Here is a 70,176-nt window from a genome sequence, read left to right as displayed (position 1 = left end):
TGACGCCATCTTTGTTATGGCTCGGCCCGACGGTTGAACCCAGCCTCCTCCCAGACTCAGGGAGGACGCTCTATAACCACTATGGCCACTGAGCTGGTTCCGCTGGGTAAAATATAAAAATAAATGACTCTACTTTGACTGTGTCTTGCTGCGTCACTGTGGGCACACGCATGTCACCATTGGCACAAAGGCTAGGGTTGGTATTGTCGTCAGTGCAAGGCAAAACAGACTACTGGGTATAATTCATATGGTTTATTTCCATAACGAGGGAGAATCATTCATGATTGAAATCTGACTCATCTCAATATCTCAATATATAGTCCATAAAGCCTTGAGGCCCAACAACCACATGATCCACATCTCATTTGTCTCTATAGTCTACACTATACAGTATACCCTCCTGTGAGGCTTGCTTAGCTAAATTGCCTCACCTCTTTTATTCATTTCATATAAGAAGGCATAAATAACACGGGTCATTTATATTTCATTACAGTTTTTTGTATTAATATTTAATGCTGGGTTTATCCTCGGTTGCATGTGGTGTCTCGCACCAGGTTTTTGCCTTGTGAGCTTGTATTGTATAGGAAAGGAAAGGAAAGGAAAGGTACTATGTTTACCCAGGGTAACTGGACTAAGCTCAAGAACTTGTTTACAGCCAGGCCCTGCTCATAGAACATTTCATGGTAGGGGTTCAATGCCTTGTCCAAGGGCACTTCAGCGGTGGTAAACGTGCTGGTCCGGGGATACGAACTAGCGACCTTCCGATATCAAGACCGCTCCACTAACCGTTCGGCCACCGCTGCCGACTAAACCGTGGCCCTAAACCATAATGACTGTCAGTTCTGGAACAATGTACTCAATTGTTTTACTTAAGTAAAAGTACCAATACTGCAATTTAGAACTACTTTGTTACAAGTAAAAGTACGGAATTGTACAAAAGTATCTGCATCAAAAAGTACTAAAAGTAAAAGTACTCATTGTGCAGAATGTGCCATTTCACAAGTTAAAAATGTATACAAAATCTATTGAAAATAGCAGTAATGTAAGTAATGAAATGTATAGGGTTGAAGTGGTTAATGTATTTTGTCTAATCAAAATTAAAATATCCAAAGTAACTACCGGTAGTAACTAAAGCTTTCAAATAATTGTAGTGAAGTAAAAGTACAAAATTTGGCTCCGAGATGTAGTGGAGTAGAAGTAAAAGTATTGGGAATTAGAAATACTCAAGTACAGTACAAATACCTCAAAATTGTACTTAAATACAGTACTTAAGTAACAGTACTTAGTTACTTTCCACCACTGGTTGACTGTTCTGTGGTTGAGCAACCGTGACATATCCTCTACAGCAGCTCAAACCCCAGCAGCCAACTGACAAGGGGAGCGACTAGCGAGCGGTTGGTGGAAACTTGTTTGCAGATGAAAAAGAGCCCCCTCTCACACAGAAGGGCTCCCCAGTCGAACATTTTCCAGGGTCAGTGTCGCATCATATCCGCCCGTCTCTTGCTTGTTAGAGTTTGCTGAAGGAAGAGGCTTGAAATGCACATCACAGAGAGAGTTGTTCCTTTGAGATCTCCCTCTGCGCTGTCTCGTGTGGCGCGCAGGGGTTGGAAGAAAACCTCAAACCTATAGCTGCTCTTTTAGTCACACGGGGATGAAGTATACTCAAAACGCTGCATGGCGGGCGGACATTGTCTTTATGTATCATGTGACAGGCATGAGGGCACCGGTGTGAATTTCAATGGCGACGTGTAAAATTAATCGGGGACATGCAGGGGGGCTCCTGAGGATTCACACAAAAGTGAATAAGATCACATGCAACATCACATCGCTTCATGATCTGGGTTAGACAATAAGATCGGCTGCTGCAGTGTGTGTGTGCGTGCGTGAATACGTATTCTCTTTAATTGGAAGGTGTACACCTTTTGAATAATTTTGGACACCGTAGTCGTCAGTGTTGATTATAACCTAGAAACCTACCAATAATCTTTTCAATCGAACATAGAATTGAATTCAGTGACGTATAGGCCACTAATGCAACCTTTTTTTAAATTCAATTTCTCTATTAGCCTGTATGCCCAACCCCGCCACCGCCAGCCCCATATGCCTTTTCATAATGGAAGGCAATGCCAATACAATTATTATCATCATTTTGGATATACAACTAATTGCATATTGCTTCTGGACAGCATGCACCCAAGAGAGAAAAAGACAAATAGCAGTGTTAGCTCTGGTCCATAGCTCTAATGCCTTCAATATAGCTATGCTTGTCTTCCTGCGCATGAAATGCAGACCAGCCTCTCGACTGTAGCGAAAATAACGTTTTTGCTACTGACCAATACAAAGGCGGCATGTGTTATTAGAAAGCCTACTGTCCTTGATGGATGCACTCTGAGCCCCCCACCCACACGTATAAAATGCACTTTTTGGCCAAAAAGAGATTTTATTTCACTGGAAGCAAAATCTTCATGTCTATGGCTATCGGTAGAGGGCGCAGTGGAGTAGGCTGGTCTGCATTTAATCTAATGAATGCATTAGGACCAGAGCTAGAGTAGTGTGTGTGTGCGCGAGAATGGAGACAATTACAGTGTATGGAGCAGATCATGATAGATAAGATCACAGACATATTGGTTATAGCACTATAGCAAGGTTTGTATATGATTTCATCAGTTTGGATGAACTCGCACAGAGCATGATGTGCCGTCAAATTAAAAGCCTTCCAGTGTTTCATACATGCCATATACTAGGTTCTAACCTTGCCTTGATTAATAATGGACTGTATAACTCTCATGCAGTGCACAGTTTGACATAGTTGTAAACATTGCGTGTGTGTGTGTGTGTGTGTGTGTGTGTGTGTGTGTGTGTGTGTGTGTGTGGGGGACTGTCCATTCATCATGTCAGTGAGCAGTGCACGTGCACACTATTGTCACTGTCGATTTACGGAGCCATCTGGTTACATCTGTACACTCGGAGTGAGTGAAAATGACACTGAGGGCTTGGTTCTTGATTCTGGAGATGCTGTTCCTGCCACCCAATGGCTATGCAGTGTCTCCAGTCTGAGCTATGACTCATCATGACTTCTCTCAGTGAGCCGGGGGGGGGGGGGAGAAAAGGAACAACTGCATAAACATGGGCTTTGCAATGTGCCGCCAGGTCACAACTATCGCTCCATAATGAGAAAAAAAACGAAACACACCTTTGCTTAGATGAAAAGACAAAAGAGCAATGTGTTCGGACGGACGGACGGACGGACGGACGGACATCCTGTAGGACGAAAGCTTGGCATCCACAGCTAGCTCCCATGCAGTGTCTCACAGCTATTTGACCATTATAATCTTCGAGAGGAAATAAATACGCAGGCAAAATGCCAAGTAGCCTATTGGCCATTCTGTAACATCTCTCTACTGAAAATATTAGCCGCCAGGATTAGATAGAAAGCGGCGTCTGCTAACAATGTGCACAGAGCAGCTATTATTCACATGTCAACCTTTTCACTCTCATTTATATGAAGGAAGAGCAAAATGGCCGCCGTCGGCGCCATGTGAAAATGGTCAATACGGGGCCATACGCGTGGTAGCCTAGTGTTCAGAGATATGTTCCAATTAAATCATGGTGGATAATGTCCATGGAGACATTGGAGAATAATTGAGGCAGTTTCCTGTGCAACGCAGAACACAGTACTGTATATGACAGTAGGCTATATGCCAATCGAGCAATCACCAGGCAGCTGTGAATGCACGTCAACTATGTTAGTGTACAGCAGGGCATCGCTGTAAAACAACATTCACACCTCAATGAAAATGTTCTTGAAAATGGTGTTAAATAATACCTACTGCCGTCCCTAAATGCATGTGTCTGCAGACAGACGGACGAGCAGGCAGACTTGATCGTTAGCAGCAGCACATGCACAGCAGTGTTATCACTGTGAACGCTTGTTACGTAAACAAGCCCCAATCCTGCTTCCAATTTTAGTTCCAATTACACAGCTTTTGGAGGGCATGCGGAGAAACACAGATCTCTGGCTAGATTAGGGATCACTCCAGCGAGCCCAGCATGCACTCTCTCAATGGAAGCTAAATGGTGCTATTCCACTGTGACCTCGCACCGGGCAAAGCTAGGAGACATATGGAGGCACTGAGTGAAAGGTTGAGGGGACAGAGGGGGGGTTCAGGAGAGAGAGAGGGCGGAAAAAGAACAATGGGTTGTGTGGTTCTAGGATAATGTAATGCCCATGGGTCTCAGTCTGAAGTTGAACCGAAGTGAACATAGAGTTTGCTTAGTGCAGCAGGTCAAATGGCTGTAGCGTTTAGTGGGGCCAGACAGAACAGTTTGCACAGTTCAAATGGCCAAACTTTGAGAGGAAACTATTTTTTCCTCTCAAATTTGTCTTTATTACACAGTGGAAAGGAGAGACACCCGCACACCGCCACTTGCTTGGTTCAGAGCATTTATTTAAGAATAAGAAGCAACGTTTCGGTCTTGCAACCTTCCTCAGGCTGGATTTTACACAGTAAAACACAGTAAAATCCAGATGAGTCTTTTACGACACTCTCAGAGTCCGATTTTACTGTGCAGGCTGCAGAAAATAATTGTTTACTTAATTATAAAAAAGAAATAACGTTTATCCAACTCTTATAAGGTACCTTTATTGTTCCCCTGTGGGAATTTCAGGCGCCTAGTTACATGTACAGAGTAAGGCAAGTACTGTGGTGTATATACAGCAATACAAAGACAAGAAGAACAATAAGAAGCACCATCGATACAGAACAACAGTATACAATAAATTGTTTATACTTGTACAAACAACACAATGTTGGAGTGTCCTCACCGTATCCTGCCCCACAATAAAATAATGTCCATTACAGTACAATCAGTGCAATCAATGCCAATCAAATAAAGTGTCCATTTCAATCCGTGCAGTGCAAAAGAAAACTCTTTGCAGTCAAAAGTTGTGAAAAGAAAATGTGATGGTCGTAACGAGCATGAACAGAATCTACCCACATTTTAAATATTTGAGTGTTATTCAATTTCACTTTGCGTTGAAATAAATGTAGACTAACCGACCGCACAGTCTGTGATGCCAGAAATATAACGAAGCACTCCAATTTAAGGCTGCAATCCAGAACTCTCTTTCTTTTTAGAGGCACTAGCCCCTTCTATTCAGTATTTAAGTCTGACGTCGTTTTTTAACTCAAATCTTTGCTTCTGGAGGGGTCCCTGGAACTACATATTTTCAGATGGGGGTCGGCGGCCAATTACATATAATTCTTGGGGTCTTTGACATGAAAAAGGTTGAGCACCACTGACATAGAAACATATGCTTGCACCTCTTGGTTCTCCAACATCTCATATGTCACTCATATGGGGGGGGGGGGGTGAATTATTGTAGACTATTTTCGTCAGTGCTAAACCCCTTATCCCTAAACGCCTTTTTTTTACTATTTTGAAGAACATTTTTGAATATGCCTGTAGTTCAAATAGCCGATCTACAAGCTCACAACGTGTTGATGTAGATCGGCTAGTTGAACAATTTTAATATGCTTTTCAAAATAGTATAAAAAAGGCAAAGAAGTTTAGGCACTGACGGAAATATGTCCCCAAGTCTGTTTCTGTTTTCATTTCTGTCTAATAAAGTAGTGTGTTTCACCGACCATGCATGCACCCGGTGTTAAAGGACCACTTCACCACTTTTCAACCTACCTTCATATAATAGGTCCTCACTAATAATCATGATAAAATGGCACGATGTTTTTCTACTCAGTCTGTGTCTCATAGGAGGGCCGTGGGCAGCTTCCATTTTCGCATTGCAACTTTTCAGGACTAGTAAGCCTGCAGTTTCTATTAGCTTGTATTCCCCATCGATGATGTCACTGCCCACAGCCCTCCTATGAGACACAGACTGAGTAGAAAGGATTGCAGATTGAAGATAGGTTGAAAAGTGGTGAAGTGGTCCTTTAAAGGCAATCAGTTGAGCAGATATGTGATCCATATATACTGATTTTTATATTGATTTATGTTGATTAAAATTGGATAAAGAATCCCCCCCTGCCTGACATCATTGCTAACCCCAAATGGGGCTGATGTACTCCCAGCCCATTTGACCCGTGTGGTCTGGTGGTCCAGGACCCTCACAGTATATCAACGCACTCCTCTTTGCTTCATGTTTATACAAAAGCTTTCTGTGGTTAACCCCGACCACAGGCTCTGGACGCATCAATAAAACACTGATGAATTTCTTGCATTTGCTCACAATTTCCTTGAGAGCAAAAAAAAACACACTTCAGTACCATGCTTTGGTTTGACTGATTATCTAAACAATGAATATACTCAACAACTCTTTGAGAGGATGCTGGCTAAGGCTATGGGTCTATAATTATCTAACCTTTCCCGCTTTGTCCTTTGTAACTGGGACAAGCAAGTATGTAGTATGCCATGGATCATAAAACAACTGATACATTACTGATTAAATAATAATCACTCCATCGGCCAATCAGGTACCAGCATTATGTGACGTCAACAGCCAATATGGGACCAACATTCTTGGTGACGTAACTAAGGTACGTTTCAAGGTTGGTATAAAGTCAATGCCAGTGGTGCGCACCTCATGGCGCGCTCTGCTTGTGCACAAGCAGGCCATACATGGCCTCTACTTGTGCGTAAGGCGCAAGTTGTCGTCTCGACAGAGTGCATTCCTAGTTTGTAGTTGGGCCTGCCAACTTCAACCAAAGCAGGCACTATGTCATCATACAAGGAACAGAGGGCATCCTGCTCCACACTCCTCAGTTGACCAGTCCAGTTTACCAGAAGAGAACTAGCATTGCTGTCATTTCTAACTATTGAACCTCAACATTTATCAAGAGGTATATGAGCAGACGCTGCAGTTGCTGCACCTGCCCTAATACAGTGGTCAAGCCAGTTAGTATGCCAGGTGTATGGAGGAGCCCTTTGGTTGACAGAATACAATTATCTTCATATCTTTGGTGTTTACCAAACATTGAGTTACTTCAGTAATATCAGCATTCAAAACATAATACAGTATGTTGCAAGATAATTATCTTGAATAAAAGCATTAATACAGGCAAGTCTTACATCTTCATTATCACGAGACTCATGGTGCATGTAGCCTATTACGAATAATGAAGTCATGAGTACAGAAAATGCCATTGAAAAGTGGGACACAAATGAAGTTAGTGCAGCCTGACAACGCTTTATTCTCACTTGATTTAAGCACAGTGTCATTACTACTTCCCTGGGAAAGCAAACAAGAGTCAATTGTGACAATGATTTACACATGTTAAACCAGATACTGTAGTAGACTGTCAAATTAGTATATGTAGTTGTATTTCCTACAGCTTTAAATGTGAACTAACTACACTGCCAATAGCCTGAGCTAATGTGTAAGGTTTCTGGTCTAGACAGGGGCGGGTCGCGGCAGAGATTTGCGCACACCCTGATTGGATCTCACCGATCTGTGACTCTCCCCCCCCCCCATTGGTTGAACAAAGTACATATTGAGGATAAAAAGTGCAGGGCAGAAAAGTGAGGATGCCAAGTGTTATTGGGCCGGAATGACATTTGTGATGATTTGATTGGCTGAGCACGCAATGTGTTGTATATGAGCATGTATGATGATAAGAGTGTGATTTTCTAGTGTACAAAGAAGTGTCAAAAGTGCAATGACAACCTCTCGCCGGCTAAGAAGTCTGTCTCCTAGCCTTGGAGAGAGATTTAACTGAAACTCTGGACTACGATTAGGCTAATATATTGTGCAAGCCCCGTCGTCTCATGTTTTGAGACATCACTACATGCTTGAACATTAATGTTGCTGCTGTAACCGCAATGACTCATTCACATGACACATTTTTGCCTCCCTAAAATGTCATTAAATGACATTTTACGGAGGCAAAAGGCAAAAATGTGTCAACAACAACAACACTACATTGATTGATTGATTGGAATATTCTTTAACAGTTTGCAGAATTTCAGTACATTTCAAGCACAAACTCAATACAAAGACTGTTAACTGTGAGTGGACGACCCAATAAGCGTTACACTTGTTTACAAGAGGGTCCACCTTGTTTAATGTGTATGGCGGTGGTGCTGAGAGATGAAGTAGCGCCAAAAGAGGTTTCCCTATATGATGACGAGCAAAATAATGACTTTTAGTGCTATTCGGCACCATTTTTGAGTGAGAGGCATGTGGTTAAGACTTCTGGAGGTGTTATATGGGTAGGGTTATACCCCTAATGACACAGCTGCTCTCAATCCCTTGTTTTCTCTATAGAGCACCTGATTTACCAGAGTACCAGAGTTTAGATAAAATAGTTTAGATATTGTAATTTTTTACATCAGGTGCTCATCCGAAATAGCACTGGATCCTGCATATTCATCACTGGTGATATATCATACTGAAACATACCATGTATTAGGCTACTGTAAGATGTTTGGATTGGACAACTTTTGTCTGTGTGTACAGTATGTGTGATAAAGGAATGACCTTTGGTATACAGGCCGCCTTCCACGCACGCACGCACGCACACACACACACACACACACACACACACACACACACACACACACACACACACACACACACACACACACACACACACACACACAGTGTTTAAGTTTCAGAAACATAAGCGGCTTAAATCATTAAAGAGGATTGTCAATACATTCTGATAATGGCTGGTATTCTTTTTTCTTTGTATGAATGAACATGACATCTCTGTGCTTTTCTGTGCAAGGAGCAGCAGCTCTTTGGACTGCATGCAGTGCTAATGGAAAGTATAATCTTGATTCCATACTGCCATCTAGTGGTTGGCTTGGGGTTGCAGTTTAGTTTGAGTGGATGCTCTGCTGTGTCAGCAGGAGAACATGTGTTATCGTATTATAAGATTAAACGGTTTGCTGATTTGGATTTGCAGTGTGACTGCTTACGGAATTAGCTTGCAATGGACATGTCACACCTTTTTAACCTCCAAGATTCAAAGCGGCTGTGTGGAACTTGTCATCTTGAGTTTTTTTGCCTTGTGTTAACGGTGTTTTGCATGGGTGTTTGTAGACCAGGCCCATTGCAAGTTGTCGTACTCTGTCGTCTACCTTAAGGCCAAGCAGTAGCCTAATGAGGCAACTGGACAATATTATGGTATAGGCCTCCGGATAAAAGACACAAATGGACATTATGGACCATGCGGACGTCTCGTAATAATTTAGGGACACAAATATTTTAGGTGCAGTAAAAAAGGTTACATTCACAAACTCATGGATATGCATGTCCTCATGATACAACACGCATCACTCAGCACTCCATGTAACCGCCGTTACTTGTGCCCATGGAGTGCTGAGTGATGTGTGTGTGTGTGTGATGCCGCCATATGGCAGCAGAGACACACACACACACACACACACACACACACACACACACACACACACGTACACTCAAATCAATTCATCATAAGCTTTGGGAATGTTTTACAATACATCAATTCTGAGTCAATAGTCACAATGGCTTAACACGTTTATCCGCTTGGACAGATTGTAATTACTCCTTGCCTCTACCACCTGGGTATTGTCCCTTTGATTAGGCCTATATTGATATGCCCTGGAATGAGAGAAAAGATAACTGCGCACATCATTTCACATCCCGGTTAAAATGTGGTGCATTGTTCTCATGGGTCTATCTGTCTGTCTGTGTTGCTTTGATGGTGTCATGATGGGTCTAATGGCTGATCTACATGTACATAAAATAGAAGATCTACAAGCTTACAATGTGTCATTTGCGACGAAGGACCGAAGGTTTACAATGAAATCCTGCATCTCGCCTCCGTCCGTCACAACTCCATATATGGTTGCGTCAAATCAGTCACAACTCCATATATGGTTGCATCCATCCGTCACAACATATGGATCTGACCTCGTGACATCACGTGACATCATGGAGACCCTTAACGCCTCCATATATGGTCACGCCTCGTGACACGTCACGCCACCTTATATGGCCATATCCATATATGAAGATCACGACACTGACCTCATCTAACCCTGGATAACCATACATGCAGAAGACTGGATCATCACCTAGATCTGCATATATGGAGCCAGCCAGCAACTCTTGTTGATCTGACCTCATTAAACCCTGTACACTCAAGACACACTCCATATATGGCCAGTACAGAATTAATTCCATATATTGATCTGACCCCCCTTGCCAAAGTGCCAGCACTCGCCTAGCAGTCTGCTGTCACCCAGGCGGATGCACGCTTCTCGCCCTCAGGGCGCCTTACTGGTGAATCAGACTTGACGTGAGTTGTCACTGATAGTTCATCACCATGGTTAATTTAACCTTTGTAAACAATGAGAAAGATACACTTCTGTGAACACAAGATATGTACAGTGTAGTGTATTGGATGCATCAGACAAAGGCAATGAGAGTTGAAACTATTTAAGTTATATCCCGACAGAAAGGCATGCCATTGGGGCTTTAAAGCAGTCCATGTTGTGATTTCCTTGCATTATGTTGCTAATGCAATTTTACTTGGAAAGTGATAGTGACAGTTTGGGCCTGGAAGTTGGGCTGAGGAATTAGATTTGTTTTGTTTGCATGTATTGTATTGTATTGTATTGTATGTTTAATCACAGTATCTAGAAGTCACATGTTCCAGACTAAAGCATGGTCAAATGAATACATTAATCCATTAAATAGTGTTGATATGAAACCCTCACCAGTGGTTCCCATGAGAAGTGTCCAGGAGAATAACTGTAATGATAAAAGTTAAAATATAATTGTTATGACCTGGCTCTTGGGCCATAACAAAGGAGGAAGACACACGGCTGTTTAAAAGTGCACAAACTAATATTTATTTACAATATAAACAAACATAATAAGAATCAAACAAACAAACAATACTACAGTTCTAAGGTGGAGTGTGTTATTCAGTAGATCAGTAGTGTAGGTGAGTGGATGTGTGGTGGATGTAGTGTGGGGTGTTGAATGGTGCAAAGATGCTGCTGCTCTCATGGAAGGAGAGAGAGAGACTGAGCGTGGCCAACGCCCAGCCATTTATAGTGCACCTTGGGAACACTGGCCAGGTGCTCCCAATGCACCTGATCAGCAACTCAGAACCTGTGGGAAGCCAAATGCATAGGTCTACAGTCTACACAGGAATACACACAGGCCCTAGTAGCCCAACTACAGGGGGCTGTGACACCCTCCCCCTACAAAACGAGGACCCTTAAGGGACCGAGACACCATCAGCTAATAATCAAAAGAAAATTCCATGTACTAAACATGTGTGACGTTTAGCAACTAATAACCGAAAATGTAAACAAAGTCTGTTTGGCTGATGTTTCCCACACCAAACCGAAGCATTTGCGCAGACTTACCCCCCCAATTTAGATGCAAACAGCAAACCAATACAAATACAAAATAGAGCACAAAATGTGTTTGCTGAAGTTTAAAATACTTTTAACCGTGGCAGCTATCTGGCTGAGGGGCAGGTAACCCTGTCAGCTCTAGCCCTAATGCACAACAGCACCAGCTTGTTTGGAGCTCCACCTCTCAGAGGCGGAAGGCCAGCTGAGACTATCGTCCCCCCCCAGCATATAAAACTACCACACTGTGGCATGACGTTTCACCATCTAAAGCTGCCAGCTTTGACACACCAGTGACCAGTTTACCACAAGGCAAACAAAGACATACATATTTTAACAATCAGCAATAACACAAAAGTGCTATATAGTCAATTCATAATTAATTATTTTTAAGGATGGGAATCTGCGCAAACCATACACCTGCCAAACCAACTTAACCAAACCAATATAACCAACGTACCAGACATAGTTTACCTAAGATAACTATAAACCAACATTAAGACAATTACTCAAAATGAATTTCAGCCCAACCAATTCAATCTGCACCCAGCACACCAGGCCTTCTATCAGCAACTAAGATTACCGGTATTCTTGAAGCATTTAAGAATAGAGGAACAGGGACATAAGGTAGATACAAGACAGGAACAGGCCAGATTTGAAAATGACAAAACACAGTTCACGTTGTCCAACATAATACTCTCCCTCACGACATTTTCTGATCCAACATACAAAATCCAGTCATTCAGTACCCTTTAATAAGGCCAACCGGAATAAAACAGAGGGTGGAGGCTCCTCCCAGTTCACCGGGAGTGTGCGCACAAAGCCCCACACCTATCCATCCAGCATTGCCCTAGACCAAACCCCCCTCCCCAACCGACCCATATGTCAGAAGGGCAGGGGAAACGAACACTGCCTCCCAGCCATTTCGGCCTGACGAGACAAATCGCATACTACAGGATAAAACCAAAATCTACACCTCCAACCATCTACAGCCTGACAGATACAACACTGTCTCCCAGCTGCACCAGCCTGGTGAAGACTACTCCTGCCGTTTCCAATTTTAAACAGCTCCCACACGGAGCTCTTTACAAGATACATACGTACTGACAACAAAATGATGGACCAACCATTTCAGACAGAAAACTATGAGGACAAAACTATGATGACAAGTGAATTACAATTCACAATTACAATTGACAATTAATTCACAATTAATCAACACACAAAAACTAAAAAAAAAAATGCTCTCTCACAACACTGTAAAGCCAGGACAGATATGACAGGTGTGCCTACAGGTGCGGTGATCCCCCTACCTCAGCTGCCTAACCAAAAACTAAACTGACTCACTTGCCCTGGTCTTCAGTGGCCCTCCTGAGTCCCCCATACCGACAAGGCATCCCAGTGGTACCACCCTGTCCCATCTTGTGTGGAACAGAATCTACAAAGACAAATCAACAAATTAAAAAAATACAGCGAGTCCCACAGTGGGAAACACCATTAATCCTACACAGGGACCACCAAGCCTCAGACAAAACACACTTGTCACACCCATCCTAACTTCTAACACTATAGCAAATACACATGACATGACCAGCACCAAACCAAATCTTATAACCAAACTGAACCAACAAATACTACCACCAAAACACTTTAACTACCGTGCACCTCCTCCTAATGCCAAAATACCATGACTAATTTAGTAATCTACAAGTTCAAACAAAACAGGAAGTTAGTTACTTTACCTGTTAACGTCACAACCAATCCGAGTTCAAATCACGAGCCCCCATGTTATGACCTGGCTCTTGGGCCATAACAAAGGAGGAAGACACACGGCTGTTTAAAAGTGCACAAACTAATATTTATTTACAATATAAACAAACATAATAAGAATCAAACAAACAAACAATACTACAGTTCTAAGGTGGAGTGTGTTATTCAGTAGATCAGTAGTGTAGGTGAGTGGATGTGTGGTGGATGTAGTGTGGGGTGTTGAATGGTGCAAAGATGCTGCTGCTCTCATGGAAGGAGAGAGAGAGACTGAGCGTGGCCAACGCCCAGCCATTTATAGTGCACCTTGGGAACACTGGCCAGGTGCTCCCAATGCACCTGATCAGCAACTCAGAACCTGTGGGAAGCCAAATGCATAGGTCTACAGTCTACACAGGAATACACACAGGCCCTAGTAGCCCAACTACAGGGGGCTGTGACATATATATAATACTATATATACTATATATATAATAATATAATATATAGCACACTGCTATCTTAGTGTATGACAAACAAATAGGCTATTGTATTTTTGTTCAGAGGGGGTTGAGCCTGTATCAGTCACTCACAGAGATACAGCAATTACAAGAGCGAGTGAAATCCTAGCACATCGCCAGGGTCCAGAGAAGATGAGAATATCCTGGCATGTGCGTGAGAGCATGCGTGTCCTCAAGAAGGAATTCCACTGGAGGAACAGATGGACGTGGAAGAAGAAATCACTCTCCAGAGGAATCACTGATGAATGAATAGGAGACGTCCTTTTGAAGGGTGACAACAAGGTCAACCAATGAGAAGCATTGGAAACGGAAATGGCGACTGCGGCTGCTGGAAGCATCTATACGTGACAATAAGACCAAGAATGTAAAAAAGTGTTGTTCCGTGTGCCCTGGTGGCCGGCGTTGACCACAGTAACTATAGAGGAAAGGCCAAGCGGGTATATGAAGATATATGGATATATGAAGCATAACAGTAACCAGTAGTTACTACAGACGGACCAACTGACGGCTCCGAGCCAGCCAAACACACCATCATTGAAGCCTCGCTAGGCTACTAGTGGGGCAGCACGCATGCACGAGGAACTGTGCATGAGCCAATTGTATTGCTGCACCAATCGCTCTGCCCATGATGTCACCATGGCCTTTTACATTGTATTAGCCAGAACCAAAAAAAGGTTTAAGAAGTGCCATCTTTCTATCCAACTTTAGTGGCATTTATCAAGAAAGTGCATACATTTAAATAGTTCTCAGTGCTTTTGATAACGTGCATTCAAAGTCTGGCAATTTATCATACCGGCTGTCTTCTGCGAAGCATGCTGCCAGGAAAGCTGGGAACAAACGAACCTACAGTTTCTGATCTTAACACTACAAATATGAATTTCTAAACATAAAATATACATCAAAATGCACATACTGTACTGTAGAGAGGAAATGCTTGAGTGCCGCAGATACAGTAAAATACTGGGTTCAAGGAGACCTCAAACTTCTTTCTCCCTGGGGCAATCCTGCTGTGATCAAAGACTCAACTTGAAGTATGAGCCACGAATCATGGGATAACCAGTAAAGGTCAAAGTCAGATGTGTCAGATTATTCCTATACAGTATGATGAGATATCAGGGCCCTGGAGAGTTGAGGACTGGGCTTCGTGAGGATTATGCCTCATGGCTCGGCTTTTCTGTTTCTATGGTTTAAACAAAACCGTGATAAGGCAACGACAGTGGTTGTGGATTATTTATGAGTGAGCTTCACATTCTGGGCTTTCCTTTATTCAGACAGGTGGCACTTCACAAGGTTAATTACAATTTAGGCATTTAGCAGACACTATTAATCCAGAGTGATTTACATTAAGCAAGAACAACACATGGTAAATTACCATGTGTTATTACCATTGGTAATACATCAAATGCTATGTCTCTACATAATATACGATCTAAATTGCATTACATGCAAAGTTTGGCCTTTGCATACGTACCTGCAAGGTCATCAAGTCTAGGATAAGTGCTGCGCGACTAAGGTGGAGTCTGAAGAGGTGAGTTTTCAGACTACGGCAGAACATTGTTCTACAGTTGAGTCTACAGTTCTGATTTCAATTGGGAAGTGCATAACCAGCCAGAAGAGAGAAGAGTCTGTGACGTGTGAATTCTGTCAGCCTTCCTGTGTTGGCTGATCTGAGCGCGCGGGAGGGTTTGTAGGGTTGGATCAGACTTTGAAGATATGGGGGTGACATTGGTGGTTGCTTTCTAGGCCAACATCAGTGTTTTGTACTCTGTGTGGGCAGTATAACCGGGAGCCAGTGGAGGGTGCAGAGAATTGGGGAGACATATGTGATCCGGCTTGTACTGTTTGTTGTGTAATTACTTGCCATTTCTATAGCTTATTCTTTAACAACTTAAACCCTTTTAAATAGGGATGCACGGTTAATCTGTAGCATAATCGGAACTGGCCATATCGGCCATAATGCCATATCGGAATGGTCTCAAAATAATACAGATTATTATTAGATTTATTATTATTAATAAATCTACATTTAATTTGTGTACTCTCATCTCATTCAGTAGTCATTCAGTTGTGAAAACAGACAATTGGAAATGTATTATGCTATTTATTTATTGATTGATTGAATACTTTATTAACAGGCTTTGGGCCAAGCCCCTATAGGGCCTAGGCTTGTTTCCATTGTGGTCCTCTGTATGATATCGGAATCGGTCATAATCGGTATCGGCAGATATGACCCTGCAAATAATCGGAGATCGGATATCTGTCATAATTTCAGGAGTCCCACAAGCCTCGTCCTGTTTTCGTTCTACACCAAATATCTTTGCTGAATATAGCAGCTATTTTTTTTTGTAAAAAAAATATATATTATTATTATTATATCGTTGTTGTTCTCTGTAATGCACCAACCTCAGAGAAAGATTCATCATAGCATAAGCATAGCCAGAAAATAAAATAATTCAGTTTCTGGAAAAAATGAGATGAATTATCTTTATCTCTCTGTATGGCTGGTCCAGACTGAGACGCCATGTTCTCTATAGCCTCACTAGGACACACACACTGTACGCATACAGATATAATATACACACATGCACACAAGCATTCACAGAAATGTATGCACATATTTTATCCTGTCTTATATATATTCAGGTTCCATCTTTGCATATGTTTTTATTTTGAAGCACATTAATTGTCTATTCCTGTCATTTACTTTTTATTTGTATCCTTTATTTACCCAGGGTAGATGTGAGAACTTGACCTGACATTCGCCCACATGCTAGTTTTATGCATCAGTAAAACCAACATTGAGCAAGTGATACACTGTACAGTTACACAATACCTTTAAAGAATGGTGACAATTAATGCATACAGTTCATTTATTTTTATTACTACAGTCCATACTCTTTACACCAAACAAACATGCATAGTGCCAACAGTTTATTTACAACAGTTTAAGCAAACAAAATGCGTAAATATATTCACATCATACATTTGAAATACATTTCACTGGATAGAAGTCCCACGAGCTGCAATGTTGGCAACCAACATCACTGTGAGGCCGCGTTTCTTGACAATGTCCCAGAACAGGGGGAACAAAATAGCCAACGGTTGCTATTTTCTTCATTAGCTGCCCAAAGTCGTTGGCTTACAAACACTTCTTGGCATGGTTGCCTCTCATCGACCATTTTGTTCCTTTACGGTTTGTAACGTCAACATTAAAAGGTTACCACACACACAAAAGGGGTGTCCATTCGGTGTTTCTCAATCAGCATCACTGATGTTTTAGTCATGACTGACGAGTCATTGAGCCATGTATGTTTGGGTAGGAGTTTTAAGACAGGGCCTTGTTTTGTGGAACAGATTATTATTGGACTTTTTTATTTGTAATATTCACACTGTCTCTGATAGGAAGATGTTTGATCTTGTGGCTCCATTTTGACACGCATTTCCTGTACTATTCAATGAATAGACAACTACTGTCTGTGGCAAACAGTACTGCAGTGTATACAACCTGACATTAACCTGATCTTTGACGTACTGCAGTGTATACAACCTGACATTAACCTGATCTTTGACGCACAGGTCTAAGAAATAAATGGTATTGAATGTGACCTCACCTGGCATTTTGGAATCAGATGTGTTCCCAAATTGAATATTGTGTCATTGACAATCATATACCAAATCAATTAGCTTAATAAGCTTCAGTTTGGCATTTCCACCACTATTCCACTCTACCTTGCAAAACCAGACGATCAAAGCAGAGGAAAAATAAAATTACATTTTATAACCATGCAAGAGAAATAAACTGTAAAGCAAATCATTTTCTTTATTTTTTTGTATATACTATCAGCATTTTCAAATTTTCAGGCATATTTAGCAATTTGATGGTGTTCAAATAATAATAAAAAATCGAATCAATAGACAAGAAAACAAAAGCATTAGAGATTAAATATGATTTAGAAAGGAAGCATTCGGATGTAGTGGAAATGTAGTCCTTTGTGTGCACTGTACATAATGATGGCATAGTGATAAAATGTTTCATGGATTGATGGGAATTCATTGTAGTATTTCAATTAGAGCTAAACTATGTAACTTTTTAGTGAATACATTTGTATTGTAGAGTATGTTAATGCAATACAACTAACTGCAGCGGTTGTATTTGGTCTCCCTGCTCTTCTATTGAGAAATCGTGTGGTAGCATAATGAGCACTACTGGTTGACAAGTGCCGTGAAGAAAGTGTTAAAATTATGTTTTTATGTGGCCACACCCACCAGTTCGTTAAATATACCCGTTTTCACCTTAGCACCACCCACCTGAACTTAAGCCTCGCCCACAGCTGTGTGTTGTATGATAATGAGGGAGGGGTTAGGGGAGGGGTTAGGGTTTTGATGTCACTAAAATTGTGTTATTTCGATTGGGCCTTTTGACTCAAAGGCTTTCAGCTTTCATGAAGAAACCAAAAATACACAGGGAAGACATATTTGAATAGTATAACCACACCTGGGGGTCTTTTAGAGTAATGTTAACTCCATAGACACATGCAAAACAGAAAAAGTACAAAAATTATGACACTCCACCTTTAAAAGTTGAAATGTCTCCCCAGAGCAAGAAAATTGGGGTCATCACAGCTTCAAATGTTAAAGTTTAGATGGAAGTTAAAGGGAAACAGAAGGATAGTCAAATCAAATTTAAAATCTTTGGCTCTCTGGTTCTCAGTACCGGCAGTGAAACCATTACCTGAAGTGAATACACCCCACGCACGCCTCGTCTTGCTATATGGTACACCTCGCACAACCGAGGATGATAGTGTAAGGAATAGAAGGAAATATGCACATATTATTACTTCAAGCATTTTTCCGACTGATATTGACATCCTGACGAAAGCCGTTTCCAAGTCCACTCCGCAAACCACTCCAAAACACAACTAACACACAAAGGTTGTTTCGACTAGTACAAGTCAGTACTGTATATGGACTACAAAAAGCACGGTGAAAAATACTACCAGCAGCACTTACTGTAAGAGACATTACTGCATAATATAGGATGATAGGCTACCTGTGTCTGCACAGGTGGTGTTTGATCCATGCCATTATTTGTCCTGTTACTGTAGGGCAGACAGCAGCCACCCCACTTATAAAAACATAGTGAGACGGTGTACAGTATGTGATGATGAGTGACAATGTCCATTTTACCTCCATTATAGCAGTGAAGGGATCAAAAGGCCACTAGATTTATGAGAAAGATGGCGAGAAAGAAGGTGAGTGAGAAGGGGGTATAGGGATAGATTATATTTCTGTCTGCCTTTCCTACTCTAAATATTCTACCTGCAGGCCGAGATGGAAACTGTACATACTGTAAACTACTGTATCAGTGAGTCTATCCATTTCAAAGAATCAAGCTGGTACAATGTCCATTTTCTCATTCCGAACAATAGTAGAAAAAAGCATGGCATTCAATTACAGCGCTCAGCATTTGCTATATCAGGCAGTAACAGAAAAAACCTACTTTTTAAAAAATGTAGCCTCCATTTTTCCTTAGTAAGAGGGTGAGAAGTGTGCACAGAATGGTCAGCCAAACGAACAAATCAATCAGTGGAAGCTTTTTCCTAACGGAAAATATGGCAGCTGAAAAATCGGCATATGCCAATGTCACGGCACGGCTACCATTGCAGTTCCTTGAGTAATGCTAATCTATTTATTCCATTAAAGAGTTCTTCAAATGTTTATATGTCTTTGTGAAAAAGAACATATAGGTATGTGATAGACAGATTAGTGCTTAGCATTTTGTTGCCCATGGTTGGATGACCACATGCAACAACAAATTAAGGTGATAATCCATTCTACAATATACTGTAACCAATTGATATTGATATGCCTTCTCACTGTGAGCAAAGACTTTATTTTTTCTAGATGAATGATGCATCAAATGTTACATTTCTTGTCATTCTCTTGACAGTTTGTAGTAAAAAGAGCTGTAATAGAAAGTATTTGTCCACTACCAGCATGGTCCTGAACACATCCATATTATATGTGGTGAAATGTCCTTCTTCGACCCAAATGTACAAAATGGCCACAATCGTTCAGAACACACAAGAGCATACTGCACGTAATGCACACGGACAAACAAACATACAGGTCACACACATGGTAAAACCCACTTCCCTCCATCACTCTTACCTCACTCACACTCTCAGCAACACACAGCGTGCACGCTCTGCCGTGCACTAGAAGTACAAGTAGTATATCCAGTATAGCAGATTGACCATGACAAAGGACAGAGGGAAGGTGACTCTGGAGTAGTTGTCTATGTAGTGGGGGTTCTCCACATGGCAGCAGTTCATGGCGCGGTGGAGGACCTTGCGGACCAGGGCCAGGGCCGTGAGGCAGCGGTTGGGGGCCTTCTCGGGGGGTCCCTCTGGCTTGGGCTCGCTGCCCGTGGGACTGGCGGGTCGGACTGTTAGTTCTGTGGCCCCGGCCGTGCCGCCGGGACCACCCGTTTGTGGCGCTGCTGCTGCGGCGGCGGCGGCGGCCTTCTTGCTGCGCCGCTTGGCCCTTTCGGAGTCGCTGGAGATGGTGGTGACGATGCCGTTCATCTCGTCCTCGAATTCCTGCATCCGCTGGCGGTACTGTGACGGTGTCACAACGCAGTGAGAGAGAAAGAAAGAAAGAAAGAAAGAAAGAAAGACAGAAGGAAAGAAAGAGAGAGAGAAAGAAAGACTTGAGCAGTGACAGGAGGACCAATATGCTTATGACTCATTATTGTCTGAGACCAAAAACTAGGTACAAGGAAGTTGGACTTACCAAGATAGGATGGAGATGAAATTGAAGACTAGGTGATGATGATGATCAATCATAATGATGCTAATGGTGATGATGAATAGTAGGAGATGGAGGATGACAATGAAGACGACAAGGATGATTAAAATAACTGAAGTGACCGTGTCCCCGAAACCATACCTCTAAACACCTTTCTTTGATGTTTGTCTTTTTTGCTCATTCAAAATCTCCCATATATTGTGCCCAGGTCTCGTGACATCACTATGACATCATCAGGGATGATAGTAAATCAGGGATCATAGTAAATGCGACCTGCTGTTGCAATTAAGCCCATATATGGAGATCCCTGATGTCATCAATATTAGTATATGGATATATGTCAGAACCTGTTCTGACATTCCATATGTTGATCCTTCCCCATCCATCCATCCATCCTCTTCGATGTCTCCCGTTTGACTGATACCTGTCCATTTAAACTCTAGAGTTATTTGTGCAGCTGTGCCCGGCAGCCGGCGGAAACTAGAGTTCTCAACAGGCCCGAAAATTAAGTCCCGGCCCTACATGGGCCTTCATCAAACCCTGTACACTCAAGACACTGGCCGTGCTGCCACCCGTAGATCTCCATATTTGACCTGTTCTGACATTCCATATGCGACCTCACCCTTTTGGGGCGAGGTCGATTCTCGCCCTCAGGCGTCTGACTGGTCTAATTTATTTGTTTTGTTTATGTTGGTTATAGCTTGTTAGTGTCACTTTGGCTTATAAGTCTTATGTGTGAATAAATGTAACTGTGCCTGATTATTATTAATATTATAGTGTCATTGAATGATAATAAAAGGACTCACCATGAGCATATTGGTGTCGGGGTGGTTGAGTGTGCAAAAGTGGGCCACGGCGTACTCGATTAGCGCTCCGAAGATGAAGCTGAAGCAGATACCCAGGTAGACATCGATGGCCTTGATGAAACAGTTGGCATTGGGCAGCGAAGTCCTTGCTCCCATCATCAGAGTGGTCATGGTGAGCACCGTGGTTACTCCTGGTACAGAAAATGACACACAAGAAGTCACCATCATTGCACACCCAGTGTGCATATCTTCTGGTTAAAGGTATATTCAGTGATTTCACTTAATTCTAATATCACTTATTTTTTTGTTTTGTTGTGATAATCCTCCCTACTATAGAGTGTGCTGGCCATATAAGGAGTTCCTCCCTGTCCCCAGTTAACCCCTGGGGGTCAAAAAACCTTAGGTTTCGTTTTTGACTCTCTATCCTGATTGGACGAAAGGCTGGGTCCCACAGCCAAAAACGAAACCTAAGGTTTTTTGAGTGAAATCACTGAATATACCTTTAACTGGTACTGTTTGTTTATTTTTCACGCCCACCAATGTCCTCAGACATGGCCCTCCTGGAGACCCCGACAGCTCAGCTTGTCACTGGAAGGAACATTATTCCATTTATTCCAAGCAGTTCCTTTCCCCTCCGTCAGGTAGCCAGGGGGACGCAAAGATATTCTTTCTAAGGCGGCTTAGGAGACTCGGGGTGAGGTTGTAATGGAAAGTGTGCTCACCCTTTCAATAACTGTATTGTATGTCAATTTTACAGCCCATGAGAAGAAAACTGCTAGTACAGACACGGCTTCAAAAATAATTGGTTGTGAACTAAAGAATTAACTAGGTATTATACCACATTTGCATCTAGTGGAGAAGTTTTAACATTTTAAAAGAAGTACATCCACCCCCTATTAAATTATCTCCCTCCCGGTAAAATACTACTCCGTAATAAGACCACAACATCTCACTTCCACAGTAGCACTTACCCTGAAGCAAATCCACATCCTAATTGCTGGTTGTATAAACTACATGCATTTTAATTTGCCACTTTAAGGAGATGGGCCATGTGGTATGGCTGCATTAATAGAAACATATTGTAATAATAATTGTTTTTGTCTAGTTTATTTTATGTATTGTGTGGTTACCGTATGTTTACTGTTATCTCTGAGCATAGGGGAACAATTATAAATAAACTGTTAAGTGTATATGGCAATACATTATTCAATCTTGAATCTGTACTAAATGTTAATTTGAGCTCTACAGGAAGCGTCTTCAACGAAAAAGCAGATGGATTTAAAACTGCACCTTTTTCCTGAGACCGCTCATTAAACCATCTTTAGCATCTTTATCAATATTTGGTAACGACAAGACAACATGTGCAGTTTGAGCTGTTATACAGTAATACAGACCGCATTGGAATTGTGTCAGCTGAGAAGGATATGCCCCTTTGAAACAAGGCTATGTAAAGAATGAATGGATGGATGCAGTATGTCATTTGGAAGGGAGGCAACCTGGAGCCAAAAGTTGATACATTTCTCAAATACCCTGTTTCAGGAAAATATAGGAATATATAGTGTCCTTTTTTTCACAGCCCCTTCCTCGCATTGACAAACTGGCAGCTTGTGGGCATGTTGACTAGAGTGGTGATAGTCTGTTTCCTTTGGCCAAATGGAATCAATAGAGAAAACAATCATGCATAATGTAGCACTGCCCCTTTTAAGTGTATATTGCATAAAAGGAAGGAGTGCAGTTTGAGGCATATGTTTGGCCAGAAGCCTGATTTGAGTGTTTGTTGGGGACCTCGAGGCATGAGGTGTACAACAGACTCGAGTTCGGCAGGTGTGATGTTTTGTGAGGGGGAGCGGGGCCATGCCGGAGTCTGTATAGTGGAATGGGTTTTAAGAGGGTTTTTGACATGGGGTCAATGTTAATCAACTGTTAGCCTAATTGTCTCCACCAGGCCGAAGGCATGGGGAGAGAGTATGTTTTGCACTCCGTCCGTCTGTGTGTGTGTGTGTGTGTGTGTGTGTGTGTGTGTGTGTGTGTCCGTCCGTCCGTCTGTCTGTCCGTTACCAGCTAATCTCCGGCACCTTTAACCTGGTCGATGCCAAACTTTGCACACACATGCCAAAGATGAATTTTCCAGAACGGCCTGTTATAGCGCCACCAGGAGGCTGACTTTTGTAAAACACATTTTTTATATTACTCCAGATTTTGTCCAAAAATCCCGCAAATCGTTACACAGCATCTCTATAGTCATGTGCTCAAGACGGATCTGTACGATATTTCATATTCCATCTTAGTTGGCTAAAATTTGCAGGATTGGCCCATACTTTCCTACTAGGCTGAGGAATATATTCCACCCTTTTCACATTGGCCTGTTATAGCATTATAGGTGGATTTTGAACAAAATGCCTCAAATCATCCAATTTCCATCAAAGGCGCAAGAACAAATGGCACAACCTGACCTGGCCTAGTGGAGACTTTTTCTAGTTTATCCTCTGTATTGCCAGAGCCTCCACGTCCTTTCCTGGGTTAACCACATCCACAGCCACTTCTGTGGTTGTTGCTATTCAGTGGGAGCCTTGAGTATATTGACTGGGCATGTTTTGGTACTTTGTTCCATTTTAGTCCGTTTGCGATATTTTGTTTAATTGAATGAATTTGTATTGAGGTAAAGTATTATGTGATCTATTGTAGGAGGACAACATAACCCACAACCTTTTCCCTGTTTTACCCACTGTGCCATATTGAATTTGAGACCTGGGTTTTACCAGATTGTTTGTTTGGGCCATGTGCAATAAAGAGAGACCTAGACCTTGTTCTAGACGAAATAGTGCAAACAATGTATTTTTGCGAATGTATTTTTTGATACAACTGTATCAAAACCTGTCAACCAGTCCCGTCACGCCTCGTGACACTCCCTTTAGGGCGATGTCGCTTCTCGCCCTCAGGGCGTCTTACTGGTATTAAGTAGCAATTATAAACAATACACAACAATGGTGGACAGTGCACCATTGATGATGTAATGTCACATGTATTGTTCTATAGGGCATGAAAAATTCAAAATATTGCCAAAATGGACTGCTTGCTTTCTCACTCAGTTTACTTAGAGAGATACAGTAGGCCTACAACTTGATGTTCAAATTCAGAATGTCGCATGACACAATGCACAAACCGTGTCAAGCCACATTCCGTTTCTTGTCACACAAAGCATTAATTGGACTATTTTAATGGGGGGGAATATTAAAATTATGTAATTATTTAATCTACTGACAATTGCCCAAAGGGCTGTGCAAAATATTTTTTACATTGGTGGCCTACCTATACAGACGCGTGCAGGGACAGAGGACTGAGAGATCCAGAAGGACACCCAGGACAGGACCACCAACAGGCTGGAGGGCACGTACGTCTCCAAGATGAAGTACAAGATGCTTCTCTTCAGCTCAAAGTGGAAAACAAGTTTGGGGTACTGACCTGGGAGACAAACAAGAACAACATTTATGTACTTGACCTGGGAGACAAACAAGAACAACATTTATGTACTTGACCTGGGAGTCAAACAAGAACACTATCTGTATTCTGTACTTGACCTGGGAGACACCAGCATGTCTGTACTTGCTAACACAAAACAAAGACGCAAAAAGTGACTGGAGCTAGTGCACCGGGTGACGTTAGTGAAAATATGGATCATAAGCTATGTCCTATTAACCCATTCAGGACGGGCAGGGGCGGCCTTAGGAATCTGGAGGCCCGTTTCAAGACCAAATATGAGGCCTCCATATATACCTATGATATCATTATTTTGTTGATACAGCCGTATATTGATACGAATAGTTTGACTGTTCAATATCACACGTAGCCATTACTCTCGACAATTAGCAACAACACCTTTCCTCATCCTGTCGTCCCTTCACAATTAAAGTGTCTCCCCTTTACCCCCCAATGCTGCACATTTTACCATGTTATTTACATGAAATAGGTGTAACTTTACTAACATTAACTTTGTGGGAGAGAGCAAGGCAGTGAGTGAGCGAGCGAGAGAGAGAGAGAGAGAGAGAGGGCCAAGAGTGGCGGGGGTTGACTGAGGGGACTTCAGTACACTGTACACTCTTGCTTCGTGTCCCAGGTTGGCTTTGTACTGGAATCTGCGGACATATGCTCAAAAGACAAATCATAATAATGAATAATGAGACAACACAAGAATTCGGAGTTATAGAGTATAGAGATTTACTCGAGTAAGGAGACGAGACTTACATGAACCTCCTCATGTATTGGAAACCCAGTCTAGCTCCCAGAATGACAACCAACGACAGCTTTTATAGCTCTTCTCTTCTCCCACACGACAACCCCCAACAATAGCCACAAGGCATTCACCACATGGGCAGTGACGTCATAAAACACTTGGAGTATTCTTACAATGTTTATCTCTAAACTTCCACGACATTACCCCACTTTTAAACATTTAAAAACTCATAAACACCATTTTATCAGTACATTGCAGATGCAGGCAAAAACCTGGAACACAAAATAAACACTCACTCATATCGTACGGGCAGGCGAAAAACCCCTTTTCATACAACATTATCTCGTAACGTTCTGGGAAAATTCCTACACCGGCCTATCTCATAAGAGAAAACGACCACCACATGGCTTACGACATGATAAAAACATAAAATCAACAACATAGTATATACAACAAAACACATCAGAATACACAGGTATTCAGGCACAAACATAAATCAATATACAGTGACACAATGGTTTTATAACAACAAACAAATAAGGCAACGCCAAAATTAAACATACAATAACCGTTGCCGACATTGGACCCAAGGAAACATCTCAGCACCATAGTGTGTCCATTCAGAATTGTCCATCAGCCCACTTTGAGGAGCAAGCCAAGTCTTTTTAGTTCTTTCACAATGTGCAGGGCCCAGACATGTTGCGAATTTGCAGATTGGCCATTTTCAACAGAACAGCACACGTCCCGGCTTCCCGAAAGACCAGAAATTGTCACCCCACAGGTGACATTCCTGGGGCACATGACCGCACATGATCGCCGGATTCAGAGTTCAGAGTGCTAACAGCACTCTCATTTAGGACCCTCAGTGTCATAGTAGCAGACATGATCGCACATCATCATCATCATCATCCTTCATCATCATCATCATTCATGTTGTCGTCTTCATAGGATCATATGGAGCTGGAAAAAACATACTACAAACCAATTTTTTTAAAAGCCCTACTCTATCTAGTCTACCTAGAGTGTTGACGGTGGACTCAACACTTTGTAATATGACGGGAATATGATAATACTTTTAACATGGACACATATATATATACCAGTCAGCTGTTACTTTATAGACTGTTGATACAGCTGTCTACCATCTGACATTCTGACCATCTCCTAAAATACATTATCCCGTCTCCTTAGTACACACAGCATTTGTTATGTCTATGTACTGCTTTAGTTTCTTTGTATAGGCCTATCATTTAATACACACATATTGTTCACCTTTCCGCTCCTAATTTTTTCATAACAAGAGCCAGCCATGACAATATAACTACAATATAACATACAGCAGTATCAAGGAAATCTCTTCAGAACATCAAAATGTTGCATTTAATACTCACAGATCCGATTTCCACAATCCAATGATACTTTTCCCTGTAATTACAGCGATATATACACTTTCGACGCGCATGCACAATTAGGTTAGTCATTCCATTAGTAACCATGCTACACACATGTGAGGGATCAATAAATCAATCTCATGACACAACACGCATCTGCTCGCCTCCTCCTTCTTGGACCTAATCATAAACTGAATCAAAACATAACATTTGTACAGGAAACACACATGTATTTCCATACTTTGTCTTTATTTCCGGGGCGTCCCCCACACATCAGAATCTTACTCACAGGCCTCATCACGGACTCAATTTTACTGCCTTCCTATTAGAGCATCACGACCGTGATCCACTATTATTCCCTGTTTTTATTATTTTCCCGGATATTTCCCTATGATGACACAAAACAGCTTACAGAGCATCAACCATTATTTTAAAAATGTTCACACCGGCCATATGTAGTCAGATCAACAGAGGTCCATGTACTGCTAAAACCCTTCCCTAACTTAGTTCTATCTAATCTGTGGTATACAGCCCCTTATCGGACTTTTTGAATAATCGAACAATGTATAACTCATAAATATAAGCCTAGCCTATTTTTAATAAGCCTAGCTTATTCCGGCTTGATCATATTCTGACCATGTAAACAGGTTATCCTAGTACAGTATGTTTTACATTTAACTCACACAATAGTAGTCATAATCACTATTATTTTCTTGTCCTGATGTCAGTGTCTTTCCCTTATTTATTTTACTTATTTAAATTGCATCGCTCTTACTAATGAGCATTTGCCTGTCATAGACATGCACAGAGCAAGTTCAGTCAGGGAACCTCAGTCAGCGCGCTGGCCGTTAATTGGACCACTGCAGCATCAGGCTCTCATCCACATGATTCACTCAGCCAATCACAGCTCACCCAATCTCTCATACCGGCTATTTTAACCAAAGGTTTTGCATTCATCCTCCTTCTTGCTCGCTTACTGTTGTTGTATCAGCGTGCTGCTGTCACACAACCTGCACTCAATTCTGCTTTCGTTTTGGATCTACTGTTTAGGTACGGGGGTTTCAGAGTCCCTATGGTCGGGACTGATGCGCTTGACCTGAGTACCTAAAAAAACAGATCCAATACATCGCCAAACCATAACAGATATATTGCATTGATTATCTTACATCAATAAATATATATATTACATCCTCCTTGAGTTGTCTGACTGAACTGTATTGAAGTTCCGCTTCTGTGACACACATTACACTAATACTATTCAAATCACTTGTTATTTAACAAAACTATGCCTCAATATACTGTACTTATCCTAATTACTTCTCTAACCGATCCAATACTATGTAGAGTTTGACTGATTTTATTCTGTTCCATTGTTGATGACATAACAGGGACGGATCACTATACAACCCCATTTTGTGATTATGTGACGGATTTTGATCCAACATTTCCGCAAAATGGTACACCGCCGCTTTCCCAGCGGAATCAAGAAACATCTGCAGCGCCCCTGTCTTAGACTCAGCTGCCTTTTTTCCATAGAGTCTGCAAACCAATTTCCCTCTGATACTGTATGGATAGTGACTGATTATTTTACCTCGACGTGACCTATATGACTGCAGTAGAATTCTAACTGTTCAACTTCTTATTTGAGTGCACACGCATACCTATTTCTCATGTAATACTGTACTATTGAACTGCACTAATTTATATTAGTATTGTAATATCTAAACTCTGACCAATTCAGTTCAGTGGCCTTGTGGTTAGAGTGTCCGCCCTGAGACTGGGAGGTATTCAAAGTCTCATTTCCATTGATTGTTGGCTGTGTTTAGCATGTATATGGCTGTGGAGTTTTGGTACAAAATCAAAACAACTTGTCTAATATTTTGGCATGTTTAAACATCCAGGAAAATCCGTGTTGAGGTTCTTGATCCACTGTTTTTCATTAAAACGTCTTTGTCCTACTGTCCAGTTGGGATTGTGTTGAAGTCCAGATACTTTTAGAGCTTCAATGCCATGTGCCATGTAATGTTGAACTATCCTTTTAGTTGTCTTTTTTCCATTGTTAATATTGTATTTGTGTTGTCTCAGCCTTGCAGCTATTGTTTTACTCGTTTCTCCGACATATTGTAAGCCACATTTCTCACATGTGATTAAATAAACACAGTTGCTGGTGCTGGCTGTTATCTGTTGTTTAATCTCCAACATGCGTTTTGTAGTTCTATTTTTAACTATTTGTTTGGGTTTGAAGTATTCTAGTCTCTGGCGTGCTGGTGTGTTTATTCCTTTTAGCTTGCTGTGTACCAGATAGTCTTTAAGAATATTCTTTTCTGTAGGCAGAGTTTCGCAATTATTATTTTTTTGGCAAAAGGAGAAGGAAAAAAAACCTAACAATAACAATAAAGGACCAAGTCCTTTCAGGACTGCTTGGTCCTTTAAATAAAAAAAGATAATAGAAATAAAGAGTTCCACTGTGTTCAGTTTGGAACATACAGACACAGGTTTGTGTTTCCACCGCATTGTGTTGGACGGAACAATTGTCATTGTTTGATGCCTAGCTGAATGGTTAGAGAGCCTGTCTGGAGAGAAGGAGTCTGCTGAGGTTTGAATCTCAGTAAGAGATGCTGAGAGGTGGCTCACCATCAGGTGGGATGAGATGTTGATCCATCATTTCTTGATCTTTCTGCTGTTCCTTCGTCTGGAATGTGGTCTCGGTTGTTATTGTTGTTGTCGTCTGTTGTCGTTGGTTGCCATGGCTGCCAGTTCCCACCTGATGTTGTGTGGGAGTTCTGATTGGTCCAGAGCGTACTGAATAACTTCTAGCTTACATAACATCTTAAGACAAGGACTCAAGTCTAAGATGAACAGCTCATCATAGATAGTGTGATATCCTTTTCTTCCTCCAAAGAAGAAGATACGATCTCCCACAATGCAACAGCACATACCATACATTGGACATGGTCCTTTCCCCTTGGGCTCAACCTTCTTCCAGGAGATGGTCTCTGGACTGAATTTCCACACATCATTGAAGTACTGGTTACGGTTCCAGCCACCAAATATGTACAGCTCTCCATTGTAGGTAAATGCTGAATGATAACAGCGTCCTTCTGGTAGAAGTTGTGCAGAAGGTGTGTCCAGCCAGGCGTTTGTCTCCATGTCAAACACTCTGATGGTGTTGTAGCACTGAATACTGAATACTGAATACTGAATACTGAATACAAACATCTTGGTACCAATGATGGTGGCAGAGTGAGCTGATGAAGCAGGAGGTGGAGTTCCTCTGGTGTTAATTAAAGACCAGACCATTGTGCTGGTGTCCAACTTGTACATGTCATTAGTGTATCCAGTCAGCTTGGTCTGTCCTCCATGGATAAACATGACCTTCTCCAACACACAGGCTGAGTGGTACCTCCTCGCCTCTGGAACAGTCCCAGAAACCCTGGGTTGGAACCATCTGTGGGAGTCAACATCAAATGCATAAAGCACATTGCAGTAAGGGATCCCTCCCCAGATGTAGACTGTATCTTCAACCAACACAGCTGTGTGGTCGCAGCGCCTGAATGGAACCTCAAGGTGACCGTACCCTCTTCCTGGTTTCACTGGAGGTAACTTCTTCCAGCAGAAAGACACTGTGTTGAAGACATGGACATCCATCTGTTCCATGTTGTTGAAGGTCCCTCCATCACCGTAGCCTCCAAAGGAAAACAGTTTGTTCCTCACTGCTACAGCAGCATGATAGAATCGATTTGGTCCTCCTGCTTTGGAAACGGTCCAAGACAACATCTGTCTGTCTGTCTGTCTGTCTGTCTGTCTGTCTGTCTGTCTCTCGACGTCTACAGTCATTTTCAACACGGTGCATCATCTTATATCTTCTGGTGTGACATCACACGAGACACAAACTGTTGCCATGCACGCCTTAACGGCGCCAATTAGTGCAACCTTTGAACTATATTGCTATATTTATTACTTCATTGCGGCTACCTTGGGGTCTATGGATCTATGGATATATGGGTCTATGGATCTATGGGTCTTCCACACATATAGCATAGAATAGTATAGTTTATAATATAGTTTCATTATATAGATATTCCACTGTTACGTTCTTAGCTTACGCATGTTTCATGATAAATGCTTTTTATGTGATGCATTCCCATGCTTTTTTGTTCTTGCTTAATGTAAATCACTCTGGATTAAGAGCGTCTGCTAAATGCCTAAATTGTAAATTGCTACAGCGTTCCCTAACACTGAGCTGTGTTGTATTTTGAGGCTGTGTGTGTGTGTGTGTGTGTGTGTGTGTGCGCGGAATGTGCTCAAGCTGACTGGCTGAGCATGGAATGTGATGTATGGTGATAACAGTGCCGCTCACGTCACGCGGGTGTGATATTTTTCTCCATATCGCTGTGTGAGGCTGAATGACAAGCATTTTGCATTCTGGCTCTTTGAGGTGAGCTAGCGCCCCCTATGGCCAGCTTGGTGTGTTTGTGTGTTCAGGGGTGGCCTTAGGAATCTGGAGGCCTGTTTCAAGACCAAATATGAGGCCCCCACATACCTATGACATCATTATTTTGTTGAGGCCCCCCTGAGGGTGGAGGCCCGTTTCAATTGAAACTGGTGAAACATACTTAAGGCCTCCTATGAGGACGGGGGAACAACCCCTTTAGGCGTTTTGAGCATTGTTATACTTTAGTTATTGAAAAATAGCAGATCTACAAGCTCATAGCACGGCACTGAGGCTACGAGCTTGTAGATCTGCTAAAAAAAGATATCGTGAAAATGTGGCACAAATCTTCTGAATCTATATTATTTCAGAGCGAACATTTTTAACTCTTTGGGTCCCTGGAACAACATATTTTCAGATGGGGGTCGGCGGCCAAATACAGATCATTTTGGGGCTCCTTGACATGAAATAGTTTGAGAACCACTGTTATAGAAACATAGGTTTTTCAAAAAACTGTCAGGATTTAGAAGCCGTTTTGTAGAATCTGGCCTCAGTCCTAAATGGGTTAATATAATGTACTGTATATCTTTTGATGATCATTCAAATCCAACACCACTAAAGACATCACTGCTCACTCACAGTTATAGACTTCACAATAGTCTAGTCCACATGAGGAGAAGAAATTGAAAGGCGGATTGATTTTTGTTTTAGTAGTTATGGTGTTACCAGTTTCATAGATGGCCTCGGAGACGGAGGTATAGTGGTCTTCTACTGTGTACTGAGCCAGTTTCAGTGTGTCTAATCCACTGACGGACTCATTCCCTCTGGTCCAATAGAACATAACATCATTGATGTTGTAGCCCCCTGCAGACAAAAAGACAAAAGGATAAAGGAGATTAATTGAATTACCAACTCAGAACCGTTCACTAGCTATACAGTATCACTATGTACATCCTACAAATTGCAATGTGTAATGCGGTCAAAGCTGTAAATATCAGAGAAATCAAGGAAGCATCTCTTTCAGTGTGTTTCCATATAATGAATGACAGCTAAAACCTGTGTTGTAGTTCTCCAATTGAACTGTAGAGGGAGGTAGAGGATAGGAAATTGAAATGGAGCAGCTGAACCATGAATGATGAAGGGTGATGTACAGCTCTTTACTTTGTACTGTTGTACATCGAATGCTAATTAGTTCACAACTGCTCTCCCCACTTAAAGTACCAAGTTCTCTGGGTCATGGCAGGCACAAAATGTAAGGGGTCATAAATAATTTTGTCTATTGTGGCTATTAATATAGTCAACTGCATGGGACGCAGCAAGCAAGTCCTGTGTTGGGGACTTGGGAGGCAGTAAATTAAAAACGTCTGGGTTTCTGAGGCTATAGGGAGGCAGTGGCTCAGACTTTTGATGAGGAAAGCCCTTATTCCCACAGTTATTCCCCCCCTCCCCCCCCCCCCCCCCTTCCCCTATTGTTATTGTTTTCCCATCACCAGTGGAGCTCATTATTTTTCCTGACCTCGGGCTTTGATGCTTAATGCACAAATTGGGGGCCAAAAATAGGACACTCCCGTCGTCATGCATGTGCAACTGCACGGAAACTGTACATCGGCGCCTTTTCCCATTCCGGGGGTGTGCATTCAACCTTGAGAAGAGCCGCCCGTCCGTGTCCCCTGCATGCGATGGCCCCAAGTGGTGGTGACAGTGAGCTGTTGCCTTCGTGTCAAACCGGGGCATCTTTGAAAATAGCCACTGACAGAGGCTTCCGCGTGTTCATCTGCATGTTGTTCCGTGTTGGCGCAAACGGAACACTCATTAGAGTGACGAGGAGCAAAACGGACATAACTTTTAAGTGTCCTTTTCTCCTGTCAAGACTCACTAAATATTTTATTGCCGTCCCTATCTAAATGCCCTGCACCCTGCATGCAGCCCACATAAATGTTCTCTCCATATACCGACCGTCGAGCAGCTTCTGGGCATGGCTTGAAATGAAAGACAATGGGTTGAAAGAGGGAAGTATGGCGACAGAGATAGACAGAGGAACGGTAAAAGTGATATCCGAAAGAGAGAATTACAAAGGGGGGCATGGTGGGGGGAAGAGATACATAGGGAGAGAATGAGACTATATAGCGGTCAATTGTACACAAATATACTGTATATCCTAATATATATATATATATATATATATATATATATACTGTATATTCCATATTCTTTATATCATGAGTGATATAAACTCAGTGTACGGAACCAAATGGCCACTTTCGGGTCCATTTGGTTCCATTTAAACACCCTCCGTTAAATTAGTGTGTTTTTACTCTAGCCTGTATTAAAGTTGAGAAAGGGAATCCATCCTCCTCCTACCTACTGTACAGTACGACGTGACCTTAACTTCTTGCTATGTGTGTGTGCAAGCTAAGTAGAGGTGTGTGTGTGTGTGTGTGTGTGTGTGTGTGTGTGTGTGTGTGTGTGTGTGTGTGTGTGTGTGTGTGTGTGTGTGTGTGTGTGTGTGTGTGTGTGTGTGTGTGTGTGTGTGTGTGTGTGTGTGTGTGTGTGTGTGCGCGTGCGTGTCCGCGTGCGTGTTCCAAGTAGAGTTCTTATTCTTCTTCCGTTCTGGATGTGTGTGTGTCCGTGCGTGCTACTGCTAAATGGAGTTGGCGTGGGATCCGGAAGCAATTCTGACGGAGCATTTGTCCGACATGCGGAAACAATGGTCGGACTATACCGCCGAACATGCGCTGCTCCCGTGCTTGCGGTTATGGGTTAGGTTAGGGATAGAGGTAGGTTGTCGGTCTAATGGCCTGTCGGACCAAAACGCGTGTCTTCAGACGGTTTTGTTTGACATTGAGTTCAGTGTGTAGGCTTTTAGCAGGGATCAGACAGCTTAGCCTCGCTGACTGCCCATAACGGGGAGCTGAGAAAGCAAGGAGGCACAGGGGATGTCAGGGGATGCCGGGAGGCATGCAGGCAGCCAGCCATGGAGTGAGATAGAATGAATGACCCCTAGGAGAGAGGGAGGGATGGAGGGAGGGAGGGATCAGAGCACTTGTTTGAGCCAGAAAACCACAGAAAATGTACTTATTGTTAAACGTTCAGGTTTTTTGGGGCGCAATTGAGCACAGAAAACCTAAAAGAAAAAATGACAAATTACAAAACCTTTTTATTACGTCACGATCCCTTTATAACTAATGGTTATCTGTCATGTTAATTTATAAAATCAAAGTTTACTTAGCCGTTCTGGGGCAAACGTTCAGTGAAAGCTCACAACATACGTCAGTTATAGCTCGGCTGTTTTTTTGACAAAGTTATTTGGTGTAGAGGGTTGGTATTGAATCCTCCTGGTGACAACGTATCTAGATAGTACCCATTTAGACCTGATGCCAATTTTAAAACACCTTCTAAAGACTAACCTAAGTTTTCTGAAAACCTTTCAAAAATAAAATGTGTAGGTGGTTGGGGCATCTGGTTAGGATGCCTCTCGGGCGTCTCCCCAGGGAGTTCCTCGACGCACGTCCCACTGGGAGGAGACCCCAGGGCAGACCAAGGCGCAGTTGGAGGAAACACATCGACTCACTGGCCTTGGAACGTCTCGGGATCCCCCAGGAGGAAGTCACTATAATGTTGGTCTGGAGAGTGAAGTCTGGAACACTCTGGTGGAGCTGTTGCCCCCGCGACACTACTACGGATAAGCGGTTGAAGATAGGTGGATGGTCTACAGGTCTACAAGTTGTTTTTTTAATCCTGAACTTAATCCCTCTAATCTTTTGCATTTGTTTATCGTTTACTTTTTGTCATTTTCTGAACACAGAATTTACATACTCATTACTCATTAAGTGTAGGTTGAATATTTAGTTCTGCTTCTGCAACAGTAAAGGCTGGGTATGTCTGAACATCAGCTCAGCAATGCTACGCCTGAGGCTTGGTGTAGTTCAGGAGACAAAGCTGTGACCTAGTTTTGATGACGGCAGGCAAATAACTCTGACAAACAAATGTAAACACGTATAGGTTCATTATTGCTGAATCTTCCTCACCGACTCCTTGGTGGTGGCGCACACGCACACGCACGCGCACATGCACACACACAAGGAGTTTCAAAGATCAGAGATGTTCATGTGTCTGATCCCCTTGGTTTGATCACATCCATCTGATATCAAACCCACCCATCTTAATGCCACGGCAAAGCTTACATGCTCCACACACTGCAGTTTTATAGGCCAGCTGTCTAGCCCATTCTGACCGGGCACCCATTTTGGTGTCGGCATCATGTTATGCTTTAGCTATTTAAAAATAGCAGATCTACAAGCTCATATCGCGCCACCGAGTGGCGCGATACGAGCTTGTAGGTCTGCTATTTTTTAAAAATCGAAGAGCGACTGACATTTTTAGAATCTGATCTCAGGTCAGAATGGGTTCATCAGACCAGTGTGTGTCCGGCGGAAACCTCGTATGAATCTGATCTCAGGTCAGAATGGGCTAGATTCTGCTCATTTATCACATATCAAGGGTTCTCTTACAGCTCTCCAGTTGTAGGGTGCAGGTCTGCTTATCCATGGGGTATTTGGTGAGGTCCATGTTGCAGGCCACCGTGGTAGTAATCCTAAAAAGAAAAGTGATTTTGTTATGAATATCATTAAAAGAAAAACAGAAGTCAGTGCATGATTATGTATTTAATTTCCGTTTTGTGTAGAGAACTAGAGATTCTACATCAATAATCAGTGCTGCCAAATGTCTCAAATGTGTCTGCGCAAGAGACTATTCATATCTGCTGCACATGTTTTTCTGCTTGTACAAGAATAATTAGCTTCATTTTATTTCTAGCTTGACTATAATATTTGCCAGTGTGGCTTTTTGTTATCTGACTTTGTTTATGTCTCTATTCTTACCCTCATAACACTTCTTGAAAGTGGCAAACTGTTGGGAGCTTCAGCTTGAACAAAAATATATAATTGAACCCACTCTTTTACGCCTAGTGAAGGTGAACTTAATAATTAAATGTGCAGGGCCAAAAAACAGGGTATCCATCCTTGATGGAGCAGTTTCATAGTTGATTTATTTTTTTGCCAACATGCCCTCCTGGCCTTTCAAAGCCGCACAGGAATTCATAAACCAGTCTTGTGTTCTCTTTCAGATGTGCCAGTCTTTGTATGAGTGCTGTCTTATGCATTCCTCCTGCTGCCAATACCTTTCTGCAAGAATCTCTCTCCATTACCTTCCTATAATTATAGCCTCAAATGTCTCTGCCTTCTTTCTCAGTTTCGTAAATCTCTTATTCCCTATGCCTCATGCCTGATTTGCACTTTTGCGGGCTCCGAAAATAGCCAAACTATACAAGCTCGGATTCGACAAGTTGTTGTGCGTCTTTGAGATCACGACAATAACGATAACGGGGCTTTCAGTTGTGCCGCCAACTCCTTCCTTCATCCTCCGCTGCCTCAGAAGACAGAAGACACATGCCCTCTGCCTCTGTGGCGATGCTCTACTCCTCCATTCATCTGTCTGACAGAGTGAGGCCCACAGGCTGTGAAGATTCATATACGGAGGCAAATGCCCATGAAGGTCCCAATACACACACGCGCACGAGTGCGCACACACACAGAACGCCAAGATGCAACAGCCATGGAAAGACAAACGCATAAAGATGCAGACAGTCAAGACAACAAAGGCATGAAATCGACGACGCCACATTGCCATGTCACGCAAAGTGGTAACAATACAAGCATGCACTTCCCTCTAGTTAGCCATTTCCCTTTCAAAAATACTAAGTAAAGAGTGTTGACCTCATTAAAAGGATAACATTACAAAAGTTATTTTTTTACCTCTTCTACGCACGCACGCACGAACGCACGCACAGACACAGACAGACACTTGTCTCTTTCATATGGGGGAATACATCTAGGTGGATTAATAACAAAGATGCCCGATTTCCTTTATAATTATTGGGCATGATGCAACATTCAGAAGTTAATTCATGGTTCTAAGACAAAAGGCTGGCCTGGGTGCAATTAGAGTTCTCAATATGCCAACATGATGTGAGCTCAGTTGTTTGAGTAGCTTTAATGACCTCAAATTTTTTCTTTCAATCTTTTTTTTTTTAAATATCTCTCAACTATGTAATTTATTTTATTTTATTTATGTTTTATAATAATAATCCAGGCATCATGGGATGAGAGTTTTGCCAAACTGGGCCAATTAAAATGATCCAGTGCCCCCCGGTCTATGGGATCTACTGCATGGAATCCGACAAATCTGAGACATGCAAGTTCATTTAATATGCAAGGTATAATATACTCTGCTCCGGTAAGTATAAGCCTTGCCGAGCCCTGAGGCCCATAGCATAGGGCGGGAGCCTCCTGTTTCCTTAGTGTGAGGCAGCTTGATGTTCAAGTACACCCCCTGGACATGACGCTAGTATGTTGCAGGGATTTACCCCCAATCCAGCCCTCCGGGCGGTAGTGTTGTTGGGGAAATGACGCCCGACAGGATGATTAAACACAGAGACAAAGCCGAGGCGTTTGATCATGCTGATCATCCCGGGTTTGAACATGACATGCCTTGCTTGATGTGATCAAGACATCATAGATGGAAGACAGAAGAGATGTACTCTTGTGCAACACTTAATAAATAAAAAAAGGATTAGATCAATCTCTAATCTAAAAGACATATTTCTCAATTATGTACATACAGACTACAGATCGGGTACAGCTTTGCACAAAAGACATTTTAATTAATTTCCCAGATAAAGCCCATAAAACGATTGGAATCAGACCGTAGAAGATTGATATCCCAGATTGATGAGCTCATTAATAAAAACCCTCTGGGTTAATGTCCTGGGACTTGTTGGAGTCGTCTTACCAGAGGACCAATGACAATCACAGTCTAGGACTATACATCAGCCATCAGGGATGGGCAACTTTGATTACATTTGTACTTTAATTGAGTATTTCCAATTTCCAGTACTTTTACTCCACTACATCTCATAGGCAACATTTTTACTTTTACTTCACTACAATTATTTTAAAACTTTAGTTACTAGTTACTTTGGCGATTTTAATTTTGATTGGAAAACGTACATTAACCACTTCAACCCTATACATTTCGGCCATTTGAAAATAGCCGATCTACAAGCTCACAATGCGGCACAACGCAACGCTTTGTAAGCTTGTAGATCGGCTATTTTCAATAGATTTTGTACACATTTTGAACTTGTGAAATGGGACATTCTGCAATATGAATACTTTTAGTACTTTAAGTACATTTTGATGCCGATACTTTTACTTGAATGAATGGAGAATTTTACTTGAATGAATGGATCATTTACGTCATGTGGACAAGCAAATTGTCCAAACACAAAGATTCAATTCCTATTGATAATGAATGTATGATGATTAGACGGGTGTGATTGTGATGTGGTGTGATGACGGATGTTAAGTTTAGTTTATGTTCAGCACTTTTGGACAACAAAATACACACTATACACTATATGTTATGGCATTCACTCGTACTTCCGACGCCACATTAGTCCGACAACGTGGCTTTGCGTGTGGAATAACAAGCCGTCGGAAAATAATGACGCTGACCCGTATTATACCGTATACACTGTACTCTACTGTACTGCTGGATGGATGGATGGATATTCATGCTCATTGTACAGGCGATATGTCTCTAACGTCACTTTTATGTACTTCTGCAATCTTTTTTTATTGTGTTGTACTGTACGCTGCTTTCTATTATATGGACCCATGTGTCCGAATCGAAGATTGTTATTAGGCTATAAACCCCCGGGGGACTCTGGTCAACCCCTGACCCTAAGTATATACGTAGGCTTTAAGTGGCTGTGCCTGAATATCATACCGTACCTTCGGGATAGATTTTTTTTTGTAAGCTTTTAGTGAGATGTTTGACATCCAATTTGACCCCGGCTGAGCCAGTCTGTGCTTTCCTTTTTTTTTATATATCAAAGGAATCCCTGTGCTCTGACCATATAAAGCTTGTCATACCTGTACTTTAGCTTTCACTACAATCCTCCTGAGATGTACTGTATAGAATGGAAGCAAAGCATCCTTCCGTCTTTTCATTCAGAGCAACTGCCCTCAGGCCTACGTTACACAACAACAAACAAGCCGAAGCCGTCCGTTCAGAACTGTGCACCCTGTGACACCTGACAGTGCACTGCAGGCGTCACATGGTTAAAACTGCACAGAGCAATCCAAACCGGCAGTCCTGTAGCTCTTTCACAGAGCTCAAGCACAAAGCACTACTGCATCTCATCCACATGGCTCAGAACAGATTGGCCATCTTTGACAGAACAGCTGCACACATCACAGCTTTCCGAAGACCAGAAATGATGCTCACAGAGCAATATTATGTTAGTGATCCTAACAGTTCTTCTGTCACTTCAATGGGGCCACAGCTATTTGTATTGACGAATCACTCTCTCCTCTTTCTCATACAATCCAATATCCAGGCAAGTGAACTGGTATAGGCTATAATAATCCCCCGTCTTTGCAATCACATTATCTCAACCCACGCTTTGTGCTGTCTATCCCCCCCCCTGTAGTAGCACTCCCTATTCCCCGGCCCACTTTTCATTGTCGACTGAACCGGAAAACAAAATGCATGGGCAACAATAGAATAAAAACTATAAAAATAACAACCAAATAATAATAAAGTCCAACTTGTTAGTAGTGTTGATTTTGACAGCACATTTTGATTTAGTTTTTGAAAAGAAAATGCTTACAGTATACCTGATTGCCTGGTTTTTTTAGCAATTTGCGTGAAACGTCCTACACACACTCTATGGACCATTATCTGAAATCCCCAGGTGGAGCGAAATCCCTTCACGACGGACGACGTACGTCGCGACGTATATTTTTCCGTCGCAACGTATATTCGAGTACGTCCTGGCGTAAATATCAATTCGTCCCGGCAGAACGGACTCGTCGCGGCTATATCTACCCGTTTGCGACGTAATAGGTTGACTATTATTTTCCGTCGCGCCAGAACGGGACTCGTCGCAGCTATATCTACCCGTTGTGGCGTGAGCTGGACTCGTCGCGGCAGAACGTGACTCGTCGCGACTATATCTACCCGTTTGCGACGTGCGCCTCGCCGGTCCGGTCTCCAGGCGAGCCTGCGTCCTTCATATATTTTTTTTTCTGCTCTCGTTGGACTTAACTTTAAAAGTCCAATGGAACACCTCTTTGTAACGGGCCGCTGTAGCATAGTGGTCTAATCCCTCGCCTCTCTATTCTTTTTTGCTGAGGACGCTGGTTCAATTCCCGCTCACGGCAGACCAAAATTATTATATTTTAGACAGACACAGACAGACAGAGAGACAGACAGACTGCCTGTCTGCCTGCCTGTCTGCCTGCCTAATGTATTGTAAATAATGTATTCATTCCATACGGCTATTCTTTTTTAATATAAAAACTTTTGTCTTTCGCGCGATTCGAACCAGCGTCGTCAGCACCAAAACATTGAGAGGCGAGTGATTAAACCGCTAGACTACAGCGGCCATACGTTACAAAGAAGTGTTTCATTGGACTTATAAAGACAATAGCACCCAGCTGCAGTCTCGCAAGGGGAGGGACCGGAAGTGCTTTTATTTCCGGCTTCCACGTGCACAAGCGCACATACACGCACGCGAAATATAATGCGCGTGCACGACACGCACTTGCTGGTGCGCGCTTAAATGCCGGGTGTATATAGTACCATCTGTGCTTAAACAGCTGTAGTCTAGCGGTTTAATCACTCGCCTCTCAATGTTTTGGTGCTGACGACGCTGGTTCGAATCGCGCGAAAGACAAAAGTTTTTATATTAAAAAAGAATAGCCGTATGGAATGAATACATTATTTACAATACATTAGGCAGGCAGACAGGCAGGCAGACAGGCAGTCTGTCTGTCTGTCTGTCTGTCTGTGTGTCTGTCTAAAATATAATATTTTTGGTCTGCCGCGAGCGGGAATTGAACCAGCGTCCTCAGCAAAAAAGAATAGAGAGGCGAGGGATTAGACCACTATGCTACAGCGGCCCGTTACAAAGAGGTGTTCCATTGGACTTTTAAAGTTAAGTCCAACGAGAGCAGAAAAAAAAATATATGAAGGACGCAGGCTCGCCTGGAGACCGGACCGGCGAGGCGCACGTCGCAAACGGGTAGATATAGTCGCGACGAGTCACGTTCTGCCGCGACGAGTCCAGCTCACGCCACAACGGGTAGATATAGCTGCGACGAGTCCCGTTCTGGCGCGACGGAAAATAATAGTCAACCTATTACGTCGCAAACGGGTAGATATAGCCGCGACGAGTCCGTTCTGCCGGGACGAATTGATATTTACGCCAGGACGTACTCGAATATACGTTGCGACGGAAAAATATACGTCGCGACGTACGTCGTCCGTCGTGAAGGGATTTCGCTGTCTCTCGAAATCCCAGTTGAAGAGAAGTTTGTACATGAACAGCGAACACACTGTAGAAATGGATAACATGCCCAAAATGAGGACATACTTGTTACCAAAAACACTGAATGATGTTACTGTTTACAATCGAACAAGGCTCTTGCCTTTGGAGCACATGGTCATGGGTTCAAATCCGGGCACCGGCAACTCTGTGTATGAGACTTCAAGAACCTTTCCCCCAGACAATTAAAACCAACCTTGTCACAATTACATGGTCTTATTTTTCTCAAGTTCAGTCTTCCATGTTTCTATGGCTTATTATTCTTATTGCATATTGGCTTCTTTCTTGGTCCCTTATCGCTGCAGCTATATTTTTAGTCATATTGTGGTCACCTGAAATGCTTTAGTGTTAGTTAGTCTACTTTTAGTCATGTGATTTTAGTCGACTAAATCTACAATTGTGTTGGCAAAAATGCATTTCGGTAGGCTTTTATGGCGTCGTAATGCCTGATTTTACAATTGGTTGCGCTCTGAAAATAGAAGATCTACAAGCTGACAACGCGTTGCAGCGCGTTAGATCTGCTATTGAGCTTGTAGACATGAGAGCTTGTAGATCTGCTATTGAGCTTGTTAATCTTCTAAGCGTTCTTCGACGCATTGTCAGCTTGTAGATCTATTTTCAGAGCACAGCCAAACATGAAATGACTTCTCTTTTTGATCTCTTGTCCATGATAGTCCCTCCATAACATTAGTCTAGGTTTTATTTGTTGACAAAATTGTCTTATAGTTTTAGTCATCATAGCTTAGTTATTACTTAGTTTGTCAGTGAAAAAACCTATACAGTCGACAAACATTTTTCATCATAGTTTTAGTCAACGGAATCAACACTTGGCTTGTTAGTTGTCTCAACTAACCTCAGAGCGTAGAGGACAGTCCCGTTGGGGAAGATGCGGATCAGCCTGTTCTCTACTGTGATGTCGTGAAGGAAGGACTTCTTGGAGTCCACGATGAACGTGTCGGGAACCCACAGCAGCTCCACCAGTCGTCCGTCCAGACTCAGGCTCTTGTTGCCGTCGAACACCAGTCGCTCATCGGTCCAGCGCTGGCGCAGGAAGATGGTGGCCGTGTAGTCCTTCAGGGATTCAGTGATCAAAAGGTCACGTCACTGCTGCCACAATGTAATGGGCACGTCAACAATGTGCTGATGAGACTGCCGATGGGTCGTTGCTGTTTATTTTATTTTATTGCAAACCTAAGTGAAAAGCATGTTGTGGCTATTAGCCTACCACCAAAAGGTCTGCTCTGGCTTTTAATGCATTGTTGAATATTGATGTCGTCAGGTCCCTTAAGTCCCTCCACACCGCAAGCTACAGTGGCATGTTTCAACCTATAGCATAATTGCATGTCTGATTTGTGCAATGCTGGTTAAAAGAATATCACACCTGATGACAAGTGAGGGGCGCTCTTATCATCGTACATCATCCATTCATTGTCAGTGGGAATTTAATTTAACTTTGTGTAGGACAAAATATTTGCTCGTCCACATATGACAAAAACTCTCCATTCATTGTCAATGGGAATTTAATGCTTGTGTAAGACGAGAATCTACACAAGCTGAATATAGGAGGGGGTAGCACCTCTCAAAAATCACACTTTGAAGTGAGGGGCGCAGCGAGGGCAGTATTTATATCAGCCAGATGTTTTAATTTACTGCCCTAAACGAACATTAAAGTCCATAGACTTGGCTGGCCTATGACGTAGTTTCGTAAAGCCACACAGACTAGCGCCCCTCAAAAGCTATACGACTAGGGTCGCCCCGAGTGCATCGGGTGATTGGAAAATCGGGGCCTATCATGTCATCTTCAAATGATCGGAATCGGATCGGGAGCCAAAAAACGGGATCAGGACATCCATAGTATTAATATTCCAGAGGATGGCACCCCCCTGATTCTACTGGGTGACTTTAACCTACCTACTCCAGAGAACTATCTTCCCGTTACGTCCCTCCCATCCTCGTTCGACCTCTCCCTATCTCCTTCCCAGGTAAAGCAGGTAAAAGAGTAACGTTTGAGCAGACTAACATCAGTCACTTTTCCATTCACTGTAGTAGAAGAGGTTGCGCGTTTACGCCGCAGCTGTGTCGGCTCTACCTACAGGAAATATGACCATGAGACCCGTTTCTGAATTCGCCTAAAGGCACATACCGTGTGGTTGCTTACCATGTTGATCTCTGAGATGGTGTCAATGCTGGCGATGTCCAAACTCATTCCCACCGTAACAGGACCGTCTAGGGAAATACAGGGAAATAACATGTATTATTTGTTAGTTGTCGTTCACTTCCCTGTTTACCGTTCACAAAGAAAGGCTCGGCGCACGTAATCTAAGGAGCTCTCCGTGGTTTGGACCAGATGGATTATGCAGCGTCTTTATCGTAATGATAGCGAGGTAAGCAAGCAAAAATATGTCTCCCGGTTTTTGTCCGGAACGGAAGGGGGCTTACAGAGTAAAAGCGGCCATATCTTCCCGGCACCCCGAGCTTCTATTTTGAAAGAAATCCTGGTGCTGATTGTGTTAAAACAGCATGTGCAATGCGAACTTGTTGTACTTGGAAAAACACTTATTTTAATGTCTGATTCAAACTGATAAAAAAAAATACTTTAGATGCCTTGCTGCACATACAGTACTTGTAATGACAAGTAAGTCATCCAAGGACGGCAACACTTCACAGGCCACACAACTGGGAACAACGTCACTGTAGCGGGAATTACCATTACTTCTGCCTACTGTAGCTGTCAAAGTCACTGCATGGCATGCTGTGACTTTTACATTTTGTATGAGAGAGAGAGTTTAGTTTGATGTAGTGATTGTGTGTGGGCGGATGGGTGTGTGCGTGCGTGCGTGTTTGTATGCACGTGTGCACGTGTTTATGTTCACCTGAACATAAAGAGTAATTAAACATAATGAGGCTCGTATGGCCTTATAGAGGCCCCCAAAATCACGAAGGCTAATTTGAGCTTTGGGATACACAAATAAGTTGGTGTTACTGTAGTTACTGCACTTTGACTTTGTAGGGCAGAATTGGTCTGATTTGGCGAAAATATTTGAAATATAACCCGCACAAAATGTCATTTTGAGGCAGTAACATGTCATGCATAGTTGATGTTAGGGTGGGGTCAGTGTGTTCATGAATGTCTATGTACTGTATTTGTACATTGACTATGTTGTGAGGGCTGAACCTCTAGTATATACACACAGTACAGTTTAATCTTTAATGTAACACAATTGGCAAGTGACAATAATTACAATGTGAGGCATAGTAGATATACAAGGGATTATTTGTGGAGAACATTTCTGAGCGATGGCACTGGACACACCGTCTCCAACATGTCACACTGTGCACAGGTGCATGATGGGAAGCTGAGTTTTTAGTCCAACCCCAAATCCCCAATGTATTTTTCAGCACGAGTGTCTGTCTGTCTGGGCCTAAGTGTTGCTGTTGAGTACAGTATAGCACGGTATGAGTGCAAGTACACTACAGAGTACAGTTCAGTACGAGCACAGTACAGTATGAGTACATACAGTACAGTACGCGTACATTCTTGGTACAGTACACTATGCGTACAGTACAGTACGAGTGCATTCTCGTACAGCACGAGTACAGTATGAGTACATACGAGTACAGTACTGCAGAGTACACTACGAGTACATACTCGTCTCGTACATACTTGTACAGTACAGTACAGTACAAGTACAGTATGAGCACATAATAGTACAGTACTGTACACTTCTACAGAGTACACAGTACTGTATAGTACCGGTGCATACTCATACAGTACTCATACACAGTACAATACGAGTAATACAGGAGTTCAGTACAGTAATTACAGTATAGTCCCACCACTCATTCACACGGGTGTGATTGTGAGCGGGTCTGTCTGTCTGGGGTTCCAATAGGCGAGGTTGAGCATCACACTATAACAATTAACCCATTCTGACCTGAGATCAGATTCATACGAGGTTTCTGCCGGACACACACTGGTCTGATGAACCCATTCTGACCTGAGATCAGATTCTAAAAATGTCAGTCGTTCTTCGATTTTTCAAAAAATAGCAGACCTACAAGCTCGTATCGCGCCACTCGGTGGCGCGATATGAGCTTGTAGATCTGCTATTTTTCAATAGCTAAAGCATAACATGATGCTAACACCAAAATGGGTGCCCGGTCAGAATGGGTTAAAGTATATAGTTACACCGCTCAGTTCAGACGGGTCTGATTTTTTGAACGGGAGATCAAAGACCGACAGGACAATAATTATCTTCTCTTCATACTGTAAGTTTACATGATCGCAGCCAGCTATACAGCATGTTATATGCAAATGCTGTGCTGTCTGTGCAGACCTTGAAGTGAATTTGAATAATCCATGCAATGAAGCAGTGTCAGCCCTGCTGTGATCCTGGATGAAAGTTAACATATATATATATATACAGCATGTGTAAGTACTTACAGTAGGCTTTTAAGACCAGACAAGACTGTTATCTTCCAATAGCGTAACACACACACACACACACACACACACACACACACACACCATTATTTTTGATCTGTATTATAATTTCTGTTGCGCTGCAAAGCACTTCACATTAAACCTGTTTTGCTACAAACCACTTCAAAATAAAACGGAGATATATATATATGTGTGTGTGTGTGTGTGTGTTTGAGAGACCCGAAACCCCGATGTCCTTGGGATACATCACCGAGGATACATCCCAGTTGCATCCAGGCCATGTATTTTCGTTCTGAGGTATTCTGTTTGTAGTGACTCATAGGAATAGACTGTGACCACCGGGTGACTGCCGGAATGTAGACGGCACCCGGGGGCAGTATGGGTTAGCGCCCCAGCCTGCATCCTCTGTGAGGAGGAAGCCCAAAAACCTTCGATGAGGCCTTTAGGAGGGCCATTCGAGCCGCAAGTGGAGTCTGCAGTGCTACCGTTGCCCAGGTGGAGCCTGCAGAACCATTGCGGCTCAAGAATCCACCACTCCTGAATGAAGTGTCTGGTGCTGGGAGTCTGGTGCAACGCACAGGTCCTGGCGGTACTCCTGGTGAGAGCAGGAGTGGACCTGGTGAGACGTAGGAGTCAACCCACAGATCCTAGTCCCTCCACATACCAGAATTGTACCTCTCAGTCCCGGCACAGTAGTTCCGGAGTGGTTCCAACGGATTGTGCGGCCCTGGTCTTTCCCTAGTGGGTCTGATTGAGGGTAGCTACTGGGATGTAAGTCGGGAATTGATCACCCCGGCTGGGTCACCCGAGTGAGGGGTATGATGTTCGAGAGACCCGAAACCTTGATGACCTTGGGATACATCACTGAGGATATGTCCCAGTTGCGTAAAATTTTCGTTCTTATATATATATATATATATATATATATAGTATAGCATCACCTTCAAGGTTTCAGACATTTATGAACTCGTCTGCACAAAATCATGAATGAATGTGAGGCAAGCAAATTCAAAGTATTCAAAACGATCTCTCTCTCTCTCCCTCTCCCTCTCCCTCTCCCTCTCCCTCTCCCTCTCCCTCTCCCTCTCCCTCTCTCTCTCTCTCTCTCTCTCTCTCTCTCTCTCTCTCTCTCTCTCTCTCTCCTCTCTCTCTCTGTACAAACAGGTCCCCAGACCATAATCTCATTTTCATGGTGGTGAATATAGCCTACGTGCAGTTTCCATTTCAATTGCTACTGTCTGTGTGTGTGTGGTGGGGGGGGGGGGGGGGGGTTACCATTATTTATTTATTTAATTTGCTGCTTTTTTTCTGATTTTCACCATCTTTTGACAGGGGGAGGGGGCATTCTCTTTACCCCAGGAACTTACATCTGACCACAAAAGATCATGGGATCTATTGAATGTGAAGGGGGAGGTGGCATGGGACTGCCGTACTGGCAATCTCCATATTTCTTTTTAAAGAGAAATACAAATGTAGCCCGAATGCCCTCGCCCCCCTCTCAAAAACATCGCAAAAATCGCTAAAACGAAAGAATCAAGCAAATGAAATAAAATGAAATGAACACTCAACACTATTACAATCTCTAATAACAACGTAAAACATGAAACAAGTTGTCCCCGTCTTCAACCCTGAGCCACCCCAAACTAGCAAAGTGTATAATGTTCATCTTGGTGTCTGTCTGTACTGTCTGTATTGTGCAGATTTCCTTACTGTCAAAGAAAGGTCTGAGGTACTTGTTGTATCCTTTCATCAGCCTCTGAATGGTAGGAGGTAGGATCTCACCCTCCTTCACTTCTGCATTGAGCAACCTGGAGAAGAGATGGAGCAAAAACATCTCACATGAATACCCAATGAACCAATTTTACATGTACTACTGATAATGTATACATACTGTATTCATACACACAAACACACACACACACACAGACACAGTCTCACGCAGACACACAGTCTCACACACACACACACACACACACACACACACACACACACACACACACACACACACACACACACACACACACACACACACACACACACACACACACACACACACACATTTGAAATGTTTATTTATGTCCACATAATGAGAAGTACAGGAATACCTTGTTACTGTACAAAGGACATAAACACTGCCAGTGCAGTTTGACAGTGGGAGAGCAGCCAGTTACAACGTGCATGGACAGCAAAGCATCGTTACATACAGTACAGCTGACATGTCGGACACAGGGCAGCAGACATAAATCAGGGATAAAGAAAACAACGCCTCCTCCAAATTGAGCGGCTTCCTATAATGGCTGAAACTGAGCAATACCTCGCTAACTGCTTGGCTCTCCTTTTGGAAACGCCGGCCATTTGTAAGCCCCTCACAACCAACTTATGCACATGCCCTAGGCTGCCAAAGATAAAAACTAAAAGTTTACATCTGTAGCCTAGCTGTGAGATGGTCTGCATTAGCTGCTGATACTTTGGTTAGAAAGGCTTCTTCCAGGCTATAGTCAAAGGTACAGCCGACCTCGAGAATGAACACCTCTCTATGGTTTTCATTTACAACAATGACATCAGGGGTGTTAGCTGAAATGTTAGAGAACACAGAGTCATCATTACACAGGTTAAACATCCTCTGCTTCACAGTAGAATGCTTATAAAGCATGATGGAGGACCTGAAAATGGAAGAGATGTCTTTCGATATCAAATCCACTATTCTGTCATGCCTACATATGTAAAGGCCCCATGTAAACATGGCAACCATTTAAGATGTGGGACATGGTTTCAGCTATTTGTTCATGGCCATGATGGATACAGTGAGGAGCATGATTGCCTGGAAACCAGATGGAGAGATTAAGTTTAGAAGGTAGAACCTGTAATCTCGCTTTCAAAGTAAATCAACAATGCACTCATCAATGGCAACATTTTTGAACACAGAGTGAGAGACAGAACGGTCCGCAGCAGGAAGACATGCAGTCTTTCCTTGTAATCTCAACTCAGTCCAATGTTGTCGCTGTCTTTGTTGTTGCGCCCAGAGGAGCAAGTTGACGCTCCGTTCCACACACAGTCATAGTAGCTCTGACAGAGATACTGGGGTCAGATATAACATTAACACACACACACACACACACACACACACACACACACTACACCGGAGGGGGGTGCATGTGCTTGTGCACGGTGCATTCTCCTGTAATATAGGTCATGTGACAGGTTGGTGTCACATAATATGATGGAAAACTACAGTAGGCTACATTATACTACTGTGATATCGTTTTCTGACCCTTCCCGACGTCTGAAAATCTTCCGGTCCGAACCATGGTTCGGAGAGTATGTATTGCGATTTAGTCTCGACGTGGTAAGCAATTTAATGTCGTCCTTGAGCAGAGACTGGTATGATGAAATCCCTGATATAACTTAGTAGAAATCAGAATAGCATGTTATTTGAACCTATAATTATGTATGTAATAGAGTATGTTAATACCAGTAAGATGCCCTGAGGGCCAATTGGATATTACTTCTTTCCTAGTCTCGCGTAGCCAGACAACTATTCCACAATCTCCGAATGCTATGTAGAGTCTGGAACTATAGCCCCCCATGAGTAATGGAAGCTGCCATTTCCGTTCACGAAAATATATATTTGTATTTCCTTTTCTGCTAAGCAACAAGCTATAGCCTTAGATGTTTTCTATTTATATTAGGATAAATATGCGCGACTGTAAAGATGAAACGGAAGTGGCGAGGAGGCTCCACTTCCGCTGTTTCCGAATACTCATGAGACCTTTTTCGTTGGCCCAGACTGTATGGTGAAGCTTTTGGAAATCGTGGAGGCAACAGTCTGGTAACGCGAGACTACTTCTTTCCTGATTCCGCGGGCCCCATAGGTAGGCAACCTCACCTGGCGGGTATAGTGCATTTCTTTTGTATAGTTACACATCTGATCACCATCAATGGAAGCTCCACAGTGTCACTCAAATCTTCGAAGCTATGCTGTGCATAAGAAAAGGCGTGAGATGAGATTTTAGTTGCCCCAAAACGACTCGGAAGAAAGGAACGAGGAACGGGAAGGGAACAATAATGATGATTCAATTGATATAATTGGATTACTTTGATCCAGCAGCGGTCAAAGCCCATCTCACCATGCCTACATTGGATGAATACTATCCATAAAGGCACATTGAAGTGTGCGGAAACGATTATTGCCAGCCATTGCAGCAAGAGCCATGGGTGGGGGTGGGATGGCACCTTCCCCACCGTCCCCATGTGTGTGGGGGGGGGGGGGGGGGAGGGGGGGGAGAGAGAGAGAGAGAGAGAGAGAGAGAGAGAGAGGCCCAAGGGGCACACACCATGATGTAAGAAGAACTGAAGCTTGACAGATGAGATTGGCCGAGTGCAGAAGGCAGAAGCAAAAAAAAAAGGCTCTGTCTTTGCAGTCCAAAGGATCAAAATAATACAGTAAGAATCGGATATATAAAAATGAGAGCGTCTGCTCTGCGATTGGGAGGTCCTGGGGATTCAATCCCCAGCAGGGTCATATGAAAGTCTTTAAAAATGGCACCCAGTGCCTCCCTGCTTGGCGCTCAGCATCAAGGGTTGGATTGGGGTTAAGTCACTGTGACATACTATTGCCAGGGGGTGTATCTAAGCGCTTTGTCTGTTGGACCGTCCAACACTTCCAAATTTCAAATCACACGCAAGATATCTCAAATTCTAGTGACGAGATGCCACTGAACTATCTCGGTACATTCATTCATGATCTCTGAAGCCTATAACCATCCGAGTGAGCCAAGCCTCTCCTCTACTGCCATACTCGCGTGACAACTTTTCACAGAAGATAGATTGCAGTCTCAACCTACTGTACTGATTCTCACTGACCTCACCTTTCCTTAAATCTTAGCCTTTAGCTAAGAGTTACAGTAGGGTGTGAGGAGCATGCAGCGCAACCTCCAGGGCTGCTAGCTACTGTAGTACACGCAGCTATCACAACCTCCAGGGCTGCTAGCTATAGTACACGTAAAGTTACAGTAGGGTGTGAGGAGCATGCAGCACAACCTCCAGGGCTGCTAGCTACTGTAGTACACGCAGCTATTTGGCGAGTGCTGCATGGGTTGTAGGCTCAGTGTGGATGCATGCTTTTTTGCAGGTGGTGCACGTGGATGCACGTGGACGTCATGTTTGATGACGTCAGATTCCAGTCAGCTTGACTTAAAAACTGATTACGCAGAGTGTGAGAAGCACTTTTAATCTCAGCTTGAAGGAATGGCATCTTCCGGCTGTCTCCTGTATGAAGATAACTTACGTTGTGCTATCTGTTTGGACGTGTTCACTGATCCAATATGCACTTCATGTGGACACACCTACTGCAGAACCTGCATCACACACTACTGTAAGAATTTTATTTATTAACAGTTTGTAGAATTACAGTACATTTCAAGCACAAACTCAATACAAAGACTGATAACTGTGAGTGGACGACCCAATTAAGCATTACACTTGTTTACAACAGGGTCCACATTGTTCAATTCATCAAAACATTTAGAGACATACAAATAGACACTTCTATGTAGCTAAAGAACAGAACAGGAATTCATCATATCGAGAGCCAAGAGCCAAGAGCGCCATCAAGTGAGGGGCACTCTTTTTTTTCTTTTATATCCCACGATTTTGTAACCCATTTTTTCACCCAGTGTCAATTATCTATTGTAATCCTGGGCGCTACACTTCCTCTGCCAACCTGGGGGGGCAGCGGACTGACCTCATGCTTCCTTATATGCATGAGGAGTCCAGGCCGGAAGGAACACGTCATTCCTACCAGTTTAATTGGGGCGCCCTCATCATCATGCATCGTCTCATACTGGCCAATCAGAATGCCTGTTGCCTGTGATTGGTTAGCTGATTTGCTCGTCTAAATAAGACGTGAATTTTTGTAATTCATTGTCGATGGCGTTTAATGTTTTGACGTTTAATTTACGTCATATTTGGCAGATTTTTAACTAATTTCTCCTTTCATCGTCAATGGCAAATCTTGAGACGTGTGGGGACTGGGGACAAAAGCAGTAAATAGGAGGGGCCCTCAAAAATCACACCCGTGTGAAGTGAGCGGCACTCTTATAATTTATCATCTTATCACGTTCTGTGCACTAAGCCAGTCAAATCATCACAAATGTCTTTCCGGCCAATCACTTCATGTCGTCTTCACCTTTCTGACCTCACTTTTTTATCCTCAATATGTAGGCTACTTTGCTAGGATTAGGAGGGGCTCGTAAAAAGAAAAGAAAAGGCGAGCTGTAACCAGTGGTCTGGGGCAGTGGCGTGCACAGACATTTAGAGGGGCAGGTGCTCAAGTGAAAAAAGCGTACCTTGTGCAGCGCGTGGAACCTGCCCGTTGCCTTAATAGTGTGAGGTTTATAGATTTTGGGGCATATATAATGTATTAGAAGCTTTTTTTTTATCAAGAATTGATCAATGTCACCATGGTCCACATACTGTACACTGTACTTCTCCCAAAAATTGCTGTCCAGAGGGCAAGGGCAGGTGGTGCTCTAGCACCCCCTAGTGTCTATCTGTGCACGCCACTGGTCCGGGGACCAACAGTGGTCCTTGAGGAGGTTCCAGTTGGTCCCCAGCTAAATGATGGAGAGTTTGACCAAATGGACCCTTATAGATCTTTAACCCATTCTGACCTGAGATCAGATTCTAAAAATGTCTATTACATCCTGACAGTTTCATTATTAACCCATTCTGACCTGAGATCAGATTCTAAAAGTGTCTTCGATTTTTCAAAAATAGCAGACCTACAAGCTTGTAGATCTGCTATTTTTCAATAGCTAAAGCATAACATGATGCTGACACCAAAATGGGTGCCCGGTCAGAATGGGTTAAGTCTCAAGAAAGAGTTAAATTATTGTTAAATGTTTGCATTACTTAATTTACAAGAAGTCTACACAATTAGAGAATTGTTATTGTGATCAACGTTTGCCTAATATTCTCTGGTATCGGTATTCTGTATCGTTATCGGCTAACACAGAAATTGTGGTATCGGGATCGGATTGGAAATGAGAAAAAGTGTATCGGGACATCCCTAATAGTTCTCAAGGGACTCAGGGTTATTGAGGGGGTTCTGAATGTATGAACCATAACCGTAAGATCCTTAGCTGTTGTATGTGATGTGAGCGTGTAATGTATGAGCGTGGGAACTGCTTGACTTCAGTGTCTGCCTGTACTATTCTGCAATGCTAAAAATAATTCTATGGAGGATTTGGGTTTCTACATGTTGCATTATACATGTGGTAGTGAATACCAAGATGATGTAATCACCACATTTCATCACATATGTACATACAGTAGGTGTTCATATAGCTACACATAAGTGTATTTTATATTATTCATGTGACAAGCGCTGTAACTACCTCCCTCTACACACACAGGTGGGAATGATGTTTTTGTAACATAAAAATCACACCCGTGTCAATTGTGTCATCATACATCTCATTCCGGCCAATTAGAATTGAGCACCATAACCAATTGAACCCTATATACTTTATTGACCGGGTCCCACAGGGTCATTATATTTGATCCGCTCCTTTATTCCCTCTAGTGCAAATCTCTTTGCTTATTTTCACAGAATGTTTGTCCACTGTATTGTGACATTCAGCGTGAAAGTTCAACGATCCAGTAATAAGTCCAACAGAACCTGGCTGGCACTACTGGTGACCGATCAATGAGCCTGTTGTTATGAAACAGAAACCTATACGTATATTAGGCGCTCAATATTCTCAACAGTACAGTATGCTGGATTTAACTGGGATTCACACTAAATGAAAAGAGAATAGAAAAGCGAAACATAATTAAGTGAGTTTGAGTGATTTGGGAGATGTCTATGTGGGTGCGCAATAGCAATGGATGATCACACGCCTCGCCAAACAACTGGGCCAAGCGTGCAAATCATGGTCCGACTCCTCCTTGACCTCAGAATAGCAGTGTACTGCTGATTTGCAAATGATACACCCCATATAATATCATCCCTCACATCAGCGCAGAGCTAGTCCCCAAAATACAAAACGCCCCCAAGCAAGGAAAAACACATCCACTCAGCCAATCCACTCAGCCAATGCCCCAAATAGCGTGATGTGCAGAAACATAAACTCCCTCTGAGTTTGTAAAGTAGCTATATCTATTTGACTGATTTGGCTCTCTCTGAAGTGATTTTTTAATTGATGTTTTCATGTTTTGGACTTGACAGGTTTCTACCCTACAGCAACGATGTCTACAAGCTTGCACACTGCAGTGAGCTTATATCTAGACGTACTATTTTTGAAAATGTTAAAATACCGGTAATTCAAATAATTCAAATTAAAATGAGCCCAAAAAAGGTTGTTGCGTGACACATTGCGGGACAGGAATGACTTTAGAGTTTCTGTCAGTCATATTGACAGGCTGACAGCACCAGTTACTGTAGGCTACTAACTGCATGGTTGGTTTCAGCAGGAATCTTTGATGGATGGGAACGTCTTGTTGTTGGTGACAGACATGAATACTGACAAGACTCTGCCACTGCAATATGCATTATGAATTTATGAAACTGGGCAGCTGTGACTGACCTCAAATCCAAAAGACTGGCTTCATGGGGTGTCTTGTGTGTGCGAGTGCACATACATTTACCTCTGAGTGCATTATGTAAAAAAATAAATATTGCATGCAAGAGTGAGACAGTTAGCCTATAAGGTGTGTTTGTATATGCGTTTGGGGGAGAGCATGGCAAACTAAAGCGGCTCGTGTGAAAACCTTTTTTCTTTCCTTCTTAATGGTTTTATTGCTCCTGGCGGAACGTTCCGTCATAAGGATTTTTGTCTCCACCAGGCCGAAGGCATGTGGGGAGAGTATGTTTTGCACTCCGTCCGTCCGCGTGTCCGTCCGTCCGTGTGTCCGTCCGTGTGTCCGTGAACAGCTAATCTCGGCCACCGTTAACCCGGTCGATGCCATATTTTGCACACACACTCCCTGGATGCCAACGATGAACCTCTGCCCCAAACTTTCCAGAACGGCCTGTTATAGCGCCACCAGGAGGCCGCTTTGTGCAAAACAAGTTTTTGCACAGTACACCTACAGATTTTGTCCAAACATCACGCAAATTGGTACACAGTCTCTCTAGAGCCATTCAACGAAACGGGTCTTTCAGATTTATCAGACTCCATCCTGATTGGTTAAGATTGGCTTCCAAAGTTCACAGGAGTGCTCAGTTTCAAACAAAATGCTGCAAATCATGAACACATCGCGTGATTTCCGTGAAATTGTGCACCCACATTCCCACTAGGCCGAGGACGAAATGCCACATGAACAATTTCAACTCAGCCTCAAGGTGGCGCTATAACTGGCCGAAAAGTGTTTTTACCTCTAACTGCACGGATCTGTGGATAACCTGGTGGAGACCTGTGCCCGGAAGGGCACTTTTTCTAGTTTAATTATTATTTTGGCTTGGCCTTTCCTTCTTTAGCGATCCTAGACCGGATTGTGCAACTGAAATCTACAGAGCTCTCCATGGTTTGGATAAAATGTGCGATGTTCGGAGGTCTTTGCTGATTATCCGGTGGTTTAGATGGAAACATTGGCGCTCATATTAGCTCACTAGCATTGACACTATTTATTTAGCATTAAAGATGGACGCTCCAGACAGGATGTCAGTCCAGCGTGTGCTACATTGAAATCGGCTCGGCGTCCAGCAGGAGGCAGTATATGGGTTAAAGGTCTGGGGACCCCCATCCTGACTAACAGCAACCTGGGGTTGCTGTTAGTCAGGATGGTGGTCCCCAGGTTGCTGTTAGTCAGGATGGTGGTCCCCAGGTTGCTGTTAGTCAGGATGGTGGTCCCCAGATTGCTGTTAGTCAGGATGGTGGTCCCCAGATTGCTGTTAGTCAGGATGGTGGTCCCCAGGTTGCTGTTAGTCAGGATGGTGGTCCCCAGGTTGCTGTTATGAGCTACAGAGTTCGACCTCTGGTGATTTCCGTAGTCTTTAATTTGTGATGGCATGTGTTACAGCGGGTACATTATTAGCATGGTCACGTCGAAGTGTCTTTGTTCAGTGGGGCTTGCTAGCGGCAGACAATCATGATAGCTCTGGTTGTTTTCCTCACCGCCTTGATCCCCCAAAATCACACCTGTGTGATGTGATGTGATATCAAGAATGGTGGTCCCTGCAAGGGAATATTGGCCAATATTGGCGTATGCCGTATTTGTTAGCTAGCGCCCCTCAATAATAATACGTGGATATGGAAACATATAGCCAGTCCGTTAATTACCTGCTTGTCTTGTCTTACCATTGTCCCTGTTCTTTACCCGACTTAACTTATTCCCTTACTGATTCCACCCAATAAGCCCCCAGAGTGGCAGGCCATCGTTGAAGCCGCCACCACTCTACTGGCCAAAGCTGGAACTGCAGGAGGAGCAGTGCACGCAGCTGGGGTTTAACACAGAGCACTCGTTCATGAATCGATTCAGGCAAGTTCAGGCACAAGTGTTTGGTGTCCAAATCTAGAAAATGCTTCGGGTCCTTCAAATAAAACGTCACTGAGCAACTTCCATTGAAATGAATAGCTGGGGGGGGGGGGGGGGGGGGGGGGGGTGTTGTCCGGTCTCTAGATTATATATAACCACCCCCCTCTTCCCCCACCTTCTCTCACTTCCTCTCCATTATTTTGACAGCTAGATGTCAGAGTTTATTTACACGTGCCATCATGAGGCTAACGAGCGCTAATATTCCCATTATCAACTCTGTCCCTCTATGTGAAACACAACCATGTCAGCAGTGTGCGGTGAGCATAAAGCATAGAACCAGTTCAGCGGCCGGTGCATCGACACAGCTCCTGCATGCTGTGGCGGCCTGTATATGCTGAGTGGATGATTTGACTTCAAGCCTGTGTGGAGAGACGGGATGAGACAAGGCAATAATGGGGTGAAAGCCATGGCTTAGGGCTGGACGCATGAACGAAGGTGGAGGGGCCGAGGGGGTCAAGCCCACCCCCCATAATTCCCCCACCCGTCCCAAAGGGGATTTCACCTTTTCAGATTCAGTTTGAAGACATATACAGACAGTATAGCACACACCCACCCCCAAACCCTACAAGCTTCTCTCCTCTCCCTTTCTTCCGAACGCACCTCCCCCATATCGCCGGCCCACCACCATATTTGGATTCCGGACGGAACTTGCACATTTCACAGCCGATTAATTCAATCCAACATCTCCCCTGCAGAGAGCTGAGTAACGCGCTCTCCATGGACCCCCCCTCCCCCGTCGACCCCCCACACACACACACACACACACACACACACACACACACACACACACACACACACAATATCCTTCGACTGCCTATTCCCTGTACACACAACGCTCTGGATTCAGAAGCAGCTCTTCTAACTAGCCTTCCACTGATATTATATGCCATCCCTTGTGCCTCTAAATCTCTCAGCTGCCTCCCTTCTCCGCCACAGAAATCCCTGCAGCGCAATGATCCGCACAGCACATAAAATCTAGAAGAAGAATGGAACACATGTGAGTCTTGTATATGCACACGGGGAGCAATTTGACTCCAGGCCTATATACTGTATGTGTTCACATTCACGAGTGCTGTTCCAAATCAGCTGAGCAGAAAGGGGGATTTGACGGGACGTTGAGCTCAGTTTCAAAAACCTACACGTATACAATAGTATACACCATATTATGTGTGAAGTTTGGAACCCCTTTTGCATGTGTGCTGCTCACAAAAGCACAGTCAAATCCTTAGAGTGTAAAGATTTGGGTCCATTTTTACTCTCACTGATCGCTGAGGATTTCACTGGATAAGCTTCAGAGTCAAAGTGGCAGTCATTCAATTTCAGAGACATATATATATATTTTTTATGGCACCGATTCTTTCTCTATCCTATAAATGAAATGCATAATAGAGGGTATTTCACTATGCATACGGCACGCTGTCACCGCTAAGCTTTTAGAATCCAGAATGGAGGAATTGACATCCCAGTTACGTAACTTTTTTTAAAGGCTTCCCGACAGCGTCAGTCTAAATCAGGTCATGGATGTATGCTAATTCCTGGTGCTAAAAGAATCCACATGAAATAAAACAGGTCCTCATTTGCCCTATAAAGGTCAAAGAATCAGTCACATTCATTAGGGCTATATCAAATGACATGTGTCATTTACGGGGGCCAAAAATACGAGGAACCCCCTTCAGGGTAGACGATGGTTGATTCTCTTTCAATGCGGCTTAAATGAAATGACATTACGGTTTGACTGCACACTGCCCTCCCGGTGAGCCTCTTGTGACTTCCATTGTGAATGCCCGACGGAGCAGTCAGCTGAGGATCCCGTCGTCTAGTGACAGGCCTGGCGAAGAGGGCAGGTAAAACACACAGCATAAACGCCCTCCTCAAGGTGCGCCCGGAAATGTTAGACGCATGGCTGCTTCGCCTGTCAGGTTGCATTAAGCGTCTTCTTTTCTTCTCGGCATGCCGAGAATATTCATTTCGCCGCCGTGGAACAGGATTGGGAGGAAAGACACTTCTGCTCTCTCTCTCGGGCAGAGATTATTCTCTCGCTCATCGGGGAATTCCGAGGCTTGCTCAGACCCCTCATACAGCCACACAGAGCTCTGCAATGCGAAGGCAGGCAAACTAGTTAAGGCACCATGGAAAATAAGAAAAGTTTGACGTTTGACGGCATGAGGTTGATTCTGCCCCAAACAGCTACGTACTCAAGAGAGACTGGAGGAACTCGATCCGAACTCGATCCACGCATGCACTTCTCAGAGTGCATGTGCGCGCGTGTGCGTGCGTGCGTGCTTTTATACGTGGGTACATGTATGTATGCGTGTATGCATATGTCTGTGCAGGGACGTGCAGAGAGTGTTAGGGGGGCAGGGGCTGAAATCCCGTAAGAGGGCTGTGTGTGTGTGTGTGTGTGTGTGTGTGTGTGTGTGTGTGTGTGTGTGTGTGTGTGTGTGTGTGTGTGTGTGTGTGTGTGTGTGTGTGTGTGTGTGTGTGTGTGTGTGTGTGTGTGTGTGTGTGTGTGTGTGTGTGTGTGTGTGTGTGTGTGTGTGTGTGTGTGTGTGTGTGTGTGTGTGTGCGCGTGCGCGCGTGCGTGCATCCACTGTTTGTTACTGCAGCACTATAGTACTCCAAATTCTGAAAACTCGACACAGTGTGATCAGACTGAGGAGGAAGGGAAACCAATTGAAGCCAATGAATACCACAGTGCTGAGAATCCTATAGATAAATCTTTACGATACTTTCATTATACAATTGCAAAATTCCACACGGACATCTCGTTTTCAGCAATAATGTCAAAGGTGTTTTACGCTTGGTTCGCTGAATGTGGGTTAAGTGGAGAGCTTTGTCAATTAGTACCAGTCCATTAGCCACGGCCAATTAACCTAGTATTGCCACAACACGGCAGCGCCGTCTTGTCGAGCTCCATAAACACAGCGTTTAGTCAATTTCTTGACTGCGTGGAAATTTGCCCATGCATGAACACTTTTTTATTTATTTTTCTTCTGAAATGGTCTCTTTTCACCTTCTATTTCTTATATATGTATTGATTGAAACTGATTATTTCAGGGGAATCCAATTGAGACCAAGGACTCTTTTTCAATGGCGCCCCTGTATACAAACAAAGAACATTTACAGCAATGATTTTACATACGTGACAAATACACGGTACAAAAATATATAATACACAAACACACATACACCAGAAAACACAAACAGAATCAGAATCTTAAAAACACATATTACAAGAAGCAGGTGCATACGCCTTCTTCTAGTGTGAGGTCAGTTAAAAATCTTTTAAAAATAGCATATGAAACAAGGACATCCAGCTTCAACTTGTTTTGACAGATATTCCATAGACGTGGAGCATGTATCTCCCAGTTTAGAAGAGGTTTTTGTACCGTCAACAAAAGCCTATCTTGAGATCTGGTACCATAACTCGAGGTATTGGGTTCTAGCAGCTTTGTCAAAGTGGTAGTTTGCCAAGTAGTGCTTTGTAAGGGAACAGGGTAGCATGTTGTTTCCTTCTGAGTGCCAGTGAAGACCATTCTACTGATGTGTATAGCGTGCAGTGATGGGTTCTGTAACTTGCACCTGAATCTATATATATATGAGGTTTTGGCAGAGCCCTGCCTCGTCTTCACAGACGAGACCATTTGTCACTCATGGAACATGGAACATTGGAACATGTCATCATAGCATGTTGACAGAACCAATTTACCGCTATGCTGTATTTGCTATTACATGGTCAATACACTGTAATTGGTGATGGTCCCAATAATAGATCAACGCGGCATTTTGGTGCACGACAGCATGCCGTACCATACGTCTCTGCACTAACTCTAAAACACAGAGGCACACCTGGTCAGCTGGGCAATAAATGGGGCATGTATACTGCGTCAACACGGTTGAATTCAACAGTGTTGTTTTTCTTTGAATGTCAGAGTGATTAATTACCTCCACTGTTCAACAAGGGTGAGGAAAAATCCTTGCTCATTGATGACCTGCTCTCGGCCTGATGTGTACAGTATGGATCCACACCTCTCTGTGTGCAACTGTGCATGCAGCTACAGTATATACAGCAAGAGACACTGCACTGAGAACCAGGCATGTAAAATTGATTGCCCGTGGGCAGAGCTCCCTTAATGGGCTCAGCTGAAGACGTTTGGGTGGCGTGCTAGGCGAGAAAGTCTCATGCTTATTTCCCTCTGACCCAAATGTCATCCAGTGCATGACGCTGCGCTGTAAAACAGGACTCCAAACAGGGCAGAGTTTCCTTCCAGGAGCTATAGTGTACACTGCACTACACGGCAACATCTGGAGTGTTTGTTTTATCCGCATGAACCGTCCGCAACGCAATGTGTTGTGAGTTCGTAGGTCGTCTATCTTCGGCGATGAGATGTGGCGTACAGGAGAAAACAGGAGTGGACCGAATAGAGCCCTGGGGGACTCCGGACAACGGGGGTTAAGCGCTCAGTCAGAACCTTATATCAAAATAATCAATAATAGTCAATAATTTGACCGTGCACTGTAGCTTCAACAACAAAGCTGACAACACCCCTCCATTACCTGCAGAGTTTGACTGGTTGAATTATGTATGTTGCAAGTAAACAGCATATGATGACTGATAGCTGTAGGAGTCGTGGGAAACCAAGCATTTTGTCCAAGATTCCAATGTGCCTTTTATACATGAAATGTACTGTATGTCATTTAAAAGACATGATTGACCCGTACTGGCATGACACTGCTCATGCATAAAATTGAGATCCCCCCCCCCCAGATTTCATGAAACTGAGCACCCTGAGCACCCTGACAACTACACCCTGACACCCTGACAACTACAGTACATGCTTGCGCATGAACATTGAAATAAACTGTGGACTGCAATCTGAACTGCAGACTCACTCACTCCCAATCTTCCGCCGTAGTCTGAAAACCCACCTCCTCAGAATCCATTTTAGCCGTAGCACTTACCCCAGCCCAGCCCCAGCCCGACGGCCTTACAGGCGTAATATGCAAATGATCAACTTACTGTAGCATATAGATAGCATTTTATGTAGATCGATATAGCACTCTCGTAGTTTCGAGGTTAGGTTGCACACACAAAACAAAAGAACAATCCTGACTAGGTACAGACACAGTGAGCAGTCTTGAGATGGAGAAAGGCCGTCATATAGGCAGACCTGTCTCCCTAGAGGAGACGGACTATACACCCACTGCACACAACATGAAGTGGAAACTGAGTTTCCTAATTTCCTAACCGTCTGTTCACTGTACCAAGACATCAGAGACACATACTACTTCCCACAGATTACAATCACCCATGGAGAGTTTGAAAACATGTCAAACAGGAGAAAAAAACTCCCATATCTGCAAACACGGCAACATTTGTTGAGCTACTGTGATAGGAGAAGGATAATGGAACACAACACCACAAAGACCATTAATCATGTTGTGTATTCCTGCACTATATATCTGCGTCGAGCGATACATAGAGTACATAGAAATGTATTGATTGATTCCTTGGAGATTCTGACTTTCAATTGTACATTTTATTTTGATCGTATTGTTCCACTTTTTGGCTTTGGCAATGTGTGCGTGTGCGTGTGTGCGTGTGCGTGTGTGTGTGCACACGCGCGTGCGTGTTTCATCAAACTGTTGCAGGGACACAAGGCGGCTATTAGAGATGAAAAGGTTGGTTGATACTAGACATGTAATGAGAGAGAGTAAAATTGTTTGTTTGTTATAAATGGAAATTCTATACCGTAGGCTACACACCCAATTTGTCTTCTGCAATTTATAATTAACCTTAGTTTCACAGTACCATTCCTTATTGTGGAGTGTTGTTATACTTGCGGAGACTGTGACCCTAAAGCTATAAGAGGTTAACCATCCAGAATAATCTGCTCAATGGGGATAATTAATTCATGTTTTCTTCCGCAACACTGCATGGGTGAATACAACAACAGGCATGGCTTGCTAATGGGCGCCTCTCCCTAAATAAGACCGGAAATAGACTACTAAATATAGCTAAGCATAGACGAGCAACACATGTGGTTTTAATGAATACAAAGACACAGTTATGATGCAGTGAGCATTAAAATAGATGGCTACAAATGTTAAACTATTTTTAGTTTTTTTTTAAAGATCCTGATTCCTCACTTCACGAAGCAAGCTAAACTTCTGCTACATTTACTTTGGGGATATTTAAATATGTGAGGGGGTTAACCTACAAATATGTTCATGGCTCTGGACTGTCCTTTCCTGCCGAATCGTCGGGATCGGTACTCGAACCCGCGACACGCTGTCAGGCTGAATTACCAGCCTATAGGGGCCCGGACCGCTAGGTCCATTCGGTGAGAAATGTGTCATTTTGTGTTTGATTGCAAATGTGTATCAAGAGCCGAAGAGCATCATACAGAATCACAGATCCTTTATCAAATGTAACTTGTCATTCCATCATCGCATTCTATTAGTGCATTCCATCTCTTCACATTTTATTGCTGAATCTGCAGGGTTGGTAATGGCTTGCCTGCAAACGTCCCGTACTGCATCTGTGTCTGTGGAGATTGAGAGAGCAGGAGTCTGCTCCGCATGTTTTGCTCTACAGTCTATTATGGGCTCTATACACACAGCATTATCACTCTACCCTAGTACTTCCGGGCCCCTTCACTATACTTCCTTCACAGGTGTTACAGATGATACTAACTAAGGCTCTGTCCATTTAGTGTACAGTCCATTTAGGACCCCCCCAATAACTCTCAGTTACACACTCCTACGGGGCCATTTGGAACCCACTCAAGGACACATTGAGACCCACTGGTGTTTCCAGTGAGCCAACATGCACAATAGCAGCACCCCGACTCTGCTTGACCAGAATGGAACAGAGTAGTAACAACTACTAGTTATAGTATAGGAAAGGGGCCCGGAAGTAGGAAGAGTGCATTCATACAGGCAGATGCAAAAGATAACAAAGATGCAAAGCTAGACAGCATATTTGTAGCTTTGTATCTTTGTAGCTGAAGTTGAATCCAGCTCAGCTTTTTGTTGTAGCTTCATAGCTGTTGCAGCTTTTGTAGCAGCTATACACGTCGGATGTATCTTCCTGTCGCTGGCTTCCATTGACCAGATTTGACTGAGAGCCTGCCATCGCGCAAATTTAAGTTAATAGCACAGGCAGACTCTTCACATACCAGAGCATGTCTGAAATAAGTGTCAGAGCTGAAATCGACATGTAAATATGAAATAAATGCTTGCCTTAAACATGTAGCTAGGTGTAATGTTAGAGTTCACAGAAGTGAACCTTTCAAGACTGTTTTCTCAACTCGCTGTTTTCTGCAACTCTATAAGCCATATCTCCAAAACTGGTGGGTTAAAAAAAAACAAAGATAAAAAAAAATCCAATTGCAGTCCCTCAGTTAAATTTGGTCACACATTATAATGGTAGACTGCATCTTTGCATCTGCCTGTGAGAACGCGGCATCATTCTGTGCATGGGCATGGAGCCTAAAAAGGCATGGTGCTGCTGCGTCACATCATGGAAGCATATGGGCCTGTCTGTCGCTGGACGCTGTCCATCGTTGGTGGTGCTGAACACTTCACTTCACACCAGTTGATGCACAGAGTGACGTTTGCTGTCCTTGGTGCTGAAACATGGTATAACCCGTTTTCTTTTTGGTGCAACTCAATTTGTGTTGAAGACAGGATATCGGCTATTTTTAAACGTGTTAATTCTAAATCATCCCTATCAGAGGGAGAGCATCCTGCCTCCTCTCTGCTGCTCTCCCAGGGCCAATTTGTGATGTTGATTAGATCAATGCTTCAGCTTGCTATAAGATAATTAGAGAGACCATATCATTGAAATTAGTCAGTAGAATGTTTAACCCATTCTGACCCGAGATCAGATTCATATGAGGTTTCCACTGGACACACACTGGTCTGATTAAACCCATTCTGACCTGAGATCAGATTAAAAAAATGTCAGTCGTTCTTCGATTTTTCAAAAATAGCAGACCTACAAGCTCATATCGCGCCACTCGGTGGCGCGATATGAGCTTGTAGATCTGCTATTTTTCAATAGATAAAGCACAACATGATGCTAACACCAAAATGGGTGCCCGGTCAGAATGGGTTAAGCCATTTAGATCTGAGACGATTCTACAAATGTCTTCTAAATCCTGACAGTTTTCTGAAATACCTATGTTTCCATATCAGTGGTGCTCAACCTTTTTCATGTCAAGGACCCCACGAATCATATATATATATATATATATATATATCATATGCCACCGATCCCCATCTGAAAATATGTTATTCCAGGACCCCCTCAGATGCAAAGGGTTGAGTTTAAAACGACGGTGCCGCGCTATGAGCTTGTAGATCTGCTATTTTTCAATAGCTAAAGTATGACAATGATTAGAACACCAAAACAGGTTCCCGTTCAGAATGGGTTAAGGGTCTGGTAGTGTTACCGGCCTCAGACGTAGGGGGGAACAGGACACATTGGTTTATTGTGGCTGGCTCAGTCAGCAGCGTTTTATTACTGCACACATTTTATGTTCAATTCAATATCCTATTGAGTATCTATCTAGGAGAGAAATCTGTTTTGATTTCTCTCCTAGATAGTTCCAGTGATCCTAGAGTAAACACAGAGTAAATAAGGTGGTTGAATGGAGTGATAACAACGCTCTGATCATTAACACAAAAAAAGACAGAAGAGATTGTTTTTGGTGCACCACCAGAAATACACAGATCCCCCATTACTATTCATGGTGAACCGATCAACCAGGTATGTTCGTACAAATACCTAGGAGTAGTAATAGACCATCTATTGTCATGGAACGATCATATTGATTCAGTGTGTAAGAAAACAAAGCAAATAATCTACTTCCTTCGCCGTCTAAGATCCTTCGGTGCTAGTAGACGGATTCTTCTTTTGTTTTTCACTTCTGTTATTATGAGTGTTCTTCAGTACTGTAGTACCACCTGGTATGGATGTTTGTCTGCAACCCTAAAGTCACAACTGCTGCAACAACTGAACATTTGTTCAAAGATTGTTGGACAACCACTTCAGAGGCTGTATACATATATGATAACAGCATCCTAAGGTTAGCAAGGAATATCACCTCTAATACTAAGCATGTTTTGTATGGAGAATATAGGTTGCTACCTTCAGGAAGGAGATATGGTGTACCAGCATACAATAAGGTCAGACTAAAGAGGTGCTTTGTCCACCAGTCGACCTTGAGGCTTAATCAGGAGTTGTAGTAGCCACAGGGTAATCTAAGCGGTCGATAATTGCTCTTGTCTTCGTGTCTTTATGTATGTAAATTGTCTTGTTCTTTGTGTTATGTCAAATGTGTGTATATGTGTTCTGCATACTTGGCTGCTGGGTCGCTAAACACATTTCAATGTGAACTGACAATAAAGCACTATATCATATCATCCACATACTGTTTCAAATTCAACATCACAATAATTTCAGTCCAACTGACATTTAGTTCACAGTAGTTGCAAAATACAAGAATACAATAACCCAAATAATACCAGAAATATATATAAATATATATAAAAATGTATTCTCCATAAAACAAAAATAAAGTGCAAAACAATAACCTATCTATATTCTTAAAATACACACTTTGCACACTGGACACGTTTTTTGGAAAAACCCGATGGAGAAACGCTGCTAGAAATCCAAAAAACGCGCTCGGTGTGTTGGGACCTTTAATACTGTAGTTAGAACATTAGCCTTCCATAAACAACACCACATTTCCTAATTCAAATACACTTACATGCAGTTACTTTCATTATTCAAATACATTGAAAAGTAACTTTCAGACACGTTTTCAGTCACACGCACGCACGTGCACGCGCACCAAGTGTGCTTTCTGTGTGGTAACACAGTGGATAAAACTATACCCTGACAGCAGCCATTATTCAACTCAATCAAAACAATAAAGCTACTGGTCAAAACTCACTTCAAGTATACACTCAAAACGTTACAAAACATGTCACTGACAGTTGACATTAGTTTCAACATATTGAGGAATGTCTAGATATAGTTATTTAATACCTGTGAAGACGAGGACCAGGACACGTTGTTTTAATGTGGCTCGCTCAGTCGGCAGCGTTTTATTACTGACTGCGCATGCGTGGGACCGGCAGCGTTTTATTACTGACTGTGCATGCGAGGGACCGGCAGCGTTTTATTACTGACTGCGCATGCGTGGGACCGGCAGCGTTTTATTACTGACTGTGCATGCGAGGGACCGGCAGCGTTTTATTACTGACTGCGCATGCGTGGGACCGGCAGCGTTTTATTACTGACTGTGCATGCGAGGGACCGGCAGCGTTTTATTACTGACTGCGCATGCGTGGGACCGGCAGCGTTTTATTACTGACTGCGCATGCGTGGGACCGGCAGCGTTTTATTACTGACTGCGCATGCGTGGGACCGGCAGCGTTTTATTACTGACTGCGCATGCGTGGGACCGGCAGCGTTTTATTACTGACTGCGCATGCGTGGGACCGGCAGCGTTTTATTACTGACTGCGCATGCGTGGGACCAAGACTATACTGTAGTTCCTCTGTGATTCACACAAGTGCATGAGCGCCATCTATTGACTTGGTAAGATAAGATGTGGCATCACATACAAAAGTGTCAAATATTGTAAATGTAGTTCTGATATTTATCAGAACTACTTTTACAATATTAAAAAAATGGGACACAGAGCACCTCACGTTATTCACCAATAGACACAGAGCACCTCATGTTCTTCACCAATAGACACAGAGCACCTCATGTTATTCACCAATAGTCACAGAACACCTCATGTTATTCACCAATAGACACAGAGCACCTCATGTTCTTCACCAATAGACACAGAACACCTCATGTTCTTCACCAATAGTCACAGAACACCTCATGTTCTTCACCAATAGTCACAGAACACCTCATGTTCTTCACCAATAGTCACAGAACACCTCATGTTATTCACCAATAGACACAGAGCACCTCATGTTATTCACCAATAGACACAGAGCACCTCACGTTATTCACCAATAGACACAGAGCACCTCATGTTATTCACCAATAGACACAGAGCACCTCATGTTCTTCACCAATAGTCACAGAACACCTCATGTTATTCACCAATAGACACAGAACACCTCATGTTATTCACCAATAGTCACAGAACACCTCATGTTATTCACCAATAGACACAGAGCACCTCATGTTCTTCACCAATAGACACAGAGCACCTCATGTTCTTCACCAATAGACACAGAGCACCTCACGTTATTCACCAATAGACACAGAGCACCTCATGTTATTCACCAATAGTCACAGAGCACCTCATGTTCTTCACCAATAGACACAGAGCACCTCATGTTATTCACCAATAGACACAGAACACCTCATGTTATTCACCAATAGACACAGAGCACCTCATGTTATTCACCAATAGACACAGAGCACCTCATGTTATTCACCAATAGACACAGAGCACCTCACGTTATTCACCAATAGACACAGAGCACCTCATGTTATTCACCAATAGACACAGAGCACCTCATGTTATTCACCAATAGACACAGAGCACCTCATGTTATTCACCAATAGACACAGAGCACCTCATGTTATTCACCAATAGACACAGAGCACCTCACGTTATTCACCAATAGACACAGAGCACCTCATGTTATTCACCAATAGACACAGAGCACCTCATGTTCTTCACCAATAGTCACAGAACACCTCATGTTCTTCACCAATAGACACAGAGCACCTCATGTTCTTCACCAATAGACACAGAGCACCTCATGTTATTCACCAATAGACACAGAACACCTCATGTTATTCACCAATAGACACAGAGCACCTCATGTTATTCACCAATAGACACAGAGCACCTCACGTTATTCACCAATAGACACAGAGCACCTCATGTTATTCACCAATAGACACAGAACACCTCATGTTCTTCACCAATAGACACAGAGCACCTCACGTTATTCACCAATATACACAGAGCACCTCATGTTATTCACCAATAGTCACAGAGCACCTCATGTTCTTCACCAATAGACACAGAGCACCTCATGTTATTCACCAATAGACACAGAACACCTCATGTTATTCACCAATAGACACAGAGCACCTCATGTTATTCACCAATAGACACAGAACACCTCATGTTCTTCACCAATAGTCACAGAGCACCTCATGTTCTTCACCAATAGACACAGAACACCTCATGTTATTCACCAATAGACACAGAGCACCTCATGTTCTTCACCAATAGACACAGAGCACCTCATGTTCTTCACCAATAGACACAGAGCACCTCATGTTATTCACCAATAGACACAGAACACCTCATGTTCTTCACCAATAGTCACAGAGCACCTCATGTTCTTCACCAATAGACACAGAACACCTCATGTTATTCACCAATAGACACAGAGCACCTCATGTTCTTCACCAATAGACACAGAGCACCTCATGTTCTTCACCAATAGTCACAGAGCACCTCATGTTCTTCACCAATAGACACAGAACACCTCATGTTATTCACCAATAGACACAGAGCACCTCATGTTCTTCACCAATAGACACAGAGCACCTCATGTTATTCACCAATAGACACAGAACACCTCATGTTATTCACCAATAGACACAGAACACCTCATGTTATTCACCAATAGACACAGAGCACCTCATGTTCTTCACCAATAGACACAGAACACCTCATGTTCTTCACCAATAGACACAGAGCACCTCATGTTATTCACCAATAGACACAGAACACCTCATGTTATTCACCAATAGACACAGAACACCTCATGTTCTTCACCAATAGACACAGAACACCTCACGTTATTCACCAATAGACACAGAGCACCTCATGTTCTTCACCAATAGACACAGAGCACCTCATGTTCTTCACCAATAGACACAGAGCACCTCATGTTCTTCACCAATAGACACAGAGCACCTCGTGCTACGGTAACAGCAGTGACTAGTGAGTGCAGAGACTCGAAACAATTGAGTTAAACTATCTGAGCCTGCCCTTTTCTTATACAATATGAAATTATAAGGTATAGTTGAGGTTACGTTTCCATAATTTTCAATTCACGTTGTCCAATAATTCAGAATCTCGACAAAAGACACCGGTGTTCAACAATCTGTATTGACAAGAACAAAGCAGAGGAGAAAATGGTTAAATCGGCTGGGGCAGCGCGGGCACGCATCAAGGATACTGTGTGGCCTCCAATCGTAATATTTTTTTGAGGGGTATATGGTCGAACTGAGGGGGCATGGCAGCCATGGCCATTGGCCTCCAAGGAATGCCTGACCCGGCAAAACAATTTTATAGGCTGTAAATCAGCCATTTTTCCCTTGTGCTATATAGGCTGCTATAGCCTAGGGTTTCTTGCGA

The 70,176-nt window shown here is 43.0% G+C and overlaps 1 protein-coding gene across 1 annotated transcript; it reads right to left on the bottom strand.

The window, feature by feature from the left end:
- Window positions 1-19,855: 19,855 nt before the first annotated feature.
- Window positions 19,856-47,969, bottom strand: LOC310865631 (gamma-aminobutyric acid receptor subunit pi; the record flags this gene model as incomplete). The annotated part of the gene is made up of 8 exons (XM_083774808.1): window positions 47,915-47,969; window positions 43,919-43,986; window positions 42,614-42,831; window positions 35,819-35,901; window positions 32,034-32,171; window positions 24,563-24,715; window positions 21,254-21,444; window positions 19,856-20,257 (listed from the first exon to the last, which is right to left on the bottom strand). Exons 1-8 carry the CDS (start codon window positions 47,952-47,954, stop codon window positions 19,856-19,858), a joined length of 1,293 nt encoding a protein of 430 aa, XP_083630934.1. The 5' UTR covers window positions 47,955-47,969.
- Window positions 47,970-70,176: the final 22,207 nt, after the last annotated feature.

Source organism: Protomyctophum parallelum (genome assembly GCF_964188405.1).
Source record: "Protomyctophum parallelum genome assembly, chromosome: 10".
In the NCBI taxonomy this organism is placed as follows: domain Eukaryota; kingdom Metazoa; phylum Chordata; class Actinopteri; order Myctophiformes; family Myctophidae; genus Protomyctophum; species Protomyctophum parallelum.
Note: the sequence above shows the minus strand (reverse complement) of the source record. Positions and strands in the feature narration are given on the sequence as shown.